We start from the raw sequence: 63,220 nt of genomic DNA, 5'->3' as shown, positions 1-63,220 counted from the left end.
CACTGGAATACATTGCATCCATCGCCTGATAGAATTTCCTAAGGTCCTTTAATGCAGCATTTTGCGTTGCCATTAGGGGCCTGATCCATTCCCGGGCCCCATCCTGTAGATGCCCGGCAATATAGGCCACCCTTTCCCCATCATCAGCAAAGTCATTATGCTGCAGTTCCAAAGCGTACTCTATTTCCGTTCGGAACGCGTTATAGTCCTGGGGCTTCCCCCCAAACTTGTGTACCAGTCCCGGTACCTTCCTTGCGACGGGGGTGGGTCTGACCTGTGCATCCTGAGTCCGCCTTTCGTCCAGCCACGCCGTCAGGAGCACCACATGCTGTTCTAAATCTCGGTTCCTCTCCACCAGATTTTGCACTCCAGCTGCTTGCTCCGTTGCGCCGGCTCCTCTGGTTTGGCCCATGGTGGTGCCTGCCTGTCGCTGTGCACAAGCAACGTCAGGGACTGACGGATTGCTGTAATGGTTATAGGGGTTGCTCGTGCGTAAGTTGCCGCCACTCCTGGCTAGGTTGCCTGGTTAAACCTTTTCTGGCTGGACAGCCCTTCACTTCGTGGCTGTTTCAGTCGCTAGCAGAATCCGTCAGTGGGCGTTTCTTGAACTTCTTCCATCAAAGAAGTTCTTTGACGCCAAGTCTACGCCTACTTTCCCTGCGCGGAAGTCTTCTGTGCAGGGTGGGTGTGGGTAGCGGAGGACCCGTGCTCTCCCCGCTGGTCTCCGGTGAGGAGTCCTGGAGCCCCCTCACCGATTCCCCCATCTGCCCCCCTTTATCCCTGGTGTTACGCTGATTTCCTTCCCCAGCTGATGAGCTGCCTCTCTCCCTGCTGGGCCCTTCTCCAGCATCGCTTGGGAGCCTTGCCTCCGCCTCTGGCTCCGATGTCAGTTCCCTGACACCCAATAATTGAACTAACAAGACTTAATGGATTCAGATGGTTTCCAGAGAGTGGTAGGGAATGCTTTATCCCATGTTGATGGCCTTTCAGCTGATTCCCTGGTGGCCCGCTGGAATGTGGAGTTAACCAGGGCTATTGACTGTTTGGCTCTGAAGTGCCCTCTCCGATTGCATGGAGCCCAGACAGGCCCGTGGTTTTCCACGGTTCTGAGGGCAATGAAACAATCATTGAGACGGCTAGAGCACCAGTGGCGGATAACTCATTCTGATGCTGACCGGACACGGGCTAGAGCTCAATGTCGAGCCTACCAAGTGGTGGTAGCGACGGCGAAGAAGACTTTCTTCACTGCCTCTATTGCATCTGCAGAAAACAGCAGCAGGAGACTTTTTCAGGTGGTTCGCAATTTAGCGGAACAACCTGCTACATCGGGGCCCAGTACGGGCCACATGATCTCCTGCAATGTTTTTGCAAAGTTTTTTGCAGATAAAGTCACTCAGATTCGGGAAGAGGTAGACTCCACCGTGGGAGCAGGGCTGGGGCGGGAGAGTGCTAAAGTCCTGTCAGTCAAGTTACGTGGGATCAATTCCAATCTGTTACCTCCGAGGATGTGGACAGGCTGCTTGGAAGAGTGAAACCAACCACCTGTCTCCTTGATCCTTGCCCATCCTGGCTTATAAAAGCTAGTTGGGAAGGGCCGGGCGATGGGCTTCGCGGGGTGGTGAATGCTCCTCTCTGTGAGGGAGCCTTTCCAGACCCGCTGAAAGAGCCGGTTATCAAACCGCTTCTTAAAAAACCATCTTTAGATGCTGCCAATATGGCCAACTATCACCCAGTCTCAAATCTTCCATTCTTGGGCAAGGTTATTGAGCGAGTGGTTGCTGAACAACTCCAGGCACGCCTGGAAGAAGTGGACCATTTGGATCCCTTCCAGTCGGGATTCAGGCCTCATCATGGGACTGAAAATGCCTTGGTTGCACTGGTCGATGATTTCTGGCGGGCTAGGGACAAAGGTGAGAGCTGTTTCCTAGTTCTACTGGATCTCTCAGCGGCTTTTGACACCATCAACCATAACATCCTTCTGGACCGTATAGAGGGACTGGGAGCTGGGGGGCACTGTTATACAGTGGTTTTGCTCCTTCCTCCTGGGCCGTGTTCAGAAAGTGGGGGGGGGGATGAGTGTTCAGACCCCTGGGCTCTCACTTGTGGGGTGCCTCAGGGTTCTGTCCTCTCCCCCATGCATTTCAACAACTACATGCAGCCACTGGGAGAGATCATCAGGAGGTTTGGGCTGGGTATTCATCAGTATGCGGTTTATACCCAGCTCTACCTCTGGAGACAGTTGGAGAATGGATGGTGGCTAATAGATTGAAGTTGAATCCTGACAAGACAGAAGTACTGTTTTTGTGGGACAGGAGGCCGGCAGGTGTGGAAGACTCCCTGGTCCTGCATGGGGTAACTGTGCCCCTGAAGGACCAGGTGTGCACACTTGGGAGTCATTCTGGACTCACAGCTGTCCATGGAGGCACAGGTCAATTTGGTGTCCAGAGCAGGCTGAGACCCTACCTGCCCGTAGACTGTCTCGCCAGAGTGGTGCATACTCTGGTTATCTCTTGCTTGGACTACTGCAATGTGCTCTATGTGGGTCTACCTTTGAAGGTAACCTGGAAACTACAATTAATCCAGAATGTGGCAACTAGACTGGTGACTGGGAGCGGCTGCCGAGACCATATAACACCGGTCTTGAAAGACCTGTACTGGCTCCCAGTATGTTTCCGAGCACAATACAAAGTGTTGGTGCTGACCTTTAAAGCCCTAAACGGCCTCGGTCCTGTATACCTGAAGGAGCATCTCCACCTCCATCGTTCTGCCCAGACACTGAGGTCCAGCGCCGAGGGCCTTCTGGTGGTTCCCTCACTGCGAGACGCCAAGTTACAGGGAACCAGGCAGAGGGCCTTCTTGGTAGTGGCGCCCACCCTGTGGAAAACCCTCCCTTCAGATGTGAAGGAAATAAGCATCTACCTTATCTTTAAAAGACATCTGAAGGCAGCCCTGTTCAGGGAAGTTTTTAATATTTAACACTGTACTGTTTTAACACTTGATTGGGAGCCGCCCAGAATGGCTGGGGAAACTCAGCCAGATGGGCGGGGTGTAAATAATATATTATTATTATTATTATTATTATTATTATTATTATTATTATTATTATTATTATTCTAGATATGAGGAGGGGGAGATGGTAAACCTTATTCCCAGATATTTACAAAAGTGAGTGGCTAAGGATTTTAGCAGGTCCCGAGTAAATCCAGCAGAGCTGAAATAGAGTATTTAATTGATAACAAATTGCATGCTTAAAAAGATGTGGGTTACATGGAGTAGTAGAAAAGCAAACGAACCAGGAAAAGTGTGGAGGGAAGTCATATGGTATACGTATACAGGCTGTATTTGGTACGAAGTTGTAAGAGGGAGAGGGGAGGGGGTTAAACATGCTCTCTGTTCCTGTTTTTGAAAATGCAAGTATTATTTTTTTTAAAAAAGATCATACATTGTTTTTATGCATGAATGCACAAACACGCACAAAGGGAGAGATGCTATCACAGAAACTGACAAATAACACAAGTACTAGCACATTTGCAAAAGTAAGCAGGGATCGTTTGTGGAGATTCCTGCATTGCAAGGGGTTAACTAGACGACCCCTGGGTCCCCTTCGAACTCTTCACTTTAGGATTCTATGAACAAAAGTTTTTACTTACATTCCTGGTAAGCCTAAATTGCCTTTAATTCAGTCACCTCTCTGGAGAAGCACCTGAAATCCTGTCTGCTGCACTTTTTCGATGGCTAATTTTCAGCTGTATTGAAACACGTCTCTTTATGTAGTGGTGTCAAGAAACTGTGACAGGTGTGCCATCTGTATGAAGAAACTAAGCATTATGAAAAAGGCTTAGGGCGCCGGCTGCTTGGAAGTTGTGGCCATTTGTAATCAAACATGAAATATGGAGTCACCTACAATAGCATTGGCACGTGCCTCTTTAATTCTACAGCAAATGAAGATTTCATTAATGCTACTGGGTTAGAATATTGAACCTCAAGTAATCAGCCTCAGTAATCAGTTCTACTCCAATAAACTGGGCCAGTCACTTGTGCTCCAGGCATTTTCTCAGATCTCCAATACCATCTGTTTGATCACTGAAATTAAATCCTGCCATGCTGATTTTACTGCAGGCAGCTGGTTGAAAAGCTTCTTCAGGAGTTGCCCCTGCAGTATGCATTGCTTGATCTGGAGCAAAAAAAGTTCCAGGTTGACATGCTTTGACATCAAAGGGTCTCTGGTATTCGGTACATGTTCAGTATTGTCAGGTGGAGGCGAAAGAAGTTCAGCATGCATTTGTCAATTGTCAGAGCAATGTTTGCATACACATATGATGGTCTGTTTTACTCTCTTTTTGCAGAGGAGAGGTATTCCTTGTAACAGAGAAGTAGTATTTTCCTACATTAAGAGGGATTTGTCAATGGGGGAGAAATAATGTGATGCAGTCATGGACACATTAAAAACAAATATCCATGCGAAAAGGCAAACAGAACCAAAAAACAAGAAACCCCACACATTTCTGATCTTCCCTAATGGATTTCTGCCTCCCATTCCCTTGCAGAGACATGAACAAGGCATGTTCTGTCTCTTGCGTTGGGCCTGTCTGGTGTACTTTTTCGTAGGCTAAATTCAAGCTGTATTGAGAAACATCTCTTTACATGGTGGTTTCAAGAAACTGTGATAGGTGTGCCATCTGTATGAAGAGACCAAGCACTGTGAAAAAGAGAGAAGGTTTAGGGAGCCAGCTGCTTGGAAGCTGTGGTCATTTGTAATCAAACATGAAATATGGAGTCACACCTACAATAGCATCCCTATGGCACAATAATATATTGGGTCACAGAGTAAAGGCAAAGTGTGTTCTCTCTCTTTGATAGTAGCTTCTCTCCAAGCCAGGTACAATATGTATGTTGTGTAATACATACAGGGGAGAAATAATGTGATGCAGTCACGGACACATTAAAAACAAATATCCATGAGAAAAGGTAAACAGAACCAAAAAAACACAGCTTCTGCCAACCTAGCACTTTGAAAGCATACCAGCGCAAGTAGATAAATAGGTACCACTGCGGTGGGAAGGTAAATGGCATTTCCATGTGCTCTGGTTTCTGTCACGGTGCTCCATTGCAGAAAAGTGGTTTAATCTTGCTGGCCACATGACCCAGAAAGTTGTATGTGGACAAATGCCAGCTCCCTTGGCCTGAAAAGCGAGATGAGAGCAACAACCCCATAGTCTCCTTTGACTAGACTCAACTGCCCAGGGATCATTACCTTCTTTTCTTTTTTTACAACCCTCAAAATACCACAAATTGCAAAAGGAGCCAAATAAATTCTCTACGCTAAGTTGTCCACACATTTATAAAGATACAGGTATGGACAAACTACCCCCTCTAAGTAAAAGAGTTTTAGTTTTCACTTTTGCTAGAATGAAACTGCAGTCACATTTCTTCCAGACTGCTTTTCCATTTGATTGCTTCTGTGTTTTAAAATAATTTGTCATTTGTAGACAGCATTCATTCCATCTTCAGCTAGATCTCCCATCTTGGCTTCATTTGCTTTACAATCTTAGGGTTTTTTAAAATGTGCCAAACATATCATTGTGGCGACCATAACATAAGTTTAAGGTGCCATTTGACTCTGATCTGAGCTTTTATATCTACATTTCTGATCTTGTCCACTGAATTGCTGTGCTGGCAGCCACCATTTGAGCATGTATGATGTCCTTTAATCTCTCTTCTCCAATGAAAAACTGAAGGAGAACACAGCCTACAGTATACAATAGATTTAAAAACAAACCCAAAAGCACGTCTTAGTGGCACACTTGGATTGTTGGAAATATCCAGACAGATCAGGCTGAATTATGTTTTACCACTCAAGAGCAGCAGTGCTAGAGGTGGATCCTATGTATTTTAATCTGATTTTTCTGTAGATTTCCACCAAGATTCTTTCACTTACCAGTTTCTAACTGATTTGACAATTCTTCTCAGTTACATAGAGAATGAAATATATGGTTGTAACAGAGGATGTCTTTCACTTAACTATATAGCCCCCCCCCTGCAATTCTGTAGCTACTAAAAGGGACACGGGTGGCACTGTGGTCTAAACCATTGAGCCTAGGGATTGCCGATCAGAAGGTCGGTGGTTCGAATCCCTGCAATGGGGTGAGCTCCTGTTGCTCGGTCCCAGCTCCTGCCAACCTAGCAGATCGAAAGCACGTCAAAGTGCAAGTAGATAAATAGGTACCGCTCTGGCAGGAAGGTAAACGGTGTTTCCGTGTGCCGCTCCGGTTACACCAGAAGCAGCTTAATCATGCTGGCCACAAGACCCAGAAAAACTGTCTGTGGACAAACGTCAGCTCCCTCGGCCAGTAAAGTAAGATGAACACCACAACCCCAGAGTCGTTCGAGACTGGACTGTTAGGGGTCCTTTACCTTTACCTTTTTTTAACTACTAAAAAGAAAGCAGTTGGGACTTATTTGTGGAGGTGGAAGGGCTTGAGGATGAAGACTAGAAGACATCAGGCCCAGTCACTTCAGACACTAGAAAGGTAGTAAACAATGTGGTCCAAACAAACATTAATGGTAATCAAAACTGGAAGTTCAAACATTAAATTCCTCTTTTGAGAAGTGCCTCTCCCATGGAGAAACAGGAGAACTGCACCCAGCCACAGGGAAATTAGAGGGTGACCGAAATCCAGACTCCATTGCTGGATTCACTCGCCCATGGGACTTAATAACCTAGTATAAAGTCCTGTTTGGAAATAAGAACAGATAAGAAGCAGAACATGCCTTTTGCAAACACAAAATAAATGTCACTGTTTTAATACAGCAGATTTATAGGCATTACTCTTTCAGGTGTAACATTATTTTGGGTTTCAATTAAACACCCATCCTCCCATTATACTCTTTGATTCTGGCTCTACCAGTGTAATTCCCAAAAAGGGGCATTCTGGGAGTCTTGCAGGATAGGTCAAGACAGCACTTGTATGTCTTTCAAACCTAGGACCTTCTGCATGCAAAGCAGGTGCTGAACTAGCCACCCTTCCGAACAATTCATACACAATCCAGCACAATTGTATGTACATTACCTTAGCTTTAATTGCATAATTGTTAGTTTTCTATTGTGGACACATAGTCAAAATGCTACAACTGTTTTATATGGGCTAGTTAGCTTTGTCATCCTTATCAAATCGTTCTGAAAGAGCTCTTAACATATTTCCTGGCAATTTTTGGTGTCTATCCCGAAGATTTTCAGGTGCAGTCTTGGCCTGTTGAAAAAATAAAAATAAAGGAATACATTATGTTATAGCTAAAGGAACAGGAAAAAGGTAAAGGAGTCAGAACCAGTAGCATTAAGAATCCCATTTTTTCCAGCTACAGAAGCACAATATGTAATTTCTTTCTGGGATAAAAGGTAAAGGCAGATAAGGACTTTTAGCTAATTGTGGTAGGAAACCATCTCTCCAGTTCTTAAGGCATATTCTGCTGGCTCCCCAGCAAAGGAGAGGGAGGAAATTACTGTCTCCTTGCATATTGAACCTTGAGTATGAAACCCAGAATGCTCACCCAGACCCTGCTCTGCAGTGTTCAGCCAAAATGCATGTACCAGGCCTAAGAGGACCTATGCAAGTCCTACCAGGCATACCACCATGGCAGGTCCTCCAAGGGCACCCTTAACACAATAATGCCTCAGTAAAGCTAATCTTTCTCTCCACAACTTTCTCTACTGTATAGACTCAATGTGGTAGGAGCAAACAAACCACACCACTGTCCAATGACAATGTAATGCATCTTAACAATGTGAAATAAAGAAGAGAACCACAGGATAACCAAAGGATCAACCCCTGCACACCCACCAAAGTAAACTACTGCTCCTTCAAACAGGCAACCAAAAGCTGAAACTAGATGTGGGGAGGGAGGGGGTTCAGCAAGAATGAAAGCATAAAGCGCTTGGGGAGAACCAGCCATAAAAACCATGTTCCAAAACTCCTTCCTTTTAGCCATCAGACCCCCACATGCTCCTTCCCTTAACCCCCTGCCTTTGGAAGTCCACTTCCCAAGACTTCCTTGAGAAAGTTGGGAAGTGTGACACCCCCTGCAGGAACACCTAAGATATTGTCACACAATACAATACCCTAGAGTACCCTAGAAATGGCATCTGTGTTTGAAATGTCTTCTGTAAAACAACATCTCATTTAAGAGGTTGATGGTGCACAAGCCATAACTATATAGATGCACAGGAGGTAGAGCTCCAGAAACCCACTAAAGGGCAAGAAACTACAAGAAGGAAGCACCAGGAAGGAATGATTCATGGCTTCAATTGTCTCTACACAAATGCACAGAGTATGGGAAACAAGCAAGATGAATTGGAGCTTTTACTACAGGATGGCAAATATGACCTGGTAGGCATTAATGAAGCCTTGTGTGATGAGTCTCATGACTGGAATGTAGGAATTTAGGGGTATAACCTATTCAAAAGGAATGAACTAAACAGGAAGGGCTTTATATTGAATGGATGTGTAAACTTTTACAAAAATTCATGATCTGTAGCATGGAAAGCAGATTGAGAGTATATGGGTAAAAATTGTAGGAGACAGAACTACAGTAACCCTTACTGTGGGTGTCTGCTATAGGCCACCAAGACAGACTGAAGACTTGGATGATGCCTTCTTAGAGCAGATTAACAAACATTTAAAAAGGAGAGATATAGTGCAGGCTACTCCCCATTTACATGGGGGTTACATTCTGAGGAACCACACATTTAAGTGAAATCATGTACAGTGGTACCTCCGTTTGCAGATGGGATCCGTTCTGGAGCTCTAGATGGGTTTCCGCAACCGGAGGTGCCTGTTCTGCGCACACGTGATAGAGCGCTTCAGCACATGCGCACAGCACAATAGAGCGCTACTGCACATGCACACGGGGCGAAAACCAGGAAATATCCTTCCGTGTTTGCCATGTGCGTATCCCGAAGGATACGTAATAAGAGGGGCACATAGGTAGAGGTACCACTATATAATCAAAACACCACTAAAAGAGCCTGCAAACTCCCTGTGGCATTTGCCCATTCCTTGTGATTACGTTTGTACAGGAGGGATGGAAATGGTTAATGTAGACCGACTAATGAGAAAGCTCAGAGGCGGAGCCTACCCGGTTTTGAGGTTCAGGCCAGGGGTTTACCACGGGGAGATGGAGGAGTGAAGGTCAGACAGAGGCATAGTGGTTGTGACAGAGTGAAAGACACGGATAGAAGTGAGAGAGAAGAGTGTGACAGTGTGAGATGGTGCCACATCTAGTTAAGGGCGCGCATTTGAGAAACCATTCTGAATATATTTAAAGCTTGTTTGTTCTTCAATAAACTTTAATCTTCGTTGTTGACTTTACAACCTGACTGAGACTCAGTATTTCACCAGAAGATACCTGGTTGGTGGCAGCGGAAGAATAAAGCAGTGGTGTACAGGTCAATAGTCCGTGAAACGACCGGGGGCTCTGTACGATTGCTACACTCCCCCTTCCACACCCACTCCAAAAATGTGACATTTTGGGGTCATTTCTGGGTTTGGTGCAATGCATGGTTGCACACATATTGAAACTCAGCCTCAACAAGTTTAAGAATCAATAAGTAAAGTGAACATAATTCACAAAAGTATACCGTATTTTTTGCTCTATAAGACTCACTTTTTGACTCCTAAAAAGTAAGGGGAAATGTGTGTGCATCTTATGGAGCGAATGCAGGCTGCGCAGCTATCCCAGAAGCCAGAACAGCAAGAGGGATTGCTGCTTTCACTGCGTAGCGATCCCTCTTGCTGTTCTGGCTTCTGAGATTCAAAATATTTTTTTTCTTGTTTTCCTCCTCCAAAAACTAGGTGCGTCTTGTGGTCTGGTGCGTCTTATAGAGCGAAAAATAAGGTATATAACGAAGCCTAGCTCTGGATGTATTGATTGAGGAAGTCAGTGTGCAGAATACGATTTAGAACTGAAAAAGGAGATCAACATTAGGGAAAAATTCCTATGTTTTTGTATTTCCAAGTATAAAGTTCACTTACTATTTCAGCCAGCTCTGTGGCAGTTTTATTTGGATCATATGGGATGGGTTCTCCAACATATGTCCTCAATTTCACTGGGAACCCTCCATAAGTGGGAAGGAGTACACATCGAGTTTTCTCATACAGCCATTTTGTCAGCCCTGTAAAAGAAAGTGACCGCATATCAAATTGGACCTTAGTTAGCATTCTGTTAAGCAATTGCAATCAATCCATCCCAAGGAGGAAGAGTTAAATAATATGAGTGCTTGGGAAAAGATATGCAACACATTCAATCAGCTCTTCTCATCTCTTGGCAATTGGGATCATAAGTTGTACAACAGACTGCAAAATATGGTTTGTTTCCTGATCTGTTCCTGTCTATGTTGGGCTTCCTACCCCTCTTATAGACTATAGCTTTCTTTTAAATCTAATAGAAAACTAAACAAAGGCATATTTACTCAATACTGAGGCAGGCAGCACAGATAAACTCTGCTAGTAGGTAGGAAATAGATAATTGGTTTTTTTAAAAAAACATAGTCTATTATTAAAATGTATATTGCCTGAAATTGGATCTCTTGCTCAACCAAGAAACATAAGATATTTAACTCACTTGTCTTTCCCAAGCTCCTGTATGCTTCACAACTGTTTTGTGTAAATATTGGGATGATGGGCTAGAAGAATGAAAGATGAAACAAAAATGAAAGAAAGGCGAGAACTGGATAATTACTTCGTCCTGACCACCCCACCTTTATTTTTGTTAAGGACAAAGAAGAATGCTTCACATCTGGGATTATTATGAGAAGCAAGTCATAGATTATGCAATAGTTTTTTAAAAAATATATATATATTTATTAAGATTTTCAAATTTAATACAATAAAAAAGAATCAAAAAGGAAAAAGCAAAAAAGATTAAAAACACATAAAGTTCACAATACCTATTTTTCAATAACATATTTCCCTGACCTCCTCATACCTCCCTTTCTTGTATTCCTGTTCAAATTGTTAATTCAGCAAATCCTTATCCATAATTTTTAACCTATTTCTATACTTAATTTAACATATTATTATTTTACTTTTTCTCTTTCATCCATTTCCTCAATTTATTTTTGCTAACCTTATTTTCATTTAATTTAGTTCATTTTAAAAAACCAATTTTACCTTATCCAAACTTAAACATCAATACTTATACATCAATACACATTCTTAAAACATTCTTTCTAAAGTCGACCCAAATTCCCTTTCACGAATTTCCCAATTTTCATACACATTACAAAAACAAAATAAAAATAAAACACATTATAAGTATGTACCCTTTGGATTCCCAAACCCCACCCCACCCCTTTCCCGGTTTCAGTCCCCAACAAATGTCCATCAGTCTTAATCTAGTATTAGCCTGGAGATCTCACATCCAAGGCTCTTAATTCTCTCTCAATTCCTCTCTGCCGGTTTTTTTGATAGTCCTTAAAATTAAACACCAAATCTCGGAGAAGCTCTGGCCCTTCAGGATCCATGTTTCTTCCAACCAGTCCTCCATACTTAAAAGTGGAGCCCAAATCTTGTTTCTTACTCCTTTCAAGTCCAAATGTCCCCGAGGCTCCAACCTCCACCTTAAGCAAATTTGTAATCCTTAGGTCTTCAGATCTCCACATAAGGAGATCTCTCCTTTTTTCAATCTCCAATTCAGGCCAGATTTTCCACATCAAGTTCTTATTTTCCTTCATTACCATCATGTCAGACCTCAAGTCCTCCTTCATCATCTGCAGAATTACAGCTACTCCTTCCTTTTCTTCAGGGACAGCATATGTCTCCTTCTCCAAATTCTCAAAGTTGTCAAGTTTCTCTTTCTGTTCAGTTGAATAAACTTCCTGATTCAAATCCTTATCAGATTCAATGATATTGTTTACAGTTGAGTCCAGAGTTGTAACATTTATAGCCAAAACATCAATTTGGCCTTGTAACTTTCCCAAGAGAACAAAGACTCTGTCTAACTCAGCCTGAATTCTCCCTCCTCCAGCCATTCTTGTAATGTCCCAAAACCCCCTCTAGAGGGATTTTGGTTTCTTAATATTCATTCCAGTTCAAATCCAAAAATCCAGTTAGTTTGTATCAGTTCTTTCTTGTTTTCAAAAAATTGTAACAAAATTGTAACAGATATAACCAGCAGAAGCAACAGAAACAAAGTTCTCTTTTTCCGTCTTGACAGCTAATTTGACAGCTGTCAAACTCTTTAGTACCTCATCAACAGGCTCTCTCGCGGAACACTCCCAGGTCCGGGAGGGTGGCACTTCAGCTCCCAAAATTAGCTCTTTATCCTCCAGCAAGATTTCTTATACTGCCAAACCGTGAAATTAAAGTCTTTTACCAAAGAAGGAAAAAAGAGGTTCTCTCGACCTTAGTTAGCAGGTCCTTGCTTTAACTTGTTTACAAGATGGGGAGGCAGACTTCCTTTTTACACCTTCCCCGATCGTGCCTAATTCTTAAAAAAAAAAATTCTTTACAGTTCCAATTTCCGTAGTACTCACGGGTTGTTACTTTTAGAATCCAATTGTTCACAAGAAGAAGTCAGTGCTCTCCGACCATGGCAATGCGGCTTCACTCCACAGGAGAAGCAGTCGACTCTCAGCACCGTGCCGCTCACCCCGTCCCCCGTTCCAAAGCCTTTAAAAAGGCTCCTTCGCAGGTCTGGGGGGCGCAAATGGTGCCCGCCAAGTCACCAGGTTCACAGGCTTCACCGCCTGTGATTTTTGAGGGTCCCCGCGTCGCCGCAGCGGCAATACCCAATCCTGTGGAGCCGATTCCCTCCGGAGCTCAGAGGGAATCCGCCATTAGTCGATGGCGCTAACCCGGAAGTCCATAGATTATGCAATTGGCTTCAAAATATCTTTTCAAATATCTCAGATGAAGAAACTTCACAAGTTGTTGCCCAGATTTTCAGGAACTGAAGAGGAAAAAAGGGGGGGCAAAGGCCATTTTTTTAATTATACGTTATTGATTTCAGTACCTTTTTTAAAAAAGCAGGGGTGGGGAATCCATGGCTCTCCAGATATCATTTGACCCTGAAACAGGATATTTGCCATCCTTAGCTATGGAGAATGCTAAATCAAGGATGTCAACACAGTACGTCATATCCAGGATAATTGTGAGGACAATGCAAATTGCCCAAACATCACTCACCACTTTCGCCTCCAAAGCTAGCCGAGCGAAACCTGTACGGTTACCCCAGATTAAGCTGTAGTCATTACTAAAGTTTGCTTCTGTAGCTCTACCAGGTGCTATGCCCAATAAATGGCCTTTCTTCAGAATTTCCACACATTCAGCTTTCTTGAAATCTTTCAAGTATATCAAATCAAAACATACTTTCTTCCCTGAAAAAGAAAGCCCCAAATAGAAAAATGCATTTTATATGGCTTATTGAGGAAATAGTGTGGATACTATACATGTGTCGTTATTCCAAAGATATTGCTCGATTACGGATCAACTAGGATTTCATGGAATGGGAACTTTATGCTAGTTCCTCTTTTGATCACAGCCTTTTTTTGGAAAGCTCACAGAATGAGGTTGAGTGCTGAGGTGACCACCTTTTGGACAAGTGATCCTCAAGTCAAGTCTCTAGTACAATAGATGGATATTCAAGTTTGCATCATGATAAAAATACAGCCCATAGTGTCTTGCTGGACAATCTTCAATCTTCAATCCCTATAGGCTGCATGGGTTTTGGATACAGTGGACATTCACACATAGATAGATAGATAGATGATAGATAGATAGATAGATAGATAGATAGATAGATAGATGATAGATAGATAGATAGATAGATAGATAGATAGATAGATAGATGATTGATAGATAGATAGATGATAGATAGATAGATAGATAGATAGATAGATAGATAGATAGAACACAGAGAGGAACCCATGCTGGTGGAAACCTGCCTACACCAGCAGAAGCCCATCTTTTCACCCAAACAGGAGGTCAGATGCTCCATTAATTTACCCAGTGGAATGCCCCCCAACATAACTCTCTGTGCTACTGGGCCTGTTTGGGCTCTCACCTCACTTCTTTTGCTTTATTTTTAAAATTGACCTATGTGTGGTGTCATAGTTTCCTGGTGTGGCTGCAGTTTGCATGCAGGGGAAGATGATGTGGGGGGAGTTGCAGTGGAGGTTCCATGAACACTGTGTAGAAAGGATGCCACAAGTGTTTGCTTGCAGTGTCACGTGGGGGCATAAAAGCTGTGCGTGAGAGTGCTTGATTGTCCATGTGTTTGGGGGAGGCATACTTCCTGGGATCACTGCACATTGCTTAATAGGTTGGAGTTGCTGTGAAAGCCATGGGCATGTATGTGTGCTTCTGCCCTTTTCCTTAGCTGTAGCTCCCATCCCATCCCAGTTGCCACAAAGTGTGTATGAATACAGTGAATTTTTCACAGGAAGCTTGCTAGTGAACATACTCTAAAGTAGTTTCCCCTACTTTGAATTGTTCTTCAGGATAAGACACATCCATCTTTATTAATGACTGGTTTTTGCAATACTCATTGTACCTGAGGAAATCATCAAGTTGGACACCTAATCCTTGTCCTATTCTGGCATTAAAGTCAGCAGGAATTATTATATGGGAGCTTGTAGTCACAGCATAGATATCAGATAGCACATTATCCAGATTACCCCAATTGTTCGATTCCCTGAAGAGGAATGTAGACAATACGAGAAAGCACAATATTTCAGCATGGAAACACAGGAATTACCTTGCGATTACTGGGGTAAAAATGTCATTCTCATTTATGTTTTGAGGTCAGATAACATTTACCTGCAATCTGTGATCAAGGGCCAAAACATCCAAACCTACATGCTTTATTGGAAACATAGCCTGATTCAAATAAGATGCCTGAAACATTATTGGGAGAAGAGATTGAGGCTGTAAATGGCCCAAAGCAACACTGCACTTTTCACTTCCTTTTAAAATTCTAGGATGACACAGGAATTTTCAAGTTGGCATGCTCACCACTTCTGTCAAAGTCTTGATATAGAATTGGGAATTAAGGTAGGCACTTGACAGGTTGTCTCTTAAGTGTCATCCTCAACACTGAAGCAAACAGGGCTCCCTCATGTTCTCAGGAGTGTCAGGCGAAGAAGTAGGACAGTGCCTGGAAGGGACTCAGCAGCTTGCAAGGCAACATCTCTCTCTGGAAAGCCTGTGGTTTTTATCTGCCTTTTAGTAGGTTTTAAGCTGTTTTAATGAGTTTTAATTGGTTTTAACTCTTCTTCAAGTGATTCATGAAGTGACTAGGGAAGATCAGAAACCTATGGTTTTTTGTTTTTTGGTTCTATTTGCCTTTTACTTCCCATGGATATTTGTTTTTAATGTCTCTGTGATCCTTTGATGTCAAAGCATGTCAACCTGAAAATTTTTGCTCCTGATCAAGCAACCAGCTGCCTGCAGTAAAATTGGCATGGCAGAATTTAATTTCAGTGATCAAAAAGATGGTATTGGAGATCTCAGAAAATGCCTGGAGCACAAGTGACTGGTCAAGTTTATTGGAGTAGAACTGATTACTGAGGGTGATTACTTGAGGTTCAGGATTCTAACCCAGTAGCATTAATGAAATCCTCATTTGCTGTTGAATTAAAGAGTCACGTGCCAATGTAAGAGCTTTCACTTATGCACTAGGATTCAATATTGCAACAGAACATGTTGTTAAGGTTGTGTAATACACAACATACATATTTTACCTGGCTTGGAGAGAAGCTACCATCAAAGGGAGCAAACGCACTTGTCACAATTTCTATCTTTACTCTGTGCCCAATATATTATTGTGCCATAGGAATGCTATTGTAGGTGTGACTCCATATTTCATGTTTGATTACAAATGACCACAACTTCCAAGCCACTGGCTCACCAAGCCGCCTCTCTTTTTCACAGTGCTTGGTCTCTTCATACAGATGGCACACCTATCACAGTTTCTTGAAACCACCATGTGAAGAGATGTTTCTCAATACAGCTGGAAATTAGCCTACGAAAAAGTGCACCAGACAGGCCCAACACAAGAGACAGAACATGCCTTGTCCATGTCTCTGCAAGGGAGTGAGAAGGCAGAAATCCATTAGGGAAGATCAGAAACGTGTGGGGTTTCTTGTTTTTTTGTTCTGTTTGCCTTTTCGCATGGATATTTCTTTTTGATGTGTCCGTGACTGCATCACATTATTTCTCCCCTGTTGAAAATCATGCTTAATGCAGGAAAAATACTACTTCTCTGTTGGAAGGAATGCCTCCCCTCTGCAAAAAGAGAGTAAAACAGACCATCATATGTGTATGCAAACATTTCGCCTCTACCTGACAATACTGAACATGTACCGAATACCAGAGACCCTTTGATGTCAAAGCATGTCAACCTGGAACTTTTTTGCTCCTGATCAAGCAATGCATACTGCAGGGGCAACTCCTGAAGAAGCTTTTCAACCAGCTGCCTGCAGTAAAACCCAATGTGTTATTGTGCTATATGAATGCTATTGTAGGTGTGACTCCATATTTCATGTTTGATTACAAATGACCACAACTTCCAAGCAGCCGGCGCCCTAAGCCTTTTTCACAATGCTTAGTTTCTTCATACAGATGGCACACCTATCACAGTTTCTTGACAGCACCACATAAGAGACGTGTTTCAATACGGCTGGAAATTAGCCATCGAAAAAGTGCAGCAGACAGGATTTCAGGTGCTTCTCCAGAGAGGTGACTGAATTAAAGGCAATTTAGGCTTACCAGGAATGTAAGTAAAAACTTTTGTTCATAGAATCCTAAAGTTTAGAGTTCAGAGGGGACCCAGGGGTCGTCTAGTTAACCCCTTGCAATGCAGGAATCTCAACAAACATCCCTGGTTAGTTTTGTAAAAGTTCTAATGTTCTTAATGTTCTAATGTTCTTAAGTATGCTTAAGTATGTAGGCGCAAACAGCTTGAGGCAGCCTTACCTGAGACCGCAGACTCATCCGAAAGACTGAGAAGCTCCTTTTAACACCAGTGCAACTCCTCCCTAGCAGTGCTTTTCCTATTGTGAAGAGCCTCCACTTCAGGCCTCCCCCAGAATGCCCCATTGGGGGGACTTCTGCTGGGTGGTGCTGAGGAACCAGAGGCGCTTGGCCCACCCGTAGAAAAGTAAGCTCTTTGCTGCTTGGGTGCTGCTGGCCTCATTGGCATGAATGGAACCAAGCAGTCAAGATAGGACACTCCTGGCCTTGTCAACCATCTGTATAATGGTGCTAATACTCTGAGGATCTTGAAGGAAGTTAAGGTGGATATCTGCAACTAGGAAATGTCCCCTCCAGCAGATACTCCAGCCCCAAGAACGGGCAGGGTGGGTTCATTTGTGATCCAAATCTCTCCCTCAGTAAGTACCATTTATTTATTTATTACCGTTTATTTACATTTGTTTGTTTGTTTGTTTGTTAGATTTGTTAGTTGCTTTATCTTGCCCAAGGCAACCCTAAGCAACTTACTTTGGCCCAATGTGCATAAACATTCATGCCAAACTATTGGCATGAAAGAAACCACTAGTCCAGGTTCAGATAACATGACAAATTGGACTTTCAATACCTGCTGCATGCTATTGCCCTATACCGTATTTTTCGCCCTATAGGATGCACTTTTCCCCTTCCAAAAATGAAGGGGAAATCAGGGTGCGTCCTATGGGGCGAATGCAGGCTTTCGCTGAAGCGTGGAGAGCGAGAGGGGTCGGTGCGCACTGACCCCTCTCACTCTCCAGGCTTCAGGAAGACGTCCGCAGCCTAGGCAGCGCTGTGGGAGGTCCCGCAGGGATGTCTAGGCTGCGGATAGCAGCCTGCTTCCCGGAGCGTCGGGCGCCCTGAAAGCAGAGCGCCCGGCGCTTCGGGAACACATCCGCAGCCTAGGCAGCCCTGCAGGAGTTCCCCGCAGGGCTCCCCACGCTGCGGATAGCAGCCTGCCGCCCGGCGGGCGGGGTGCCTTGAAGCAGAGCGCCCCTCGCGCCGGGCAGACATTGGCCAGCCCCACAAGCTCGGGGGACAGCAGGGAGGCGCAGCGCCACCATCCCGCTGTTCCTCGACCTGGTTAGGTTTCCCCGACCTGCTTTGGGGGGCGGGAAGTAAAGGGGGGAATTTCCTTTATTTCCCCCCCAAAAAAACTAGGTGCGTCCTATGGGACGGAGCGTCCTATGGGACGAAAAATACGGTAATTTGTTTTTATGGTTTAATGTGATATACAAACCAAGCTATTAATTTCTGTGCCCTCAAGAAAAAAATGAGGCTTTTAAACCTCCTACACATTTACCTGGGAGTAAACTTCCTTTTGCACAGGAGGACTTGCTCCTGAGTAGGGCTGGGTGGTGTTGGGTTTTGAACATCGAGGTTTGGTGATAAACCCACTTTGACACCTTCTCTTCTGGGAAGGGGGAGCACCTTAATGGAGCCCCCACCCCACTGCTGGCTCAGCTCCTGCAATCAGTGGTGGGTTGGGGGCTGTGTAAAACTGCTTGGGTGAGGTGATAATAATAATAATAATAATAATAATAATAATAATAATAATAATAATAATTTATTATTTATACCCCACCCATCTGGCTGAGTTTCCCCAGCCACTCTGGGCGGCTCCCAATCAATGTTAAAAACAGTACAGCGTTACATATTAAAAACTTCCCTGAACAGGGCTGCCTTAAGATGTCTTCTGAATGTCATGTAATTATTTATCTCTTTGACATCTGATGGGAGGGCGTTCCACAGGGCGGGCGCCACTACCGAGAAGGCCCTCTGTCTGGTTCCCTGTAGGTGAGGGCAACAGTCTCAGCCAAGTCTCAGCCAAGCAGTTTAAAGAGGCAGAGGAAGGAGCAACTGTTTCACCTATGCAGCTTGTTTCTCCCTTGGCCAGTATGAGAGCAGACAATGAGGTTTCACTCATCCTTCTGAGTCCCTCTGCCTCCAGCACCCGTCTGCAGCTTGTTTCTCCCTTGGCGCTGGTAGCAGAGGGACTCAGAATGTGGCGGTTTCACCAGCAATATACTGCTGAGTGAAACTGTCATCATAGTCTGCCCCTCATACCGGACCCGGGCGATGTATTGGTACATTGCCTAGGCCTAGATGTGAGTACCGTATTTTTCGCTCCATTGGACGCACCGGACCATAGGAGGGGGAGAACAGGGGGGGGGGTTTGTTCTCCCGCTCTAAAACAAGGTGCGTTCAAGGTACATTCACCAGAGCTTGTGGGGCTGGGGGGGGGAGCGCAGCGCCCTGCTGCCCTGCAGAGGCTTTGCGTGCAGCCGTCCCCAAGCTAGAACAGCGAGACGGAGCCCTCCGTCTCGCTGTTCTGGCTTGGGAACAGCCTTGCTAGCCTCTGTAGGACAGCGGGGTGAAGGCACCCCGCTGCCCTGGGGAGGCTGTGCACGCAGCTGTCCCCAAGCTAGAACAGCGAGACAGAGCCCTCCGTCTCGCTGTTCTGGCTTGGGAACAGCCTTACTAGCTTCTGCAGGACAGCGGGGTGAAGGCACCCCGCTGCCCTGGAGAGGCTGTGCGCGCAGCCATCCCCAAGCTAGAACAGCGAGACGGAGCGCTCCGCAGTGCTCCGTCTTCCTGTTCTGGCTTTGGGCTTAGCGGCGCAGCCTGCATTCACTCTATAGGATGCACACACATTTCCCCTTAATTTTTGGAGGGGAAAATGTGCGTCCTATGGAACGAAAAATACGGTAAATAGCAGAAGTCAGCACTGTGAATGTGTAAGGCCATGGCACCCTGGTGTGACTTGAAGATGCCGCAGAAAAACTAAAAGACATATTGTAGTGGCAACTGTTGCAGGAAACCCCCCCCCCCATCATTCAGTTTGTACAAACTCCACACACACTCTCACTCACACACTACATTTGCTATGCTTCTGTTATAAATTCATAGAAAAGCAACCATACATTGGATTTGCACTGTTCCACTTTTATTTTACTCCATGAAGGAAGGACTACAAAATGGGGAAGGTTTGATACAGGCCACCATAATCCCTTGAGCATACCAGCACATACAACAGGAGCCCTGCCCAGTTGCTATGCCAACCCTGATGGTCCTAGACAGAAGACCATCAAGATCACAAAGAACTTGCATATGGGAGTGGATTCAGCACGGACTGGAACAAAGGACAATAATCAGCTCTACCCTCTGGGGGCAGGAAACTGCAAATTCCCCTCTGTCACCTGGAAAGTACTCATGGGGAGGGGGAAAGGGGGAACCAGCCAGGTGACAGGACACTCAGGTTACCACCACAACCCCTTCCTCAACCCCTCCTTTCTGTGATGTATGTATGATGTTTCTGGGGGTGGTCTTGATCTACAGGGTGGCAATTTCAAAAGTTTTTATAAGACCTTGCACACCATTTTTCTGGGTCCTTCCTCTCTCCTGCAAGTGAGGGGAGCACCCTGTTGCAACAGTTCAATAAAGGCCAAGCCTACAGGCTGCTGTTTTGCTCCAAGTTATCCTGGCTGGTGTCTTTGTTTTTGTCCAAGGGAGCCCTCGGATTTTCCCGTTAACACAACCACATGTTTAAGGTCCCATTTGGCCTTTTTATATCTGGGTTTCTAACCTTGCCCTAGTGAGGGGGGGTGTTAGTTTGTTCTCTCTCTCACTCTCCAGTAAAAAACTGAAGGAGAAAACAGTCTAAAATTGAGAGTATATGGCCATGGGGAAACTTGGGGGATGCTGGGAATCCAGACTCCATTGCTGAATTCACTCACTTGTGGAATTAACAACCTGGCATAAAGTCCTTTTTGGAAATAAAAATGGATAACTAGCAGAAAATGCCTTTTCCAAATATAAAAGAATTGTCACTGTTTTAATGCAGCTGATTTATAGGGATTACTCTTTCAAGTGTAACATTATTTCATGTTTCAGTTAAACACCCACCCTCCCATTACACACTTTGATTCTGACTCTAGCAGTGTAAGTCCACAAAAAGGGGCATTCTGGGAGTCTTGCAGGATAGGGCAAGAAAGGACTTGCACCTCTTCGAAAACTTTTGCATAGACAGGAGGTGCTGAGCTACTGAGCTAGCAATCCTTCCAAAGAAGTCATACACAATCCAGTACAATTCTCTGCATGTTTATTTGGTTTTAATTACATAATTATTAAATTTTCCTATTACAGAACTATGGTTTGTTTTATATGGACTAGTTAGCTTTGTCATCCTTATCAAATCGTTCTGAAAGAGCTCTTAATATACTTCCTGGCATTTTTTGGTGTCTATCCCGAAGATTTTCAAGTGCAGTCTTGGTCTGTTGAAAAAACAAAAACAAAGGAATACATTATGTTATAGCTAAAGGAATAGGAGAAACCTAAAGGAGTCAGACCCAGTAGCATTAAAAATATCCCATTTTTTCCAGCTAAAGAAGCACAATATGTAATTTCTTTCTGGGATCAGAAGTAAGGGCAGATAAGGATTTTTAGCTAATTGTGGTAGGAAACCATCTCTCCAGATCCTAAGGCATATGCAACTGGCTCCCCAGCAAAGGAGAGGGAGGAAATTACTGTCTCCTTGCATATTGAACCTTGAGCATGAACCCATAATGCTCACTCAGACCCTGCTCTGCAGTGTTCACCCAAAATGTGTGTACCAGGCCTAAGAGGAACTATGCAAGTCCTACTAGGCATACTGCCTTGGCAGGTCCCTAAAGGGCACCCTTAACACAATAATGCCTCAGTAAAGCTGATCTTTCTCTCCACAACTTTCTCATCTGTACAGATTTAACGCAGTAGGAGCAAACAAACCACACCACTGTCAAATGACGATGCCTGCATCCCAACAATGTGAAGTAAAAGGAAGGAACCACAGGACAACCAAGGATTCAACCCACACACACCCGCAAAAATAAATTACTTCTCCGCCCCTTCAAACAAGCAACCAAAAGCCGGAACTAGATGTGGGGAGGGAGAGGGTGAAGCAAGAATGAAAGCAGAAAGTTCTTGGGGGAGACGAAAGCAACCATGAATATTAAGGGTCTGGAAAGCAAACCTTATGAGCAACAGTGAAAGAAGCTGGGTATTTTCAGCCTGAAAAAGAGGGGACTGAGAAGAGTTATGATAGCCATTTTCAAATATCTTAAGGGTTGTCACATGGAAGATGGAGTAAGCTTATTTTCTCCTGCTCTGCTGGGTAGGACTCAAACCAATGCCTTATAATAATCATCATCATTTTTAAAATTTATACTCCACCCATCTGACAGGGTTTCCATAGCCACTCTTCAAGTTGCAAGTAAGGAAATTCCAACTCAACATCAGGAAGAGCTTTCTGACAGTGAGAGCTGTTTTGACAGTTCAACAGTCTCCCCTGAGAGGTTGTGAAGGTGTTTAATAATAATAACAACAATAATAATTTATTTGTATCCTACCATCCGTGGCCAAAGCTGGGCTCAGAGCGGCTCACATCATATAAGACAATATGCATAAAACCAAGCGATCAATAAATTAAGATACATCCCACAATTAATTCAAACAAATTAAAATTAAAACCGGACAAGTGGAAATCTTCAGGGTAAAATTGAAAGCGGTTACCAACTGTAACCACTGATTTCCACTGATATTATAAGCACCTTTGAGTGGGCTGGGAACCTCCTTCATGCTTTTTTCCCCAAAGATCTTTACTGAAACTTAACATATACACATAATAACCAAAATTCCCAATGATTCCCTCACATAAAATATAATATCTAAATTACAACAGCTGCATAATTATACACTTAATTATAAAACCCACCACCCACCCTCTACTTCACTCCACAGCAATTCCACTTCTTTATATTTCTTTCTACCTTTTTTTCCTTGCATTGTAGAATAAATTATTTTTGTTAAATTCTGATTTTTCCTTCTTTCTTTATTGGTTTTGTTATTGCTTACATTTTTTTATTCTAAGCCTATTAGCATGTCATTTTTAGAACAATATTTTGACATACAATCTTCAAAATACTTCCACTCCATTCTTAACTTTTGATTTGAATGATATCTTATAACTGAAGTTAATTTTGCCAATTCTATATACTCACTTAATTTACAAATCCACTCTTCCTTTGTTGGTGTGTCCTGAGATTTCCATTTAGTGGCAGCTGTTGTTGCATTTTTTTTTTCATATGTGGTATGTCATTGCCTACCACTCCTAACAGATAAGCTTCAGGATTTTTTTATGAAGGGTTTTTTAAGCATTTTCTAAAGTTCCTCATGTATTATTCCCAAAACTTCTTTATTTTCTTGCAACCCCACTACATATGAATTATCGTTCCAGGTTCTTTGTTACATTTCCAACAAAGGTTGGATTTTAATTATAAATTTTGGCGAGTTTAACTGGTGTTAAATACCACCTGTAAAACATTTAAACAAAGTTTTCCTTTATCATATAGCAAGTGGTAAAGCGGTTATTCTCGCGCCAGAGTTTCTCCCATTGTTCTAAATATATAGTGTGGCCGATATCTTTTGCCCATTTGGCCACTGTTCCTTTTACCTCTTCATCCATCAAATCATAGTCCAATAATAGAGTGTAAATTTTCGATAATAATTTCCTATTGTTTTGTAATATAATGGTGCTAAATAGCAATTGTTCTTTGGCGAAACCTTTTCTTTGATCTCCCTTAAGCACACTTTTAAATTGTATATATTGCCAATTATCCATCCCATATTGTTTTAATTCCTCATATGTTTTTAATTTTAACTTTCCTTGGTCTTCCTCCAGTATTTGTCTATATGTTGCCCAGTTCGGATTCATATTGAGTTTTTTAACTGCATGGGCTTCTAATGGAGAGATCCATATAGGAACTTGTGGCTCTAATAGCGGTTTATATTTATTCCAAACTTTCAACAATGAATTTCTGAGTATATGATTTTTGAAGCCATTATGTACCTTAACCTTCTTGTACGCTAGGTAGGCTTGCCATCCATACCTATTGTCAAAACCTTCTAGATTTAAAATACTAGTGTTTTCCAATATAATCCATTCTTTTAGCCATGCCAGACATTCTGCTTCATAGTATAATTTTAAATTCGGTAATGCCAGTCCTCCTCTCTCCCTTTTATCTTTTACTAGTTTATACTTTATGCATGGTTTTTTGGTTTGCCATATGAATTTTGTTAGATATTTTCTCCATTCATCAAAACAATTTTCTTTAATTATTATTGGTATTGTTTGGAACAAATATATCATTTTGGGTAAATCATTCATCTTAATTATAGATATTCTCCCCATTAATGTCAGCTTTAATCTACTCCAGGTTTCTAGATCTCTTCTAATTTCCTTCCAGGCTTTTTCATAATTGTTTCCAAATAGATTAATATTTTTCATCATCATTTCTATACCTAAATGTTTTGCTTTTGTTTTGTAACAATTTCCAATCCTAATTTCTTCTGTAATTTGTTCTTTTCTAATTTTTGTATGTTTTTTACCATAAGTTTTGTTTTTGACATATTTATCTTGAAGCCTGCTACTTTCCCGAACTCATTCATTATCCTCAATGCTTTCATTAAACTGCTTTCTGACTCCTCGGTTGTTAATATAATATCGTCCGCAAAAGCTTTAATTTTGAAAACATCCTTGCCTAATGTAATTCCCTTTATCTCTTTTTCTTATTTTTCATGCTTCTTATACAAGGAGAAAATGAGTCAGACGGAACCCTGACCAAAGGCCTGGCAGAATAGCTCCGTCTTGCAGGCCCTGCAGAAAGATGTCAAATCCCACAGGGCCCTAGTCACTTGTGAGAGAGTGTTCCACCAGGCCAGGGCCACGGCCGAAAAGGCCCTGGCTCTGGTCGAGGCCAGTCTGATCTCCCTGGGGCCCGGAATCTTTAGGATGTTGTTATTTGCAGACCGCAAGGTCCTCCGTGAGGCATACCAAGAGAGGCGGTCCCGAAGGTACAAGGTTAAGCAGAGGCTGGATGGCCATCTGTCATGGATGCTTTAGTTGATATTCCTTCATTGCAGAGGAGTAGACTAGATGACCCTTGGTTCCCTTTCAACTCTAAGATTCTATGATTCTATATCTAAAAATTTGTTGGGGGTTCAAAGTTGGTAGCTCAGAGGGCATTTAATTAGTCTCAACAAGTTAAGCAGAGGAAAAGCTGAGTGATCAATATAATGCACAAAAATATATATAATAAAGCCTAGCTCTGGGTCATACAGAATGAGAAGCCAGTATGCAGAATACAATTTAGAACTGAGAAAGTGAAAAAACAATAGGAAAGATTATTCTGTTTTATATTTCCTGGTACTTACTTTTTCAGCCAGCTCTGTGGCAGTTATATTTGGATCATATGGGATGGGTTCTCCAATATATGTCCTCAATTTCACTGGAAACCCTCCATATACAGGAAGGAGTAAACATCGAGTTTTCTCATATACCCATCTTGCCAACCCTGTGTATGAAAGGGAAAAGATTCTGAAAGAATATGACCCCATATCAAATGGATGAGACAAAGAAGCTTTGAATTGGCCAACAAACTCGGCAGGATGTTAACCTGGTTAATAAAGAAAAGGCAAAAAGATAAAATTATAGGTAAAATAATAGATCAAGGGGAAGAGATAGTAGACCCAGAAAAAACAAAACAGTGCTTTGTAATTTATTATAAAAAACTGTACAAATCAGAAGATAAAGATGAGAATAAAATAAATGATTATCTATAACAAAACAAATTACTGGCAATATTAGAAGAGGAACATAGATATTTAAATTCAACTATCAAAATAGAAGAAATACTACAAGTAATAAAAAACAAACAAAAGTTGGGGAATCTCCGGGCCCAGATGGAATTTCAATTAGTTACTATTAAAAAAACTAGAAGAGGCCATACTTCCAACCCTGAAAAAGATTATGAGCAATATATTAGAGAATGGGAAGACACCGGAGTCATGGAAAGAAGCCTTAAAAACCTTGATCCCGAAAGAAGGAGCAGATCTGATGAATACCAAAAACTATAGACCAATTTCATTACTAAATTTAGATTACAAAATTTTTACAGGAATACTTGCAAACAGATTAAAAAAGATATTAAATAGACTAATTAACGAAGACTGGGCTGGCTTCCTCCCGGGAAGACAAATATATAACAATACAAGAACAATTATCAGTTTATTAGAATATTTGGGGGTAGGTGGGAATAAAAGATCAGCAATGATGTTAGTGGACGCTGAAAATGCATTTGATCATGCATCATTGGATTTCTTGTTGAACACCATTGATGCAATGAAATTAGGAAATAAAATATATTGCAGAATCAAGGCAATATATAATCATAAATAAGCAAAATTAATCATAAATAATGAACTAACAAAAACATTTAACATTGAATAAGGGATTAGACAAGGCTGTCCATTCTCACCACTTTTATTTATCACCATATTAGAAACATTAGTAACAGCTATAAGGAAAGAACCAAAAATAAAAGGTATTTATTTGGGCAACAGATTTTATAAACTCAAAGCCTTTGCAGATTACATCATCATAACCACCGAGAACCCAACAAAGAGCATATTAGAAACACTGACAAAAATGGATGAATTCAGGAGTCTCAGCATTAAACTAAACAAAGAAAAAACAAAATTATTCGTGAAAAACATGTGAAGAAGAAAAAAGAGGATTGTAAACTAAAACAGGATTAAAAATAACAAATAAGGTGTAATACCTAGGCATCTGGATCACAACAAAAAATATAAACCTTTTAATTACAATTATGTAAAAAAATGGAAAGAAATAAAAAAAAGATTTGGAGATTTGGGGGAGGTTAAATCTGTCACTGTGGGGCAGGATGTCAATAATTAAAATGAGAGTGCTACCAAAGATGTTATTCCAATTCCAAACATTACCAATAATCAGTGGAGTTAAATGTTTTAAAGAGTGAGAGAAAGATCTGGCAAAATTCATTTGGCAGGGTAAAAAACCTGGAGTAAAATTACTAACAGAGATTAGAGACAGAGGTGGATTTGCAGTTCCAGAAGTAAAAGGAGTGATACTAAAGTGGGTGCAAGATCTGGGTTATCCTATAGAATTACAAAAATGGGAAGAGCTATGGAGAAAGAATCTAAGATTCACAGCATGTTACGTAATTAAACAAAAGTTTATGAAAATGCAATTTAGATGGTATTTAGCCCCTTCAAAATTAGCCAAAATGACTAAAAATTATGATAATAAATGTTGGAGGTGCAAATTATATGAGGAAACCTTTTTCCATATGTGCCCAGGAATCAAAAAATATGGGACACAACCTATGAGGAATTAACAAAAATATTAAAATTTACATTACAAAAAACCTCGGAAGCATTCTTACTAAGGATCTTAACAAATAACATTCCAAAAGAAAGCAAGAGAATATTCCTCTACACAGTGACTGCATCTAGACTGCTAGTAGCTAAGTATTGGAAGAGTGAATTTATCCCATCAAGAGAGGAATGGCAGTTAAAACTCTGCGAGTACTTGGAATTCACGAAAATGACAGAATCAATAAGAAACAAATCAGCAGACAAAGTCAAAAAAGAATGGGAATGTTTCAACAATTATTTAATGAAACAAGGTTATACTACTAAGACCTGGTTGTGTCTTGAATAACTCCGCAAATAGTGACATACTGTTTCCTCATACCAAGATGAGGATTAATATTAAATACAAGGGGGTAAGTAAGCTAATGCAAATTGAAATCATAATGAGGCAGAAGGAAGCCAACATCAGTAACAAATAAGTAAAGAGATTCAACCCATACTGAAGGTCACTATATATAAGAAATATTATTATAGGGCTGAATTATAGCAAATAGAATTTTTTTAGGAAAGAGGTCTTAAGGCAGTCTAAGTTATTATTTCGATAGAGTTAAACTTTGCTTAATTTTTGTTCGTTTATTTTTCTTTTTTTATATATCCTTTTCTATTCTATGTACGTTGATATGTATGCTTTCCCCTTTTTCCCTTTTCTTTTTTCTTTTTTTCCAGGCAGGTTATTAAAGTATTTTAGCCATGTTGCCGTGTTGATCTGCTGTAGTCGAAACAGCTGTCTGAAGAAGTGTGCATGCACACAAAAGCTCATACCAATAATTAACTTAGTTGGTCTCTAAGGTGCTACTGGAAGGATTTTTTTTATTTGTTAACTATGTATTTAAATGTTGTTTTTTGGGGGGGGGTGATTTCTATAAAAATATTCTGAAAGAATGCGACCCCATATTAAATTTGAAATTAGTTGGCATTTTGAGAGTAGGTAGGAAATAGATATTCATTTTTTAAGAAACACCATTGTATATTATTAAAATGTATTTTGCCTGAAATTAGATATCTTGATCAACCAAGGAACATAATAAATTTAACTCACTTGTATTTCCAAAGGTCCTGAACACTTCAGAATCATTTTGTGCAAATATAGGGATGATGGGCTAAAAGAATAAAATAGGAAATAAACAATAACAGAAAGGTGAGAACTAGTTAATTACTTCCCCCCAACCATTCCACCTTAATTTTTGTTAAAGACTAGAAGGAATGATTCACATTTGGCATTATAATAACAAGCCAGACGTGATTGGCTTCAGAATTCCTGACAGATCTATTCAAATATCTCAGATGAAGAAAATTCACAAGCTGTCCCCCAGATTTTGAGGAATTGAAGAGAGTAAGAAGAAAAAAGTTGTTTTTCTTATTAAACGTTATTGATTTCAGTAGCTTTTTTTAAAAGCAGGGGTGGGAAATACTTGGAACTCCAGATATCATTTGACCCTGAAACAGGATATTTGCAATCCTCGGCCATGGAGGATGCTAGATCAAGGATGTCAACACAGTATGTCATATCCAGGATAATTGTGAGGACAATGCAAATTGCCCAAAGATCACTCACCACTTTTGCCTCCATAGCTAGCCAAGCGAAACCTGTGCGGTTACCCCACATTAAACTGTAGTCTTTACTAAAAAATGCTTCTCTAGCTCCACCAGGGGCAATGCCCAGTAAATGGCCTTTCTTCAGAATTTCCACACATTCAGCTTTCTTGAAATCTCTCAATAAGAGCACATCACAAAGGATCTTTGTCCCTAAAAGAAAGCCCCAAATAGAAAAATGCATTTTATATAGCTCTCATTTAGGAAATAGTGTGAATACTATACAAGTGTCTTTATTCCAAAGATTACTGATCAACTAGGATACAGTGGACATTCACACATAGACAGATACAGAGAGAGAGAGAGAGAGAGAGAGAGAGAGAGAGAGAGAGAGAGAGAGAGAACAGGGAGGAACCTAGGCTGGTGGAAACCTGCCTCCACCAGCATAAGCCCATCTTTTCACCCAGACAGGGGGTTAGATGCTCCATTAATTCACCCAGTGGAATGCCCCCCAACATAACTCTCTGTGCTACTGGGCCTGCTTGGGCTCTCACCTCACTTCTTTTGCTTTATTTTTAAAATTGACTTATGTGTTGTCATAGTTTCCTAGTGTGGCTGCTGTTTGCATGCAGGGGAAGATGATGTGGGGGGTTTGGCAGTGGAGGTTCCATGAACACTGTGTAGAAAGGATGCCACAAGTGTTTGCTTGCAGTGTCACATGGGGGCATAAAAACTGTCTGTGAGAGTGCTTGATTGACCATGTGTTTGGGGGAGGCATGCTTCCTGGGATCACTGCACATTGCTTAATAGGTTGGACTTGCTATGAAAGCCATGGGCATGTATGTGTGCTTCTGCCCTTTTCCTTAGCTGTAGCCCCAACCCCATCCCAGTTGCCACGAAGTGTGTATGAATACAGTGAATTGTTCTTCCCAGTAAGACACATCCATCTTTATTAATGACTGGTTTTTGAGCCCAACAGGACCAGACTGGATCTGCCCTAACAGCCCATGACCTAACTGACCTACTGCTGGAGCTCTGGGCACTGATCAGTGTAAATGTCTTGTTGTTTCCTGTAACTGTCTTTTCGTCTCCTGATTACCCTGAAATTACTTAGGCCTAGAAAAGATAGAGGGTCCTCAACTGAGCCTTCCAGAACAAAGTTGGATCCAGAAGCCCCTCAAACGGCAAACCCGCTCCTTCAAGGGGAGTGCAAACCTATCCAGAACAAGCAACTGACCAATTTGTTGGACATTGCAAGATCCAAGCTCAACTTCTTTTTCCTCATCCATTTCACCACTGCGTCCAGGCAATGGCTCACAGAATGCACAGGCTCTCCTGATTCAGATGTGATGGAGAAAGAGAGCTGAGTGTCATCAGCATACTGATGGTACCTCTCCCCAAAACTTCTATTGCCTACTCCCTGCAGCATCCCATAACATAGTGCTACTCCCTGGAATCGGTCCTAAAGATAGGATTGGAACCATGGTAATACAGTGCCCCCAATTCCCATTCCTTAGAGACAGTCCAGGACAATGCCATAATCAATGGCATCAAATGCCTACAAGAGATCACGAAAAAAGAACAAGGTCACTTGCCCCTTGTCCCACTTCCTTCGAATTCTGGCATCAGGAGTTGCTGTTGGAACCAAACTCCAGTAGAATATGATGCTGAGGATGGAAATTGTTTGGGAGTGATATCCAGGGTCAAATTGTATGCGAAGCATTGTACTTGGTAGGGGTATTATTATGCTGATGAGTTGGGGGGGAGCGTCATCACCTACCCCAAATGATGAAGGGTAGTTCGTTAAAGGATTCCGGGGGGCGTTGCCTCGTCCGAAACCTATGGAGGCTAGGGCCTAAAGCGTGCCCCCGAGCGGTGACCCCTCGGGGAGCGCCTAGGGATGTGCATCTCGGGGGCTCCCCCATTGGTGTTCAGTCCCTTCCGGTTTTATCCTGGATAGTCCGATAGGTCCAATGGCTAAAGCCAATACCGCTCTTACTTGTAACCAATAAGGTTGTGGCCATTTGTTGCCCATTAACCTTAAATTCTGGTGTCCTGTGTCTTAATTTTATTCCAACTGGTGGGGGGTGGGAATCGCCACGCAAGCTGGCACTGGGTGTTGTGCACAACCTGATGAGGATGCCGAGCAAACCTTGGCAATTGATACCTCAACTGGGCATTTCTTCTACTCCGGACCCCTGTACCAGGCAGCCATATTTGCCTAATCACCAGGAGTTCAAGGACGTCAGGACCACTTCTATGGCCCATCCACTTTAGGACCAAGAGCAGAACAGACCAGATAAATGTAGGCCCATAATACCAGATGCTCTATTGTTGCTGCTGTCCCTGTGTTCTTTCACTTTGGAAGAACAGCTGTTTCCTGCTGTTTCATTGGTTGCCTTTCGTGGGGCTTTGGGCCTACGAGTTATTTTCTATGTCTAGGGCAGGCCTTGTTGTTCCAGAATGTCCAGTTCACAGATGGGTTGGTACGCATTCTCCTAAGGCAGTCCAAGATGGGCCAGAAGGCTTTGGCTCCAAGGTCATGAACAAGAGTTGCCATGATGTACCTTTATGCCCTGTGACTTGCAGCCTATCTGGCCACTCAGCCTGTGTGTGGGTCACCTTTTCCTCTCCCAGGATCAATTTGAAGTTTGGACAGTTCTCTGCCCAATTAGCCATAGCTTGTGACCCAGTTCAGTTTGGTTTGCATTCCTTTCGCATAGGTACAGCCACAGCTGCAGCTCTCATGGGCATCCCACCAGATCTGGGACATTGGAAGATGGCAATCTGATGCATTAAAACTTTATATTCACTTTTAAGCAAAGTGCTATACCTAACGTACTGGTTTGTGCTCATCAAGTCATGTGCCCATGATTCTAGGAACAAGGAGGAAATATTTCTTCCAGTCCTTTACTCTGAGGGAATGTTGTCTGTAAACATGGCCATAAAAGTGGAGTGACCTGTTTCCTCCTGCCTAACTGTATATTGATTTGGCTAGTTTAATTTAATTTACAGATCCTTTAGGCTGTTATATAACCTATTGTCCACAATATTTCATTTCATTTTCACTTCAATACTATGCCCTGAGTCTTCCTTAAGGTGTAGTTTGTGTTGAGAAACATCCTGGGATTTTCGGATGAAGGACAGTATACAAATTTAAGAAAGAAAGAAATGAATTGGAAATAATTATTCATCCTACATTCTGTCTTACTTGCAGGGACTTGGTGAGAAAGAACCTCTCCACTAATTTACTGTTTCACCTGTTGCTGCTATTTTATTTACCTGTGGTTTTTTGCCAGATACACTGTTTTGTATTCTATAGCATTGTTTCATGTCATATTTGGCACATGTTTTATGCAAAAAAGCACAATTTTAATTTAAATAATTTACCTGGAAGATTATACAAGAAGTGATGAACTACTGTATTGCACAGTCTTCCTTTCTCTTTATAAGCTTTGCCCACAAAGAAAGAATAGCCGAGAAGGGAAACTGAATGATGAAAAATAACAATCCCTGGTCCTTGAGGGAGATGTTCCAAGCCAATAATTTCATAACCTGAAAATAATAGAAATGGCAACAAATAAATATTATGTTGTTGAAAGGTAAATAAAATATCACAATATTTTATTGGAAGAAAACAGTGTTTCGGAAGGGGGGGAAATGAAATTTAAGATCAGGTACAAAGCTCTGCTATTTATTCCAGCTTTCTGGATGCCAGGAGAGTATCCAAGAGGAACAGGACTTTCTCTTTGGTGGTCGCAGAACTAAAGGGGCAGGAGGGGACTCTCTCCTGGAATATTCATTCCTTGCTTCCTTTTGGACGCAGATGGAAACATTTTTGCCCAGTCTTTCAGTTATTTTGCTTTTTTAATCTACTTTATGTGTGTTTGACCCTTTGAGATGGTTTAACATGATATCAAACTAAATGTTTTGGAGACTTTTATTTATTTATTTGAATGGCAATATTATCCTTCTGTACAGAGCGCTACTTTGGGGAAGAGCTATCTTAGGCCAGGAGCACATTTCTTCCCCATCCCTAAGAGCTCCAACCAGACATCTTCAGACCATCTTCTGAATCACTATATACCAAGTAAGAAAGTTGTTTTCCAGACAGATGCACCATTGACCATGTTATAAGTAGCTACAGGGTTTCATCATTGAGGCCCAGGCTTAGTTTTAGTAGTGTATTTCTGATTTATGCTTCAACTCCTAAAGCAACATCAACATACCCTCCAACATTTCTCAAATGAAAATAAGCCCATCAAATAATAATAATAATAATAATAATAATAATAATAATAATAATATAACAATAATAATTGTATTCTTTATACGCCACCCATCAGACTGGGTTGCCTCAGCCACTCTGGGTGGCTTACAACATATATAAAAATATTAAACGTTAAAAAACTTTTGTATACTTGGCTGCCTAACTCCCTATCCTCTGACATTTCTCTGATGAAAATAGAAACATCCTGAAGAAAAGCGGGGCATTCCAGGATCAAATCAGAAACCCTACCAGGATGGTGTCGGTAAATCTGGGACTGTCCCTGGAGAACAGGAATACTTGGAGGGTTTTTAGCAGTCTTCTGGGAGGATATAAGAAGAATCCTGTTGATGAGGCCAAAGGCCTCTATAGCCCACTGTCCTGTTTCCCACAGTGTCCATCTAAAGTAGTAGCCATCAACACAACTTGTGCTGGCAAATACCATAGTTTATGTTTCAGAGCTGCCTTGTGGTTTATCGTGCTCAGGAAAATTGCACGCTCAAGGTCTCACTATACAATGTTATATTAATTACATTGGCTGTGTACCCACAACACATTTCTCTTGTGACAATCCATGAAGCTGTTTTTAAAGGGCTTTGCTAATTGTAGCTCTGTGAAGTGTAAGCAACATTCTCCAGGTTTGGGGGGGGGTTAAATATGATTAAAATGTATGGTGTTTATGCAGCCACCAACTCACCCTTTCTTCTGTAATACGTCTTGATTTTGTACGTACCTCATAAAATATTTTGTTTTTCCTTAGGATGGCTTATTACATATATAAATATCCATGCCTTTGTTTTGATCCTTACAAAGCCAACCAAAACTTGTAGCTCTTATGACACTGAGGTGGGTTCAGAGCTACACTCCTGATGCACTGTGGCAACCATTGTTCCAGTGTTTCAAGTCTGAAATTCTGATGCTCAGTCCTATGAAAGTATAGGAGCTGATAAGACTGAATTATTGGTATGAAAGAAACCTTTACTCACCATGCCATATCTTTCCATATATATCGAAACAGTGATACATAATGTGCCTTGCCTTGTCCCAAAATTTGCTATAAAAATCATTTTCTTGCTGGTTATTCATCTTCTTGTAGATATATAACAGAAATGAGACAACACAGTAAAATATATAAAAAAATAACCAGAAAGAATAAAGCAAAATGGGAATGATAAATAACCACAGAGGGTGAACCACAGAGTTCAGGCATTCTTCCAAATAAGTAACACTAATCCAGTTTTCCAGCATTTGAGTAATCCAGCTCATTGTTTCCTGATCTGAAGCAAGTGTATGCCAAGAGATGAGAAGAGCAGAAGTGTATGCCAATGAAATAAATATATCAAGTGAAATTCGCCTCAGTTGTGATGGTATCTTTCCCCCCACTGTTTACCTGTAAAACAGAAAATGCAGTACATCAGTTTGAACTGTCAACCCAGTGCATTCATGATTACATGAAATCTAGTTTTCCCCACTGTAACTAGCCAAGCAGTCATCCCCCCCCCCCAGCATTCATTGTGGAGATCTACAAAATTAGTAATGTACGATCATCATGTTCTTTGTTGTAAAGCAAGCTGTTTTCATTTCATGGCTGAAGTGTTAAGGAAAGTGGAAAAGGAGTTACTTTTCCATGAGTCAGCAGAAATGGCAGTTGCAGGACTTCGTTAGCCACTAGACTTTGCACTTGCTGTGTGGAGTTTGTCTCAGCACTTACTTTATAATCTGAAATGGCCTCTTGTCTTCAGAGAGTGAAGACTTCTTCTAACAATTGCAAAGAACGTGTATATATAGTGTGTGTCTTTTTGCCCCTGAAGTAAAAGCTCTCTCTGCTACATGGTTGTTTCCTACATTGAACCTAACCACTTGACTGAACTTCTGTGGCACAAACACAACACCCAACAAGGAGGGTGGGGAGAATGGTGAGCTGAAGTTTGGAAGCATTTTGGGATACACTGCAAAGTGGGATTGCAGCTCTGCTGCCAGGTAATAGCAGATGCTGAAGGCCAAACTCTGTTATCACTGCCTCTAGACATTCTTTCCACTTCGGTTATTGGGAACCATGCCACAACACCCAGCCATAGCTGTCAAGGTTTCCCTTTTTTAAAGGGAAATTCCCGTATTCCAAATAGGATTCCTCGCAAGAAAAGGGAAAAGTTGACAGCTATGCACCCAGTCATCACATTTTTGTCTTCAAATTACTAAGTCATCTGAAGACCCATTAGCTTTACATAGCTGAATTGCATATTTCTGATTCTACTCTATTTTCACTATATCTTGCAATTAAATAGTATATAGAATAGACCCCAAAAAATTGGGTGGTTTTTTTGGGAGAGGGAGACCTGAAATCACAGCTGTTTTGATTCCAATAAGACTTTTGTGCCTATAATAGCCACATGATACGGAATAATTAAATTTCTGTTTCTCAGAGTTGTAATATCTGAAAAAGCTGTAAGTGATTAATTTCCTCTTCCCACATAGCTATGCAAAGGTAAGTGTTGGGGTTTATCTTAGATATCTCACTGCTTCCACCAAGATTTTGGTGAGTCTTACGTCAGACTGGATCCTTTCCACACGCCCTTGCCAGGAATTAGGAAGACCTCATCCCTCGTATTAGAAGAATGATAAATTGCAATTGGGAAAGACGGAAAGAAATAGCAACCTCGTACTATCAAATAGCAGGGGCTTTCGAAAACTTGGGTGCCAAAGGAAATAAGATTTTAATCACAAACCAGACTTGTGAGTGTGGCCAGGAGGACTGGATAATCGGTTTCCTGTGTCCTGTTCTGTTTCTCCATATGGGAAGATATTTTGCTTACGGTTGTTTTTCCAAAGTCGTCCTTGGGCAATGCTGTGCTGATAGAGCGGTTTAGGGATTAACTCGGGAGCTTTGTTGCCCAATAATTGAACTAACAAGACTTAATGGATTCAAATGGTTTCCAGAGAGTGGTAGGGGATGCTTTATCCCATGTTGATGGCCTTTCAGCTGATTCCCTGGTGGCCCGCTGGAATGCGGAGTTAACCAGGGCTATTGATTATTTGGCTCTGAAGTGCCCTCTCCGATTGCATGGAGCCCAGACAGCCCCGTGGTTTTCCTTGGATCTGAGGGCAATGAAACAATCGTTGAGACGGCTAGAGCGCCGGTGGTGGATAACTCATTCTGATGCTGACTGAACACGGGTTAGAGCTCAATGTCGAGCCCACCAAGTGGTGGTAGTGATGGCAAAGAAGACTTTCTCCACTGCCTCTATTGCATCTGCAGAAAACAGCAGCAGGAGACTTTTTCAGGTGGTTCGCAATTTAGCAGAACCACCTGCTACATCAAGGCCCAGTACGGGCCACATGATCTCCTGCAATGATTTTGCAAAGTTTTTTGCAGATAAAGTCACTCAGATTTGGGAAGAAGTAGACTCTACCAAGGGAGCAGGGAGCATGGGGGCGGGGGAGTGCTAGAGTCCTGTCTAGTCAAGTTAAGTGGGATCAATTCTAATCTGTTACCTCCGAGGATGTGGACAGGCTGCTTGGACACATGAAACCAACCACCTGTCTCCTTGATACTTATAAAAGCTAGTTGGGAAGGGCTGGGCGATGGGCTTTGCGGGGTGGTGAATGCTTCTCTATGTGAGGGAGACTTCCCAGACCTGCTGAAAGAGGCGGTTATCAAACCGCTTCTTAAAAAAACATATTTATACGATCTGAAGAGAGAAGCCAGAAGACAATTGTTTGAGGCCCTAAAATTTAATAGACAGTTTTTTACACAACCAACTGTTCAGGACCTGCTGGCGGACAGCGATGATCAAATTACTTTAATAGCGGCTGAATTTTTAAGTGCTGTCCATGAAGAAAGAATGGGCCATGATAAAGAAACTTAGTGGTTTTTAATGGTAGGTGATGTTGCTGTTGTATTATATTATTTATGTACATCGATTTATTTTTTGGAGTTAAGAATAGGACTGGGATAAATTGTGTTCGCTGAGCCCGTATTTTATACAGTCTGTATATGATGTTTGTTTGTTAATGTGAGGTGTGATATGCCTAATAAAGGATTTTGAATTTGAATTTGAATTTGAAAAAAACATATTTAGATGGCCAACTATCGCCCAGTCTCAAATCTTCCATTCTTGGGCAAGGTGATTGAGCGGGTGGTTGCTGAACAGCTCCAGGCACGCCTGGAAGAAGTGAACCATTTGGATCCCTTCCAGTCAGGATTCAGGCCTCATCATGGGACTGAAACTGCCTTGGTTGCACTGGTTGATGATCTCTGGCGGGCTAGGGACAAAGGTGAGAGCTGTTCCTAGTTCTACTGGATCTCTCAGCGGCTTTTGACACCATCAACCATAACATCCTTCTGGACCGTCTAGTGGGGCTGGGAGCAGGGGGGCACTGTTATACAGTGTTTCCACTCCTTCCTCCTGGGCCGTGTTCAGAAAGTGGTGGTGGGGGATGAGTGTTCAGACCCCTGGGCTCTCACTTGTGGGGTGCCTCAGGGTTCTGTCCTCTCCCCCATGCTTTTCAACATCTACATGCAGCCGCTGGGAGAGATCATCAGGGGGTATGCGGATGATACCCAGCTCTAGCTCTCTTTCAAACTGGAACCAGTGAAGGCAGGGTAGGTCCTGTGTGAGTGTCTGGAGGCGGTTGGAGGATGGATGGCAGCTAACAGATTGAGGTTGAATCCTGACAAGACAAAAGTACTGTTTTTGGGGGACAGGAGGCGGGCAGGTGTGGAAGACTCCGTGGTCCTGCAGGGGTAACTGTGCCCCTGAAGAACCAGGTGTGCAGCCTGGGAGTCATTCTGGACTCACAGCTGTCCATGGAGGCACAGGTCAATTCTGTGTCCAGGGCAGGCTGAGACCCTACCTGCCCGCGGACTATCTCGCCAGAGTGGTGCATGCTCTGGTTATCTCTTGCTTGGACTACTGCAATGCGCTCTATGTGGGTCTACCTTTGAAGGTGACCTGGGAGCCTACAATTAATCCAGAATGTGGCAGCTAGACTGGTGACTGGGAGCGGCCGCCGAGACCATATAACACTTGAAAGACCTACACTGGCTCCCAGTACGTTTCCGAGCACAATTCAAAGTGTTGATGCTGACCTTTAAAGCCCTAAACGGCCTCGGTCCAGTATATCTGAAGAAGCGTCTCCACCCCCATCGTTCTGCCTGGACACTGAGGTCCAGCGCCGAAGGCCTTCTAGCAGCTCCCTCACTGTGAGAAGCCAAGTTACAGGGAACCAGGCAGAGGGCCTTCTCGGTAGTGGCGCCCGCCCTGTGGAACACCCTCCCACCAGATGTCAAAGAGAAAAATAACTACCAAACTTTTAGAAGACATCTAAAGACAGCCCTGTTTAGGGAAGCTTTAAATGTTTAATAGGTTATTGTATTTTAGTGTTTTGTTGGAAGCCGCCCAGAGTGGCTGGGGGGACACCATGTGGGACACCCTCCCTTCAGATGTGAAGGAAATAAGCAGCTATCTTCCCTTTAAAGGACATCTGAAGGCATCCCTGTTTAGGGAAGTTTTTAATATTTAATGCTGTTTTTAACATTTGATTGGGAGCTGCCCAGAGTGGCTGGGGAAACTCAGCCAGATGGGTGGGGTATAAATAAATTATTATTATTATTATTATTATTATTATTATTATTATTATTATTATTATTATACGATGATGAGTCATTGTGAATACAAATAATCTGGTACTGCCAGACTGTCAGCAGGCCTTCTAGGCGGCAGAATCACCAACAGCGGGGGGTGGGGGGAGTGGACAGAAGCAACAGCAGCCTGGAAGCAGTGGCAAAATAATGAGCAGCACGTTAAGCCTTGCCATGGCAGTGGGCAACGGCAGCAGAAGAGGGGGCAGCCTGTGAGGCTGCCTCTCGTGGCAGTAGTGGTGGCCTGCAAGGCTTTGTGGCAGTAGCAAAATTGGCGTGGCAGTAGCAGCAGCCTGCCATTACTGCCACCACTTTCTATGACCGCCATGACGCCTTGCAGGCTGCCACTACTACTGCTGCCACCTCCTGATGTCACCGAAAGGCCTCACAGGCTGCCGCCGCTACTGCCACCACCTCCCATCACTGCTGTGAGTCCTCGTAGGACACCATCACTTAATAATCTTATTCCTTTAGTTGTACATTGCTGCCCGATCACTGCAAGTGGCCACCAATCACGCTCCCTCTTGTTGTGACAAGGGCAGCTGTCTTTTGGCTGCCGCAGCAGAATCAGAAAGGCTAATGATGGCAATCGGGTGGCTGCGATGTGAAAGGTTGCGTGCTGCGCTCACCCACCAGAACGCACACAACCACTTGCGTCGCTTACAGTTGCCGCTTCCAATCTCGGGCTCGCGCTGCGTTCTGGGGGGTGAGCGATTTTCGGCAATATGTTATTCTGAAATATGAATCCTAATACAGGTGTGACTCCATACATTATGTCACTGAGCCCTCTGTCTTCCTCACAATGCTTGGTTTCTTCATACAGATGAAGAAACCATAAAACCTGTATGTCCTGGGTCAGCTCAGACTTCATGGCCTCTGTGGTAACCATGAGACTGTCTCAGTAAATTAAAGGCCCAACACAAGAGCCAGAACATACCTTGTTCAGGTCTCTCCAAGGGAGTGGGAAGGCATAAATCCATTAGGGAAGATCAGAAACATGTGGGGTTTTTTGGTTTTTTGGTTCTGTATGCTTTTTCCCATGGATATTTGTTTTTAATGTGTCCATGACCACATCACATTATTTCTCCCCTGTGGACAAATCCCGCTTAATGCAGGAAAATACTACTTCTCTGTTTCAGGGAATACCTCTCCTCTGCAAAAAGAGAGTAAAACAGGCCATCATATGTGTATGCAAACATTGCTCTGACAATTGACAAATGCATGCTGAACTTCTTTCGCCTCCACCTGACAATACTGAACATGTACCGAATACCAGAGACCCTTTGATGTCAAAGCATGTCAACCTGGAACGTTTTTGCTCCTGATCAAGCAATGCATACTGCAGGGGCAACTCCTGAAGAAGCTTTTTGACAAGCTGCCTGCAGTAAAATCAGCATGGCAGGATTTAATTTCAGTGATCAAACAGATGGTATTGGAGATCTCAGAAAATGCCGGGAGCACAAGTGACTGGTCAAGTTTATTGGAGTAGACTTTATTTCTGAGGATGATTACTTGAGATTTGGTATTCAAACCCAGTAGCTTTAATGAAATCCTCATTTGCTGTAGAATTAAAGAGTCACGTGCCAATGAAAGAGCTTTCACTTATGCACTAGGATTCAATATTGCAACAGAACATGTTGTCAAGGTTATGTATTACACAACATACATATTGTACCTGACTGGAAGGGAGAGACTACCATGAAAGGGAGAGAACGCACTTGTCACAATTCCTTCCTTTACTCTGTGACCCAATATGTTATTGTGCCATAGGAATGCTATTGTAGGTGTGACTCCCTATTTCATGTTTGATTACAAATGGCCACAACTTCCAAGCAGCCGGCGCCCTAAGTCTTTTTCACAATGCTTAGTTTCTTCATACAGATGGCACACCTTTCACAGTTTCTTGACATCACCACATGAAGAGACGTGTTTCAATACGGTTGTAAATCAGACATCGAAAAAGTGCAGCAGACAGGATTTCAGGTGCTTTCACAGAGAGGTGACTGAATTAAAGGCAATTTAGGCTTACCAGGAATGTACGTAAAAACTTTTGTCCATAGAATCCTAAAGTGTAGAGTTCGGAGGGGACCCAGGGGTCGTCTAGTTAACCCCTTGCAATGCAGGAATCTCAACAAACGATCCCTGCTTACTTTTGCAAATGTGCTAGTACTTGTGTTATTTGTCAGTTTCTGTGATAGCATCTCTCCCTTTGTGCGTGTTTGTGCATTCATGCATAAAAACCATATATGATCTTTTTTTAAAAAAAATTGCATTTTCTAAAACAGGAACAGAGAGCATGTCTAACCCCCCCCCCCGTTACAACTTCGTACCAAATACAGCCTGTATACATATACCATATGACTTCCCTTCCACATTTTTCCTGGTTCGTTTGCTTTTCTATTACTCCATGTAACCCACATCTTTTTAAGCATGCAATTTGTTATTAATTAAATACTCTATTTCAGCTCTGCTGGATTTACTCGGGACCTGCTAAAATCCTTAGCCACTCACTTTGTAAATATCTGGGAATAAGGTTTACTGTCTCCCCTTCCTCATATCTATAATAATAATAATAATAATAATAATAATAATAATAATAATAATAATAATTTATTTATACCCCGCCCATCTGGCTGGGTCCCCCCAGCCACTCTGGGCGGCTTCCAACAAAACACTAAAATACAATAACCTATTAAACATTTAAAGCTTCCCTAAACAGGGCTGTCTTTATATGTCTTCTAAAAGTTTGGTAGTTATTTTTCTCTTTGACATCTGGTGGGAGGGCGTTCCACAGGGCGGGCGCCACTACCGAGAAGGCCCTCTGTCTGGTTCCCCATAACCTCACTTCTCACAATGAGGGAACCGCCAGAAGGCCCTTGGCACTGGAACTCAGTGTCTGGGCTGAATGATGGGGATGGAGACGCTCCTTCAGGTATACAGGACCGAGGCCGTTTAGGGCTTTAAAGGTCAGCACCAACACTTTGAATTGTGCTCGGAAACATACTGGGAGCCAATGCAGATCTCTCAGGACCGGTATTATGTGGTTCCGGCGGCCACTCCCAGTCACCAGTCTAGGTGCCCCATTCTGGATTAATTGCAGTTTCCAGGTCACCTTCAAAGGTAGTCCCACGTAGAGTGCATTGCGGTAGTCCAAGCGGGAGATAACCAGAGCATGCACCACTCTGGTGAGACAGTCTGGGGGCAAGTAGGGTCTTAGTCTGCGTACAAGGTGGAGCTGGTAGACAGCCGCCCTGGACACAGAATTAACCTGGGCCTCCATGGACAGCTGCGAGTCCAAAATGACTCCCAGGCTGCACACCTGGTCCTTCAGGGGCACAGTTACCCCATGCAGGACCAGGGAATCCCCCACACCCGCCCGCCCCCTGTCCCCCAAAAACAGTATTTTTGTCTTGTCAGGATTCAACCTCAATCTGTTAGCCGCCATCCATCCTCCAACTGCCTCCAGGCACTCACACAGGACCTTCACCACCTTCACTGGTTCTGATTTAAGGGAGAGGTAGAGCTGGGTGTCATCTGCATACTGATGAACACCCAGCCCAAACCCCCTGATGATCTCTCCCAGTGGCTTCATATAGATATTGAAAAGCATGGGGGAGAGGGCGGAACCCTGAAGCACCCCACAAGTGAGAGCCCTGGGGTCTGAATACTCATCCCCCAACACCACTTTCTTGACACAGCCCAGGAGAAAGGAGCGGAACCACCGTATAACAGTGCCCCCAGCTCTCAGCCCCTCTAGACGGTCCAGAAGGATGTTATGGTCGATGGTGTCAAAGGCTGCCGAGAAATCCAGCAGAACTAGGAAATAGCTCTCACCTTTGTCCCTAGCCCGCCGGAGATCATCAACCAGCGCGACCAAGGCAGTTTCAGTCCCATGATGAGGCCTGAATCCTGATTGGAAGGGATCCAAATGGTCCGCAATCTCCAGGCGTGCTTGGAGTTGTTCAGCAACCACCCACTCAATCACCTTGCCTAAGAATGGTAGATTTGAGACTGGGCGATAGTTGGCCATGTTGGCCGGGTCTAAAGATGTTTTTTAAGAAGCGGTTTAATGACCGCCCCTTTCAGCGGGTCTGGGACGGCTCCCTCACAGAGGGAAGCATTCACCACCCCGCAGAGCCCATCACCCAGTCCCTCCTGGCTCGCTTTTATTAGCCAGGATGGGCAAGGATCAAGGAGACAGGTGGTCAGTTTCACTTGTCCAAGTAGCCTGTCCACATCCTTGGAGGTAACAGATTGGAATTGATCCCATGTAACAAGACTAGACCGAACTCTAGCACAATCATTGCAGGAGACCTTGGGGTCCCTACCAGACCCCAGTGGTGCAGGTGGTTCCGATAGATTGTGAACCACCTGAAAAAGTCTCCTGCTGCTGTTTTCTGCAGATGCAATAGAGGCGGCAAAGAAGGCCCTCTTCGCCATTGCCATTGCCACTTGGTAAGCTCGACGTTGAGCTCTAGCCCATGTCCGGTCTGATTCAGAATGAGTTATCCACCACCGGCGCTCTAGCCATCTCAACTATTGTTTCATTGCCCTCAGCTCCGGGGGAAACCACGGGGCTGTCCGGGCTCCATGCAATCGGAGAGAACGCTTCGGAGCCAGACAGTCAACAGCCCTGGTTAACTCCGCATTCCAGCGGGCCACCAGGGAATCAGCTGAAAGGCCATCAACTTGGGATAAAACATCCCCTGCCACTCTCTGGAAGCCAATTGGATCCATTAAGTAGCGGTGACGGACCATCCAAATCGGTCCCACCTCCCTGCAGAGGGGAAGGGTTGCTGAGAAGTCCAGTTGCACCAGGAAGTGATCTGACCATGGCACTTCTTTTGTTTTGCTTTTAGTTAGTGTCAGATCACCAACATCCGTAGAGGTAAACACCAAGTCTAAGGCGTGTCCGCGGCTATGAGTTGGGCCAAACTTATTCAGGGACAGCCCCATGGAGGCCATGCTTTCCACAAAGTCTCAAGCAGCCCTTTCTAAGGTCGTGTCGGCATGGATGTTAAAATCCCCCAGGACAACCAAACTAAGTGTCTCCAGGAGCATATCCACCACGACCTGAAGCAGCTCAGGCAGGGAATCCTTGGTGCAGTGGGGAGGTCAATACATCAACAGGAATCCTGTACTGCCCCTATTGCCCAACTTCCAGAACATGCACTCAGAAAACTGGGTCTTCCCAATAGGATGCCTGGTGCAAACTAATGACTTCCTAAAAATCACTGCAACCCCCCCTCCCTGCCCACATGACCTGGGTTGCTGTGTGTAAGAGAAACCTGGTGGGCAAGCAGTGGCAAGGACAGACCCATCTGCTTCATCCAACCAGGTCTCAGTCACACATGCCAGGTCAAATCCTCCATCCACAATCAGGTCGTGGATGGCAGTGGTTTTATTCATCATTGACCTGGCATTGCACAGCAACACTTTCAGGTCATGTGGGTTTCCCTTGCTGATTCCAGTATCCTTCCGGTCAGGACCAGACCTGGAGGCAGGGATAGTCCTCAAACAACAACTAAGCCTGCCTCCTCAGTAATGATATGGTCTGGTCTTAGCATAACTCCTCCTCCTGCCAATGATCACTGAGATCAGGTATTCCAATACATCCCCCCCGTGGAACTTTGGACTGTCCTGAATACCGCCATTTGATAGCCACGCCCCAAACCAAAAGTCTCATTTGGATGCATTTTGGCTTGCCTACTGCTGAAAGTGACCTTGAGGTGATTGATGATATCATCATTTATCAGTTTTAGACCCTTAAGAAGTAGCCCTCTGCGTAGTTCCTTCCTTATTTCAGATATCGTGATATATCAATATATTGCCATGTTTAGCTGGTGATATATTGCGATATTGAAAACCAGTTATCTCCCAGCACTAGTGGGAGACCAAGGTTCAAACCCCCACTCAGCCATGAAGTTCACTGGGTGTTACTGTCCTATGCATGCCTAAACTTAAGTCCCACTGTGCTCCCTGTATGACCTGCTTTGCTATGCCTGCCATTGTAGGGATGCGGGTGTCGCTGTGGTCTAAACCACTGAGCCACTTGGGCTTGCTGATTGGAAGGACAGCAGTTCGATTCTGCGCAACGGAGTGAACTCCAGATGTTCTGTCCCAGCTTCTGCCAACCTAGCACTTTGAAAGCATACCAGCGCAAGTAGATAAATAGATACCACTGTGGTGGGAAGGTAAATGACATTTCCATGCACTCTGGTTTCTGTCACGGTGTTCCATTGCGCCAAAACTGGTTTAATCTTGCTGGCCACATGACCTGGAAAGCTCTGTGGACAAATGCCAGCTCCCTCGGCCTGAAAAGCGAGATGAGAGCCACAACCCCATAGTCGCCTTTGACTGGACTTAACTGCCCAGGGATCATTACCTTCTTTTCTTTTTTACAACCTTCAAAATACCACAAATTGCAAAAGGAGCCAAATAAATTCTCTATGCTAAGTTGTTCACACATTTATAAAGATACAGGTATGGACAAACTACCCCCTCTAAGTAAAAGAGTTTCAGTTTTTACTTTTGCTAGAATGAAACTGCAGTCACATCTCTTCCAGACTGCTTTTCCACTTGATTCCTTCTGTGTTTTAAAATAATTTGTCATTTGTAGACAGCATTCATTCCATCTTCAGCTAGATCTCCCATCTTGGCTTCATTTGCTTTACAATCTTAGGGTTTTTAAAAATATGCCAAACATATAACTGTGGCGACCATAACATAGGTTTAAGGTGCCATTTGACTCTGATCTGAGCTTTTATATCTACATTTCTGATCTTGTCCACTGAATTCCTGTGGTGGCAGCCACCATTTGAGCATTTGACAATTCTTCTCAGTTACATAGAGAATGAAATATATGGTTGTAACAGAGGATGTCTTTCACTTAACAATACAGCCTCCCCCTGCAATTCTGTAACTACTAAAAGGGACACGGGCGGCACTGTGGTCTAAACCACTGAGCCTAGGGCTTGCCGATCAGAAGGTCATGGTTCAAATTCCCATGATGGGGTGAGCTCCTGTTGCTCGGTCCCAGCTCCTGCCAACCTAGCAGATCGATAGTATGTCAAAGTGCAAGTAGATAAATAGGTACCACTCTGGCAGGAAGGTAAATGGTGTTTCCGTGTGCTGCTCTGGTTACACCAGAAGCAGCTTATAGTTATGCTGGCCACATGACCCAGAAAAACTGTCTGTGGACAAACGTCAGCTCCCTCGGCCAGTAAAGTAAGATGAACACCGCAACCCCAGAGTCGTTCGAGACTGGACTGTTAGGGGTCCTTTACCTTTACCTTTTTTTAACTACTAAAAAGAAAGCAGTTGGGACTTATTTGTGGAGGTGGAAGGGCTTGAGGATGAAGACTGGAAGACATCAGGCCCAGTCACTTCAGACACTAGAAAGGTAGTAAACAATGTGGTCCAAACAAACATTAATAGTAATCAAAACCGAAAGTTCAAACATTAAATTCCTCTTTTGGGAAGTGCCTCTCCCATGGAGAAACAGGAGAACTGCACCCAGCCACAGGGAAATTAGAGGGTGACAGAAATCCAGACTCCATTGCTGGATTCACTCACCCATGGGATTTAATAACCTAGTATAAAGTCCTGTTTGGAAATAAGAACAGATAAGAAGCAGAACATGCCTTTTGCAAACATAAAATAAATGTCACTGTTTTAATACAGCAGATTTATAGGCATTACTCTTTCAGGTGTAACATTATTTTGGGTTTCAATTAAACACCCATCCTCCCATTATACTCTTTGATTCTGGCTTTACCAGTGTAATTCCCAAAAAGGGGCACTCTGGGAGTCTTGCAGGATAGGTCAGGACAGCACTTGTATGTCTTTCAAACCTAGGACCTTCTGCATGCAAAGCAGGTGCTGAACTAGCCACCCTTCTGAACAATTCATACACAATCCAGCACAATTGTATGTACATTACCTTAGCTTTAATTGCATAATTATTAGTTTTCTATTGTGGACACATAGTTAAAATGCTACAACTGTTTTATATGGACTAGTTAGCTTTGTCATGCTTATCAAATCGTTCTGAAAGAGCTCTTAACATATTTCCTGGAATTTTTTGGTGTCTATCCCGAAGATTTTCAAATGCAGTCTTCGTCTGTTGAAAAAACAAAAACAAAGGAATACATTATGTTATAGCTAAAGGAATAGGAGAAACCTAAAGGAGTCAGACCCAGTAGCATTAAAAATATCCCATTTTTTCCAGCTAAAGAAGCACAATATGTAATTTCTTTCTGGGATCAGAAGTAAGGGCAGATAAGGATTTTTAGCTAATTGTGGTAGGAAACCATCTCTCCAGATCCTAAAGTATATGCAACTGGCTCCCCAGCAAAGGAGAGGGAGGAAATTACTGTCTCCTTGCATATTGAACCTTGAGTATGAAACCCAGAATGCTCACCCAGACCTTGCTCTGCAGTGTTCAGCCAAAATGCATGTACCAGGCCTAAGAGGACCTATGCAAGTCCTACCAGGCATACCACCATGGCAGGTCCTCCAAGGGCACCCTTAACACAATAATGCCTCAGTAAAGATAATCTTTCTCTCACAACTTTCTCTACTGTACAGACTCAATGTGGTAGGAGCAAACAAACCACACCACTGTCCAATGACAATGTAATGCATCTTAACAATGTGAAATAAAGAAGGGGATCACAGGATAACCAAAGGATCAACCCCTGCACACCCACCAAAGTAAACTACTGCTCCTTCAAACAGGCAACCACTTCCTTGAGAAAGGGGGGAAGTGTGACACCCCTGCAGGAACACCTAAGATATTGTCACACAATACAATACCCTAGAGTACCCTAGAAATGGCATCTGTGTTTGAAATGTCTTCTGTAAAACAACATCTCATTTAAGAGGTTGATGGTGCACAAGCCATAACTATATAGATGCACAGGAGGTAGAGCTCCAGAAACCCACTAAAGGGCAAGAAACTACAAGAAGGAAGCACCAGGAAGGAATGATTCATGGCTTCAATTGTCTCTACACAAATGCACAGAGTATGGGAAACAAGCAAGATGAATTGGAGTTTTTACTACAGGATGGCAAATATGACCTGGTAGGCATTAATGAAGCCTTGTGTGATGAGTCTCATGACTGGAATGTAGGAATTTAGGGGTATAACCTATTCAAAAGGAATGAACTAAACAGGAAGGGCTTATATTGAATGGATGTGTAAACTTGTGCAAAAATCCATGATCTGTAGGATGGAAAGCAGATTGAGAGTATATGGGTAAAAATTGTAGGAGACAGAACTACAGTAACCCTTACTGTGGGTGTCTGCTATAGGCCACCAAGACAGACTGAAGACTTGGATGATGACTTCTTAGAGCAGATTAACAAACATTTAAAAAGGAGAGATATAGTGCAGGCTACTCCCCATTTACATGGGGGTTACATTCTGAGGAACCACACATTTAAGTGAAATCATGTACGGTGGTACCTCCGTTTGCAGATGGGATCCGTTCCGGAGCTCTGGTTGGGTTTCCACAACCGGAGGTGCCTGTTCTGCGCACACGTGATAGAGCGCTTCTGTGCATGCGCACGGTGCGATAGAGCGCTACTGCGCATGCACACGGGGCAAAAACCAGGAAATATCCTTCCGGGTTTGCCATGTTTGTATCCCGAAGGATACATAATAAGAGGGGCACATAGGTAGAGGTACCACTGTATAATCGAAACACCACTAAAAGAGCCTGCAAACTCCCTGTGGCATTTGCCCATTCCTTGTGATTATGTTTGTACAGGAGGGATGGAAATGGCTAATGTAGACGGACTAATGAGAAAGCTCAGAGGCGGAGCCTACCCGGTTTTGAGGCTCAGGCCAGGGGTTTACCACGGGGAGATAAAGGAGTGAGGGTCAGACAGAGGCAGAAAAAGTAGAACACAGTGGTTGGACGGAGTGAAAGACACGGATAGAACTGAGAGAGAAGAGTGTGACAGTGTAAGATGGTGCCACATCTAGTTAAGGTTGCGCATTTGAGAAACAGTTCTGAATATATTTAAAACTTGTTTGTTGTTCATTAAACTTTAATCTTCGTTGTTGACTTTACAACCTGACTGAGACTCAGTATTTCACCAGAAGATACCTGGTTGGTGGCAGCGGAAGAATAAAGCAGTGGTGTACAGGTCAATAGTCCGTGAAACGACCGGGGGCTCTGTACGATTGCCACACTCCCCCTTCCACACCCACTCCAAAAATGCGACATTTTGGGGTCATTTCTGGGTTTGGTGCAATGCATGGTTGCACACATATTGAAACTTGGCCTCAACAAGTTTAAGAATCAATAAGTTAAGGAAAGGGAATGCTGAGTGATGAACATAATGCACAAAAGTATATATAATGAAGCCTAGCTCTGGCTGTATAGATTGAGGAAGTCAGTGTGCAGAATACAATTTAGAACTGTAAGAGGAGAAAAACATTAGGAAAAAATTCTTATGTTTTTGTATTTCCAAGTATAGAGTTCACTTACTTTTTCAGCCAGCTCTGTGGCAGTTATATTTGGATCATATGGGATGGGTTCTCCAACATATGTCCTCAGTTTCACTGGAAGTCCTCCATAAGTGGGAAGGAGTACACGTCGAGTTTTCTCATACAGCCATTTTGTCAGCCCTGTAAAAGAAAGTGACCGCATATCAAATTGGACCTTAGTTAGCATTCTGTTAAGCAATTGCAATCAATCCATCCCAAGGAGGAAGAGTTAAATAATATGAGTACTTGGGGAAAGATATGCAACATATTCAATCAGCTCTTCTCATCTCTTGGCAATTGGGATCATAAGTTGTACAACAGACTGCAAAATATGGTTTGTTTCCTGATCTGTTCCTGTCTATGTTGGGCTTCCTACCCCTCTTATAGATTATAGCTTTGCTTTAAATCTAATAGAAAACTAAACAAAGGCATATTTACTCAATACTGAGGCAGGCAGCACAGATAAGTGTCCATGGAATAAACTCTGCTAGTAAGTAGGAAACAGATAATTGGTTTTTTATAAAAGCATAGTCTATTATTAAAACGTATATTGCCTGAAACTGGATCTCTTACTCAACCAAGAAACGTAAGATATTTAACTCACTTGTCTTTCCCAAGCTCCTGTATGTTTCACAACTGTTTTGTGTAAATATTGGGATGATGGGCTAGAAGAATGAAAGATGAAACAAAAATGAAAGAAAGGCGAGAACTGGATAATTACTTCGCCCTGACCACCCCACCTTTATTTTTGTTAAGGACAAAGAAGAATGCTTCACATCTGGGATTATTAGGAGAAGCAAGTCATAAATTATGCAATAAGCTTCAAAATATCTATTCAAATATCTCAGATGAAGAAACTTCACAAGTTGCTGCCCAGATTTTCAGGAACTGAAGAGTAAAAAAGGGGGCAAAGGCCATTTTTCTTATTATACATTATTGATTTCAGTAGCTTTTTTGAAAAGCAGGGGTGGGAAATGCTTGGAACTCCAGATATCATTTGACCCCCAAACAGGATATTTGCCGTCCTCAACTACTTAGGATGCTAGATGAAGGATGTCAACACAGTACGTCATATCCAGGATAATTGTGAGGACAATGCAAATTGCCCAAAGATCACTCACCACTTTTGCCTCCAAAGCTATCCGAGCGAAACCTGTGCGGTTACCCCACATTAAGCTGTAGTCAGTACTAAAGCTTGCTTCTCTAGCTCCACCAGGTGCAATGCCCAGTAAATGGCCTTTCTTCAGAATTTCCACACATTCAGCATTTGTGAAATCTCTCAATAAGACAACATCATAAAACGTCTTCAGCCCTAAAAAAGTAAGCCCCAAAGAGAAAAATGCATTTTACATAACTCTTATTGAGGAAATAGTGTGGATACTATACAAGTGTCATTATTCCAAAGATATCGCTCTATTATGGATCAGCTAGGATTTCATGGAAGGGGGACTTTATACTAGTTCCCCTTTTGTTCACATGTTCTGGCAATAGCTTTTTTTTTTGGAAAGCACACAGAGTGAGATTGCGTGCTGAGGTGAGCACATTTTGGGCAAGTGTTCCTCAAGTTAAGTCTGTAGTACAACAGATTGATATTCTAGTTTGCATCATGATAAAAATACAACCCATAGTGCCTTGCTGGATAATACAAGTCTTCAATCCCTATAGGCTGCATGGGTTTTGGATACAGTGGACATTCACACATAGACAGAGAGAGAGAGAGAGAGAGAGAGAGAGAGAGAGAGAGAGAACAGAGAGGAACCTGCTGGTGGAAACCTGCCTCCACCAGCAGCAGCCCATCTTTTCACCCAGACAGGGGGTTAGATGCTCCATTAATTTACCCAGTGGAATGCCCCCCCAACAAAGCTCTCTGTGCTACTGGGCCTGTTTCGGCTCTTACCTCACTTCTTTTGCTTTATTTTTTAAATTTGACCTATGTTTCCTGGGGTGGGTGCTGTTTGATTATGGGGGGGCAGTGGAGGACCATGAACACTGTGTAGCAAGGATGCCACATGTGTTTGCTTGCAGTGTCACATGGGGGCATAAAAGCTGTGCGTGGGAGAGCTTGATTGACCATTTTTTAATGGGTTGGGGTTGCTATGAAAGCCGTGGACATGTATGTGGGCTTCTGCTCTTTTCCTTAGCTGTAGCTCCCACCCCATCCCAAGTGGTGTATGAATACAGTGAACTTTTTCGCAGGTGGTTTACTAGTGAACAGGCTCCCAAACAGGATTTCATTCTTTGCATTGGTCTTCACAGTAAGACATATCCATCTTTATTAGTGATTGATTGAGGGGATCATCAAGTTGGGGACCCAGGTTTTTTTACACCTTGTTCTATTCTGGCATTAAAGGCAGCAGCAATTATTATATCAAAACCTGTAGACGTAGTGGAGAAACCAATGACACATTATCCAGATTCCTCCCATTTTTTCATCCCTGAGGAAGAATGTAGACAATTGTGAAATTTCTTTATGGTAGCCTTGAGATTACTGGAGTAAAAAATGGCATTCTTGTAGACGTTTTGAGGTCAGTTAATGTTCACCTGCAATCACAGTTTAGGCCAATATCACTATTAAACTGTGATTACAAACTCTTTGCCAATATATTAACACGCAGGCTTAAAGAAGCCATCAGAAAAATCATTCATCCACACCAGACGGTTTCTCCCAGGAAGACAAATTTTGGGAAATACCAGAAACATTGTCGATATTTTGGAATATCTAGAAACTAAAAGTGATAAAAAGGCAGCCTTGTTATTACTTGATGCGGAGAAGGCCTTTGACAATGTTTCCTGGTATTTTATGAAAAAACAGGCAGAAATAAAGGGACTAGGAGTAAAATTTAGAAATGGAGTTGAAGCAATATACCACCAACAAAGAGCTAGGCTTCTAATAACATAATAACATAATATAAATCTGGGCAAGAAAATATAGACAATATAAGCAATAGAATGAGAATGATTGGTAGTTTTACATTTTAATTTGTTATTTAATTGTAATATATTGTATTTTTCATTTCTTTCTTTTTTCCTTTTTTTTACCCTTTTCTTTACTTGTATTGCTTTTGCTTTGTATGATTGTTATCTATGTATAAATGTATGTGTGGGATATTAATAAAGATTTATTTTTAAAAATTTAAAAAGTTCACCTGCAATCTGTGATCAAGGGCTAAAAGACATGCCTTACTGCAGGGATTGGCAAACTAAGGCCCGGTGCCCAGATGCGGCTCCCAGGCTCATAAATCCGGCCCACAGACCCTGCCACCTGCTTGGTCAGTCCCCGCACACTACGAATGCCTCTCCGCATGGGGGCTGGCTTCCATGGTTCTGGCATGGCTTCTGGGCGGGCGGCAATGCTGTTACGGCTTTGGATTGGCTGCTGGAAGTTCCTGCAGCCAATTCGAAGCCTTGCCACTCGCAGCTGAGGTAAACCCGGTGCAGCCGTGGACAGAGAGGCCGGCGGGCGGGCGGGAGGTCTTGGCCGTGCCACGGGCATTGTGATGGGTGCGTTGCGGGGCGTCAGTTGGAGCTTGGCGAACCAAGGTACAGTGGTACCTCAGGTTAAGAACTTAATTCGTTCTGGAGGTCTGTTCTTAACCTGAAACTGTTCTTAATCTGAAGCACCACTTTAGCTAATGGGGCCTCCTGCTGCCCCTGTGCCGCCGCTGCATGATTTCTGTTCTCATCCTGAAGCAAAGTTCTTAACCCGAGGTACTACTTCCGGGTTAGCAGAATCTGTAACCTGAAGCGTATGTAACCTGAAGCGTATGTAACCCGAGGTACCACTGTATAACCTGATAAGATTTATTCAAAAACCTCACAAAATTATAGATTGCATTTCCTCATAACATCAAAGCAACTCCTTAAAGTACTGACGAAGATAATATGGAATAATAATGTAGAATTGTGGTGGGTGGTGATACCAGCCCCAAGGAATGATTTTGTACTGGGAATGTGCTGCTACTGAAATGTACTGGGAATGTGTTGCAACTGAAGTTATTCAACCCCCATTGTAAATTCATTTGGATGATGTAGACCAAGCATAGGCAAACTCGGCCCTCCAGAAGTTTTGAGACTACAATTCCCATCATCCCTGACCACTGGTCCTGTTAGCTAGGGATGATGGGAGTTGTAGCCCTTAAACATCTGGAGGGCTGAGCTTGCCTATGCCTGATGTAGACCTTTGCAGTATGAAGTTTAGAGGCCAATATAATATTGACAGAGCCATGCTCGGCATTGCATTGGGTCATTTGGCTTGACATTCACATCAGTTTGTGCTCGTCAAGTCACGTGCCCAAGATTCTAGGAACAAGGGGGACATATTCCTTCCAGTCCTTTACTCTGAGGCAATGTTGCCTGTAAACATGGCCAGGAAAGGGGAGTGATCTGTTTTCTCATGCCTAACTGTAGTTTGATTTGGCTAGTTTAATTTGATTTAAAGATCCTTTAGACCGTTATACTTAATAAATATGACATTTTCTTCATAATACTGTGCCCTGAGTCTTCCTTCTGGTGTGTTTTCTGTTAAAAAATGCCCTGAAGAAAGAAATTAGAAATAATTATTCATCCTTCGTTCAATCTGTTTAATTTCAGGGGCTTGGTGAGAAATAACCTTCCCCTCCACTAACTTACTTTTTCACCTGCTGCTGCTATTTTATTTATTTGTGGTTTTTTCCTGCTTGCCTGATACACTGTTTTATATATTAGAGCATTGTTTTATGTCATATTTAACACATGTTCAATGTAAGAATACATAATTTAAATATAAATAAATTACCTGGGATCCCATACAGGGCATGATCAATTACTGAATGGCACAGTCTCCCTGTCTTTGTAAAAACATTTGCCACAAATAAGGTATAGCCGACAAGAACAATTGAGTGATGAAAAATAACAATCCCTGGTCCTTTAGGGAGATGTTCCATGCCATAAATTTCATAACCTGAAAATAAAATGAAACATATAATATTACTTTGTTGAAAGGTAAATAAAATATGAAAAAAAATTACTGGAGAAAATCAATGTGGTTCAAAAAACTGAAATTTAGGTAAAAAGCTCTGCTATATCCTTCAGCTTTCTAGATACTAGGCTGTCATTCACATGTAACAGGACTTTCTCTGTGGTCCTCCCAGAATTAATGGCGGGAAGGGGAATTTCTCCTCTCATGGAATGTTCCTTCCATGCTTTCTTCCAGACGCAGTCTTTGATTGAGCTATTTTCTGTTTTAATCTACTTTTAGCTTTATGCATTATTATAGTAAATGTTTTGGAGATTTTTAAATTTTATTTTAAGGGCAGTATTACCCTTCTGCACAGGATTGCTTTGGGAAAGAGCTATCCAAGGGCTGGAGTACATTTATCCCCTCTCCCTAAGAGCTCCAACTTCAGGCATCTTCAGACCATTTTCTGAATCACTTACCAAGCTGCTTCCATGACAGATGCACCCTAATCATGTCACAAGTAATTACAGGGTCTCATGCTTATGGCCCAGACTTGGTTTTAGTAGTGTATTCTGGATTTGTACATCAACTCCTAAAGAAATAAAAGTCCTCTAGGAAGCATTCAGAATATAGGAAGAGTCCTGCTGATCAGGCCAAAGGCCTCTATAGTCCACCATCCTGTTTCCCGCAGTGTCCCTCTAAAGAGTAGCCATCACCACATCCTGTGCTGGCAAATTCCAACGTTTATGTTTCAGAGCTACCTTGTGGTTTATCATGCTCAGGAAAATCGCACCCACAAAGTCCCACTATACAATGTTATATTAATCACATTGGCTGTGTACCCACTGCACACTTAAAGCCAATCCCTCTCCCTTTCCACAATCCATGAAACTATTTTCAAAGGGTTTGCTAATTGTGTCTCTGTGAGGTATAAACAACATTCTCCAGGTTTCTTTTGGAGAGGAGGCATGCTTTAAATGTGATTAAATGTATGGTGTTTATGCAGCCACCAACTGACCCTTCTTGATTTCATACCTCATAAAAAGGTTTTTTCCTTTATCATTGTTTATTACATATATAAATACCCATGCCTGTGTTTCGATCCTTATGGCAACTATTGTTCCAGTGCTTCAAACCTGAAATTCTGATGCTCAGTCCTATGAAATTATATTGGCTCATAAATTGGAATTATTGGTATGAAAGGAACATGTACTCACCATGCCATATCTTTCCAATTAGCTCTACAAATCGAGCCAAAGCATGCCTTGGCTTGTCCCAAAATTTGCTATAAAAATCATTTCCTTGGAGGTTATTCATCTTCTTGTAAGCATTGAAGCAAAATGAGATAACACAGCCAACAAAATAAAAATATAACCAATATGAATAAATCAAAATTGGAAGCAGGAATAACCACAGAGGGTGAACCGCAAAGCTCAGGTATTCTTCCAAATAAGTAAAACTAATCCAGCTCATGGTTTCCTGATCTGAAGCACGAAGCGTATGCCAATGAAACAAATGAATCAAGTGAGTTTTTCCTCAGTTTTGATGCTTTCCCCCCACTGTTTACCTGGAAAACAGAAAATGCAGTACATCAGTTTGAACTGTCACCCCAGAGCATTCATAGTTACATGAAATCACATGCTATTTAATATTTTCTTAGTTTTTCCCACAGTAACTAGCCAAGTAGACATATTGTTTTTCCAACATTCATCGTGGGGGTGTACAAAATTAGTAATGTATGATCATCATTTATTTGTTTGCAAAGCAGGCTGGTTTCATTTCACAGCTGAAGTGTTAAGGTCTTCTAGATTGAGAGCTCTGGCACTTGCAGTGAGGCATCAGATCAAGATCTGTATTTTAAAATGAGCTTAAAAAAATATATTTGCAAATGTTTGTATCTCTCATGCCAGGCAGAAGACCAGCTGGGTTTGGCATATGTTTATCTTCCTGGATAAGGGCCCCCTGATTTATTGCAGGAGACGAGTGCCTCAGGGTTGTAAAAGGAAATTACAGGCTAGGAGCAAAAGGTCACACTGACCATACAAATTACAGAATACAATCAAGCTGCAAAAGCACTCATTGTTTAACAAATAATAATACCATGTGTCTTCCATTAGAGACTTGAGCCAAAGGTTAAAGGGTAAATTGAAGAAGTTGCTTTTAGAAAAAGCAGTTGGCCAGGAAAAGGGGGGGTTGCTTTGGAAAGTGTTCTTACTAAGTTTCCTTCTAAAAAGCTATATATGTTAATGTATGAAATATATTGGCTTAAATGTAATTATGCAAAGGATTTAGAAAGTAAGAAATGTTAGATTCTTATGTTAGATTCTTATTTCATAGAATCATAGAATCATATAGTTGGAAGAGACCACAGGGGCCATCGAGCCCAGCCCCCTGCCAAGCAGGAAACACCATCAGAGCACTCCTGACATATGGTTGTCAGGCCTCTGCTTAAAGACCTCCAAAGAAGGAGATCTTTCATTGATGATGCGTGAGAATGTGAACCCAAGATCTCTGACCTCTGTTTAAAATAAAAATTTAAAACCATTAGCCATCTGTTTTGGAGGGCAATAGGGCAAGGAGGGCAAGAGGTGAGCTGGTAATTAAGGTGCCTTGTTGGGGCAAATGTAAGATATATGACTATTTATTTGCCATTTATAGATAGAAGGAAATATATCTCTTTGTCTCCCATAAAAGGTAATAGGAAATGGGTGTATCTTTTATGATTGGTTCTAGCAAACAGCCAATAGGAATTTCAACCAGGCTGATTGGACAGAGGCAGCCAAAGGAGGAGCAAGGGGGCTGGGCTGAGGGAATATAAGTGCTGGCCATCAGGGCTGGAAGGGCAGAGCTTTGGTAACCATATACCACTGTGTCTCTCATTTATTTGTCTGACAAATAAATTATTATTTTAATTTCTCTATTGCTGCGTTGAATATTTCATTATTTTTTTTAATAAATATTTATTGAAATTTTCAAAAAATAAAGAAAGGAAAAAAACAATTAAAAACACATAAAATTTACATTCCTTACTATCAATAACCAATTTCCTTGACTTCCCCACACCTCCCCTTCTTGTATTCCAGTTCCAATTTTTAGCTCAGCAAGTTCTTGTCCCCAAACTTTACCTTATTTTCTTTAATTCATTTTAGTTAACCAATTTTAACTTATAAACCTCAGTCTTTATACATCAATACTTATTCTTAAAAATCTTTTTCTAAGGTCGACCCCAATTCCCTTCCACGAATTCCCCATTTTTATATTAGTAGCAAAACAAAATTAAAAGAAACAGAGTATAATTATACACCCTTTGGATTCCCAAAGCCCCACCCCCCCTTTCCCGGTTTCGAACCCCAGCAAATGTCCATCAGTCTATCTGCTGTCAGCCTGGCGACCTCACGTCCGAGGCTCTTAATTCTCTCTCAATTCCTCTCTGCCGGTTTTTTTGATAGTCCTTTATATTGAACACCAAATCTCGAAGAACCTCTGTCCCAATAAGGTCCATGTTTCTTCCAGCCAGGCCTCCATATTTAAAAGTGGAGCCAAAATCTTGTTTCTTGCTTCTCTTAAGTCCAAATGTCCCAAAAGCTCCAGTTTCCACTTTAGCCAGGTTTGTAATCCATAGGTCTTCAGATCTCCACATAAGGAGATCTCTCCATTCTCCATTCTTCAATTCAAACCAAATTTTCATCATCCTGATCTTATTTTCCTTTGTATCCATCTTAACCGGCCTCTGGCTCTCCTTGATCTTCTGTGGCATTATAGCTCCTCCTTCCTTTTCCTTCAAATCATCATGTATCTCTTTCCTCACATTCTCAAATTTTTCAGATTTCTTTACTTGTTCAGCTGCAGAGATTTTTAGTTCAGCTACAAAACCTTTTTGTTCAGCTGCAAAGACTTGAGTCAAGTCCCTTCCCGGCTCAGTAGTTTTATTTACTGTTCCATTCAATATTGTAACATTTGTAGCCAAAACATCACTTTGTTCTTGTAACTTTCCCAAGAGAAAAAAAGTCCTCTCCAGTTCAGCCAGTGTTTTTCCACTTACAGCCATTCTTGTAATGTCCTGAACCCCCTCTAGAGGGGTTCTGGTTTCTTAGTATCTTCCAGTTCCAACCCAAAAGTCAAATTAGCCTTTTCTTCTTTATTTTTAACAATTTATTACCAAATTGTAACAAATATAACCAGCAAAGACAACAGAAACAAAGTTCTCCTTTTTTCCCAACTTTGACAGCTAGTTTGACAGCTGTCAAAGTCTTCTATCTCTCTTCAGCAGGCTCTCTCACCGATCGCTCCCGGGTCCTGGGGGAGGGGTGACAATTCCGCTCTCAATATTAGCTCTTATCCTCCAGCACAATCACTTATATTGCCAAAACGTGGAATTAATTGCTTTTATCCACAAAAGAGAAAGGTGTTCTCTCAACCTTAGTTATAAAATCCTTGCTTTAAGATGTTTACAAGGCGGGTAGGCGGACTTCCTCTTTGCACCTTACCCGGTCGTGCCTAATTCCCAAGAAAAATTTCCCTTTTTAAGTCCAATTTCCGTATTACTCACGGGTTGTTACTTTTAGTCCAAATGTTCAGAGAAAGAAGTCAGCGCTCTCCGTCCATGGCATGCGGCTTCACTCAGTAGGGGAAGCAGTTGACTCTCAGCACCGCACCGCTCTCCGTCCCCCGTTCTGGAGCCTTTAAAAAGGCTCCTTCGCGGGTCGGGGGGCGCAAATGGTGCCCGCTGAGTCACCAGGTCCACAGGCTTCAGCGCCTGTGGTTTCTGAGGGTCCCCGCGTCGCCGCCGCGGCAGGACCCGACCCCTACTAAGCCGATTCCCTCCGGAGCTCGGAGGGAATCCGCCATTAGGCGATGGCGCTAACCCGGAAGTCCAGCTAAGCGTTAACCACAAGCAGGTTCATTCCAGCTAAGCGTTAACCACAAGCAGGGTGCCACAGCAGGACTTTGTTAGCCACTGGAATTTGCACTTGCTGTGTGGAGTTTGCCTCAGCAAGTAAAAGTGGTACTTCGGGTTACAGACACTTCAGGTTACAGACGCTTCAGGTTACACTCTGCTAACCCAGAAATAGTACCTCGGGTTAAGAACTTTGCTTCAGGATGAGAACAGAAATAGCACCACGGCGGCACAGCGACAGCAGGAGGCCCCATTAGCTAAAGTTAAGAACAGTTTCAGGTTAAGAACGGACCTCCAGAACAAATTAAGTTCTTAACCTGAGGTACCACTGTACTTTATAAGCTGAAACGCTCTCTTGTCTTCAGAGAGTGAAGACTTCTTGTAACAACTGCAAAGAATGTATATATATAGTGCAGAGGTATCAAACTCAAATTCATCGGGGGCCGCATCAGCAGTTTGGTCACCCTCAAAGGGCCGGTTGTATCTGTAGGACTATGTGTCCACTCTTTATTATCATAAATTATTGTCACTGCATTCAATTATTACTGTTTTTTGTAATAATGTAGACCGTCCAGAAGGATGTTATGGTCGATTGTATCAAAGGCCGCTGAGAGATCCAGCAGAACTAGGAAACAAAGTTGTTACAAATAATGAGCCCTAATGAGACGATTGCTGCAATCCTATGTGTCGAAGAAAGTGAGGCTGGCTTCTGAGTAAACATACACGGCATGGGGCTGTAAATAAAATGTGTGTGTGGGAGAGAGAGAGAGAGAGAGAGAGAGAGAGCGCTCTGACAGGAAAGCATCAACATGCCTTGTGCACTCTCATTTTCCTTGGCTAATTCCCCTGCCCCCCCCCCATCTCGGGGTGCCATTGCATAGTGCAAAAGGCGAAAGAGCGCGAGCACGCTGCCTGCAACTGGATCTCTGGCTTTTTCCTTTCCTTCCCCGAGACGGGAGGGAGAGATTAAGACGGAGCTGCTGGCAGGGCGGAGAGCGAGCCGCCCAATTGTGTGACCGAGTGATGGAAGGGCTGCAAGGAGCCGCAGTCCGATCTCCTCCCAGGAATGTGCCAGCAGGACTGACATGTGCCGGACGGGGAGAACCGCCCAGCGCCGCTGCGCGGGCGCGGAGTCCAACTTGTGGAGCTGAGATAGAGAGCCGGGCACCAGATCGCCTTCCTCGCTTGGCTTGCCGCGAAATTGCAAGAGGAGGAGGAGGAGGAAGGTGGCGGTGGGGTGCAGGGAGTGGAGGGGGTGCCAGGGAACACAGCCCCCTCCCATCACGGCCATCATCATCGCCGCCCCCACTTTACATTTATTTTAAGGGTGTTTGGAGTGCGCGCGCGCGCGCCTCTCTCTCTCTCCCACTCACCCCACACACACACACCAGCCACCCCATATTCCCAAAGAACACGGGCATCGTCGATCCTGGAAAGGCTGGCCGTGCAAAGATGGAGAGGGAGGCGAAATGAAGAGGAAGGGAAGGGAAATGAAGAGGAAGGTGAAATGAAGAGGAAGAGGCTGGTGAAATCCAGCGCGGAGGAGAAGAGGACGCCTCCCGCAGGGCGAGTTTGCACGCCGGGATCCAGCATCCCTGGAGAAGATCTAAGGCTGGAATAAAAAAGTTTCTCCGAGGAGAAATACTCCCCCTCCGCGGCGCGGAGAGACCTGACCTTCCGCTTGCTCTTTTTGAGCAGTGAGCGGGAGAGAGAAGCAAGCTGCCCGCCTCGCTTCAGCCCCCAACGACGAAGGCGCAAGTTGAGAGACACAGGGACATTTGAAGCAGCAGCCACGTCCTTAAGAGCGACGGGGGGAGGCGAGTAGGGAGCCGCACCATGTAAACTTTATTGTGTAAAAAAAAAACACAAGCGAGAATAAAAGGTGAAGGCTGGTGGCCAGCGGCGGCTACACGGGCCACATGACAAGGTCTGGCGGGCCGGATTTGCCCGCGGGCCTTGTGTCTGACACCCGTGATATAGTGTGTGTCTTTTTGCCCCCGAAGTAAGAGCTCTCTCTGCTACACAGTTGTTTCCTACATTGAACCTAACCGCTTGACTGAACTTCTGCAGCGCGAACACAACAGTCAACAAGGAGGGTGGGGAGAATGGGGAGCTGAAGTTTGGAATCATTTTGGGATACACTACAAAGTGCCTCTTTCTGGAGATGTGATGTGGGATTGCCAGGTGAAAGCCAATGCTGTTGGATTCTACCTCTGGAAACCAAACCCTACCTAATATCACTGCCTCTAGAACTTCTTTCCACATGGGTAATGGGGGACCATGCCATAATACTCATTCACCGTATATTTATCTACAAATTACTAAATCACCTGAAAACCTGTATCGTCACATACAGTCATAACTTGTGTTAAAGTCCCTTCAAGTTGAGCGTTTTCAGGTTGTGTTCCGCGGTGAACTGGACGTAATGGAACGGGTTACTTCCGGGTTTCGCTGCTCGCGCATGCGCATGCGCAGACGCTCAAAAAGACGTCACACGCACACGCAGAAGCGGCAAATCACAGACTGTGGAGACGCTGGTTGCGTTCTGCTCAGGATGCGAACGGGGCTCCGGAACGGATCCCGTTTGCATCCAGAGGTACCACTGTAGCTGAATTGCATATTTCTAATTCCCCTCTATTTTCACTACATCTTACAACTAAATAGTATGATAAAATTGGCAAAGGGGGGAGGATGTGTCATGTGACAAAGGTATTTGAGAGCAGAAGCCGTAAAGGAAGAAGATAAGGAGTCTAGAAATGTTGTAAAATGCTGAAACGCTGCAGAATCATTTAGCATGCTGAATCACTGTGACCTATCTTGAGGATGACTCATTCTCTGTATAAATATTGTATCTGCTTGCAGGCAGACTCAGTGTCTGTGTGTGTGTGTGTGTGTGTGTGTGTGTGTGTCTCAGTGTGTGTGTCTCAGTGTGTGTGGTGGATCCTGTGCTCTGCCAAGCCTGTGCTCAATGGAAACTCTGTGTATGCTCTGAAGCTAGTTTAATCTTCTGTTCATTATGCTGTTATTTGCAAATAAGTTTATTTTAACTCAGTAAAGCTTTTATTCTTTTACTGAAGAAGACTCTGCATTATTACATAAATTTCTGCTCAAAAACTCAAAAATTCAAAATTCAAAAACCATAAGAGCTCAAGCTCCTCTCTTTGCGCAGCTATGAAAAACCAAATTTCACCTTACAGGAACTGAGAATTAACACAACTAATAGCACATTTGCTAAGGTAAGAAGAGACTGCTTGGTTGAGATTCCTGCATTGCAGGGCATTGACTAGATTATTCTTGGAGCCCCTTCCAACTCTACATTTCTATCAATCTATGGACTTTTTTTTTTTTTTACTTACATTCCTGGTAAGTCTAAATTGCCTTGGCTTCAGTCACCACTCTGTAGAAGCACCAGAAGTCCTGTCAGGTGCACTTTTTCATAAGCTAATTTCCAGGTGTAATGAGGCACGTCCGTTTCTGTAGTGGCTTGAAGACACTGTGATGGGTGGTGCCATTTGTATTAAGAGATGAAGCATTGTGAAAATGAGGGAAGGCTTAGGGCACCGGCTGCTTGGAGGTTGTGGCCATTTGTAATCAAACATGAAATAGGGAGTCACACCTGCAATAGCATTCCTATGGCACAATAACATATTGAGTCACAGAGTAAAGGAAGGAATTGTGACAAGTGTGTTCTCTCCCTTTCATGGTAGTCTCTCCCTTCCAGTCAGGTACAATATGTATGTTGTGTAATACACAACCTGAACAACATGTTCTGTTGCAATATTGAATCCTAGTGCATAAGTGAAAGCTCTTTCATTGGCACTTGACTCTTTAATTCTATAGCAAATGAGGATTTCGTTAACACTACTGGGTTTGAATACCAAATCTCAAGTAATCATCCTCAGAAATAAAGTCTACTCCAATAAACTTGACCAGTCACTTGTGCTCCCGGCATTTTCTGAGATCTCCAATACCATCTGTTTGATCACTGAAATTAAATCCTGCCATGCTGATTTTACTGCAGGCAGCTTGTCAAAAAGCTTCTTCAGGAGTTGCCCCTGCAGTATGCATTGCTTGATCAGGAGCAAAAAAGTTCCAGGTTGACATGCTTTGACATCAAAGGGTCTCTGGTATTCGGTACATGTTCAGTATTGTCAGGTGGAG

At 42.9% G+C, this 63,220-nt stretch overlaps 2 protein-coding genes across 2 annotated transcripts; both read right to left on the bottom strand.

Moving 5' to 3' along the window:
* Nucleotides 1–7,145: 7,145 nt before the first annotated feature.
* LOC128417407 (transmembrane protein 68-like) lies at nucleotides 7,146–34,429 on the bottom strand. Its single transcript, XM_053396030.1, has 12 exons — nucleotides 34,074–34,429; nucleotides 32,211–32,375; nucleotides 28,843–29,033; nucleotides 28,327–28,387; nucleotides 25,251–25,390; nucleotides 21,171–21,274; nucleotides 20,587–20,643; nucleotides 16,359–16,471; nucleotides 13,182–13,372; nucleotides 10,618–10,678; nucleotides 10,029–10,168; nucleotides 7,146–7,250 (listed from the first exon to the last, which is right to left on the bottom strand). Exons 1-12 carry the CDS (start codon nucleotides 34,351–34,353, stop codon nucleotides 7,146–7,148), a joined length of 1,608 nt encoding a protein of 535 aa, XP_053252005.1. The 5' UTR covers nucleotides 34,354–34,429.
* A 12,247-nt stretch (nucleotides 34,430–46,676) lies between these two features.
* LOC128417450 (transmembrane protein 68-like) lies at nucleotides 46,677–62,566 on the bottom strand. The gene is made up of 7 exons (XM_053396131.1): nucleotides 62,416–62,566; nucleotides 55,380–55,729; nucleotides 54,001–54,165; nucleotides 50,348–50,538; nucleotides 49,831–49,891; nucleotides 49,228–49,367; nucleotides 46,677–46,850 (listed from the first exon to the last, which is right to left on the bottom strand). Exons 2-7 carry the CDS (start codon nucleotides 55,633–55,635, stop codon nucleotides 46,746–46,748), a joined length of 918 nt encoding a protein of 305 aa, XP_053252106.1. The 5' UTR covers nucleotides 55,636–55,729; nucleotides 62,416–62,566; the 3' UTR covers nucleotides 46,677–46,745.
* Between the last annotated feature and the right edge of the window lie 654 nt (nucleotides 62,567–63,220).

The sequence above is a fragment of the Podarcis raffonei genome, chromosome 7 (genome assembly GCF_027172205.1).
Source record: "Podarcis raffonei isolate rPodRaf1 chromosome 7, rPodRaf1.pri, whole genome shotgun sequence".
Classification (NCBI taxonomy): Eukaryota; Metazoa; Chordata; class Lepidosauria; order Squamata; family Lacertidae; genus Podarcis; species Podarcis raffonei.
Note: the sequence above shows the minus strand (reverse complement) of the source record. Positions and strands in the feature narration are given on the sequence as shown.

Coding starts and splice junctions, on each gene's coding strand:
- LOC128417450 (XM_053396131.1), bottom strand. CDS start 55,635: ATGAGCTGGATTAGTTTTACTTATTTGGAAGAATACCTGAGCTTTGCG. Junction 54,166..55,379: donor AATTGGAAAGATATGGCATG/GTGAGTACATGT, acceptor TTTTATTTTCAG/GTTATGAAATTTATGGCATG. Junction 49,368..49,830: donor CAGGAGCTTGGGAAAGACAA/GTGAGTTAAATA, acceptor TTTCTTTTACAG/GGCTGACAAAATGGCTGTAT.
- LOC128417407 (XM_053396030.1), bottom strand. CDS start 34,353: ATGAGCTGGATTACTCAAATGCTGGAAAACTGGATTAGTGTTACTTAT. Junction 20,644..21,170: donor AAGGATGACAAAGCTAACTA/GTCCATATAAAA, acceptor TTTCTCCTTCAG/TTTTTTACTGGAGAGTGAGA. Junction 10,679..13,181: donor TAGCTTTGGAGGCGAAAGTG/GTGAGTGATGTT, acceptor TCATTCTTCTAG/CCCATCATCCCAATATTTAC.